General features: G+C 41.4%; 3 protein-coding genes across 4 annotated transcripts; 2 read left to right on the forward strand and 1 right to left on the reverse strand.

Moving 5' to 3' along the window:
• Positions 1 to 5,270: 5,270 nt before the first annotated feature.
• Positions 5,271 to 35,082, reverse strand: WDHD1 (WD repeat and HMG-box DNA binding protein 1). The gene is made up of 26 exons (XM_059819575.1): positions 35,053 to 35,082; positions 34,853 to 34,941; positions 32,574 to 32,685; positions 29,620 to 29,771; positions 27,318 to 27,429; positions 26,725 to 26,775; positions 24,875 to 24,970; positions 23,261 to 23,353; positions 22,256 to 22,362; positions 20,636 to 20,771; positions 20,277 to 20,472; positions 19,904 to 20,094; positions 19,128 to 19,312; positions 17,755 to 17,996; positions 17,143 to 17,280; positions 16,310 to 16,466; positions 14,352 to 14,466; positions 12,783 to 12,914; positions 12,203 to 12,420; positions 10,342 to 10,472; positions 9,319 to 9,375; positions 8,421 to 8,464; positions 8,104 to 8,262; positions 7,540 to 7,673; positions 6,225 to 6,360; positions 5,271 to 5,637 (listed from the first exon to the last, which is right to left on the reverse strand). Exons 2-26 carry the CDS (start codon positions 34,927 to 34,929, stop codon positions 5,437 to 5,439), a joined length of 3,372 nt encoding a protein of 1,123 aa, XP_059675558.1. The 5' UTR covers positions 34,930 to 34,941; positions 35,053 to 35,082; the 3' UTR covers positions 5,271 to 5,436.
• Positions 35,083 to 42,219: 7,137 nt separating this feature from the next.
• SOCS4 (suppressor of cytokine signaling 4) lies at positions 42,220 to 43,760 on the forward strand. Its single transcript, XM_009809433.2, has one exon. The coding sequence runs from the start codon at positions 42,220 to 42,222 to the stop codon at positions 43,528 to 43,530; it is 1,311 nt and encodes a 436-aa protein (XP_009807735.1). The 3' UTR covers positions 43,531 to 43,760.
• Positions 43,761 to 60,635: 16,875 nt separating this feature from the next.
• On the forward strand, positions 60,636 to 71,392 carry MAPK1IP1L (mitogen-activated protein kinase 1 interacting protein 1 like). Of its 2 annotated transcripts, none has more exons than XM_059819316.1 (4): positions 60,636 to 60,648; positions 67,819 to 67,843; positions 68,384 to 69,097; positions 69,562 to 71,392. In XM_059819316.1, exons 2-4 carry the CDS (start codon positions 67,820 to 67,822, stop codon positions 69,571 to 69,573), a joined length of 750 nt encoding a protein of 249 aa, XP_059675299.1. In that variant the 5' UTR covers positions 60,636 to 60,648; position 67,819; the 3' UTR covers positions 69,574 to 71,392. The 2 variants fall into 2 exon arrangements, with proteins under 2 accessions (XP_059675299.1, XP_059675298.1); XM_059819315.1 differs by lacking the exon at positions 60,636 to 60,648 and adding an exon at positions 61,170 to 61,186 and having other exon boundaries at positions 67,816 to 67,843.
• Positions 71,393 to 71,674: the final 282 nt, after the last annotated feature.

Consider the following 71,674-nt stretch of genomic DNA (forward strand, 5'->3'; position numbering starts at 1 on the left):
GGGAGAGGGAGAAGTTATAACCGTCAGTTATTCATTTTCTAATCAGGGAATGCAATGCCAAACAAGCCACGGGAACTTCACCTTAGGTGGATCCAAATCCTCAGTGAGGGACACAGCAGAATCCCTGGAGAACCAACCTGGTGGGTCCCTAACCAACACCAGCAGAGCTAACCCAAGGATGGATCAGGTTTGCCACATCCCCAGAAGCCAAGAGGAGACATTTTCCTTCCCTAAAGGAGATGAGTATCTTAACTGGAATTGCATTGCCACGAAGTATTTGCTATCACACTGCAGTACCAAATACTTGTGATAAACATGTCAAATATTGTGCTGCAAATAGATAGACTTTCTAATTTGAACCACTACCTACTCTGAAAACAACAACAAAAATCAGGTAAAACTCCCAGTATGAAAGGCAGCAATCAACTTTACACCATTTACTTGAAAACAGCTACCGCTCTGTGCTGTGTACCACATTTTGCCAGAGGCTGCTTGTTGCCGTAATTTAAAGCACAGTGAAAGAAAACTCTCCAAATCCAAAATAACACACGTTGACACAGATCCATGGCATACAAAGGGCAGAGATATTTTTTGGTGTCAGGATCTGGCATTGCAGGCCATTAAAAAAAAAAAGTAAGAGTAGGGTATGCAAAATATTATTTCAGTGTTGTTGTTGCAGCCCAGCTGCAGCATCACCTGCCTGTTGGCTGCTCGCCCGCAGGTCTGAGCCTGGCAGGGAGGGACAGGCAACAGTAAGCAGCTCAGGCAGAAAACAAAATGTTGTGGGAAGAGTACTTTCCTTCCCCGCTGAACCTGTTAGCCTCCTCCTTAGCTCGTGCCTGGTACAGCAACACGATGCTCCAAAGGCGAACGAGGCTTTTTTCTTGGTTTTATCGGCTGGGTGGTGTTGCAGTGTTGTTCTCTTTCGTAGCCAAATTATATTATGGAGCAAGTGCTGGGAAAGGCAAAGAAAATATTCCTTAGGAGGTGAGCGGATATTTTATTTACTTATAGTATAAATGTTCTTTCTCTGAATAAACACTGAGCTTCCTGCAGAGCCGGCACTCCCTCTGAAGTCCACGGGTTAGCAATGCTCCAACACACCTAGTAGGTAATTTATAGATGTTTTTATAAGGTAAAGGTCTTGAAACGCGCTGTCGGCTGCAGAACAAGGGAGGTGGGTGTTTGCTGCTTTGGATTATATCCCCCCTGAAAAGCTGACAGACTCTACCCATCATTCTGGGACTAATTTTGTTGGGTTTTAGTAGCTGCATCTTTCCAGCAAGGAAAGTTGCCCTGCAGAAAAAGACCTGGGGGTGTTGGTTGACAGCCAGCTGATATGAGCCGGCAGTGTGCCCAGGTGGCCAAGAAGGCCAACGGCATCCTGGCCTGTATCAGAAATGGTGTGCCCAGCAGGAGCAGGGAGGGGATCGTGCCCCTGTACTCGGCGCTGGTGAGGCTGCACCTCGAATGCTGTGTTCAGTTTTGGGCCCCTCACTACGAGAAGGACATGGAGGTGCTGGAGCGTGTTCAGAGAAGGGCGACGGAGCTGGTGAGGGGTCTGGAGCACAAGTCTGATGAGGAGCGGCTGAGGGAGCTGGGGTTGTTCAGTCTGGAGAAGAGGAGGCTGAGGGGAGACCTCATCGCTCTCTACAACTGCCTGAAAGGGGGTTGTGGTGAGGTGGGTGTTGGCGTCTTCTCCCAAGTGACAAGTGATAGGACAAGAGGAAATGGCCTCAAGTTGCACCAGGGGAGGTTCAGGCTGGATATTAGGAAAAATGTCTTTACTGAGAGAGTGGTGAAACACTGGAATAAGCTACCCAGGGAGGTGGGAGTCACCATCCCTGGAGATGTTCAAGGAACGTGTGGACGAGGCATTGCAGGACATGGTTTAATGGGCATGGTGGGGTTGGGTTGGTGGTTGGACTTGATGATCTTACAGGTCTTTTCCAACCTTAGTGATTCTGTGATCTCTGGGTTACAATATGGAGCAACAGAGTTAACTGAACAAAATGCCACATGCACAAATCGTCAGCAATATTCTCTTTTGCAGACTCCAGTACCTGCTGTCTGTTTTCATAGGTTACTTTTTTAACATGGCTTTCTTCTTCAGAAAAAGTGCATGAGAAAAGGATTTTTTATAAAGTCAAATGGCGCAATGAAATGGAAGAGGATGACAAACTTGGATGCAGAGAGAAAAGAAGGGAAGGTGCTTTGTGTTCCCAGGATTTGAAGAGGAATGGCAATAATCAGGTAGGGGAGTTGGGGTTGGGTTTAGATGCAGCAAGGCTTTTTGGCACAGCAACACGAAGAGCATAGTCGCAGCAGAGCCCCAGCAGCGGGTCAGTAGCTGGAGCCCTTCAAATCCCATCCAAAGATCGGCTATTTCAGCGGTGCAATCCTCCCTTCTCTGGTTTTCTGAGCACAGTAGGAACAACCATCAGGCAGGTTTCTTGACACAGTTTCCAGGTTGGCTTTTCAAAAATACCTGGTTTTCCAGCAGAAAGATAGCAAATTCAGGACAAACAAGCATTTCTAAAGAATTCAGTGAAATTCTATTAAATTATTTGGGGATCATCTTTTAAAAAAATGCCAGCTAGTGGGGATTTAACTGTTTTCACTTGAAAATCAATTCCACATTTTCTGTTCATTTCTGGTTTGGCATTTCATTTCCACCTGAATTGAAAGTTCAGTGCTGTCCTGCCAGTGCTTTTGCTGGATGAGCGCACCCCATTCACGGCTGGCTCAGCGCAGCTCCCTGGAAGGCTCCAGGTGACGGAGGGTGTATTTGTAGCTCTGCCCAGAGCTGTGTAATAGAGCAAAATCCAGCTTTGATGAAAGAAACGTAACAGCAGATGATCCTGCCAGCATAAAAGCAACCGGGTACTCGCTTCCATGATCTCAATAGCTCCTGTTGGCTGTTTATTTTATTGCTGTGGACAGCAGCAACTGTCATAACTAAAAATCACTGCTGCAATCACGTTCACAGCCACACAGCTCCAATGCAAAACCTCAAATCTGATGTTGGAAACAGTTTTCCTGCCCCTAACCAGCCATGGGGGTATCGGTGAGATCCAGACTGTGACCCCAAAGCTGTGGAGATTGGGTCTGATGAAACCCACAAGCATTATACAGCGAAAATTAAGCCGGGAGAAAAGCAAACAGGGGCCGGGGATGTGCAGGATGGTGCCTGACATGCCCAGCTATTTCTGTGAAACAATCCACTAAATCCAGGAGCGTCCCTTTAAACAGACCTTTGGCGTGTTTGTTCAGAAGAGCTACATGATTGCAAATGTCCAGCTCCCAGAAAACTCTCATGGAAGTTTACTTTGGATGTTTCCTCCCTCCCAGAGGAGCCAAAAGGACTTTGAATGCTTTGTGGGACCAGCTGTTTGCAGCGGTGGATACCTACCCGCCCCTGTTGTTGAACAGGAACCGTACAGGATTTGCGGCTGTAGTTTTTGAAGCAAAGCACAAGCCTGCACAGCAGGGCGGGATGGTGGACAGACACGGTCCCAACAGCCAGAAGCACAACTGGCTTCAGTGTCCTGAGCCCAAGGTATAAATATCTTAAGTAATTTTATGCAGCCTTTATATAGGAGCCCTGAGGAGTCACTCAAAAAGCTTGCTTACTTACTGCAGAGGGTGACCTGACTGCTCGTATTTGGCCTGCAGAAAGGGCACCGGAGAGGCAGCTCAGTTTGAATATGGATTATATGTATATAGATGCAAAGCCATCCGTTCACACCCAGCCCATCTCGCAGCACCACGGTCAAGATGCTCAGGTCATCATCAGAACAACCTAGTCTAGCAGAAGCAGAAAGAAAACATTACACAATTCACCAAGCTCATGGTGATTTTTCTATCAGGATGTTTTTCTCACCAATGCAATTCCATTTTTCTCCAATACACCCAAATGGGGAAATATGCTTTACTGCGTAAAAATAAATTCCAGCCTCTGATAGAATCATTTCTTTCCAAAGAATGTAGAAAAATCACTATAATATGCCACTAGTCTCCTGAATGTCCTGCATTATGTCAATATAGAAAATTAATTATTACTTACATTATTACTTGCTGTCTACTATCAGCATTAAACAAATAAGATGTGTAACTATATATAAGGACTATGGATGAAAAAAAGCATTTAAATTGACAGGTCTTCAGGTCTTTCTCTATTTGTATTTACCATCCCTCATTGACATCATGACCCACATTTTATTTTTTTTTTTTTATATATATACAGTGAAAACAGGAACTGGTTTTTTTCCAAAATGACCTACAGCAATTGCTAAAAAAGTCTAGCAAAACACATCTTACACTGAGATTTAGTGGCTTTTACAGAAATCTTACTGAATCTTCAATCTGTAGATTTCAATGTTAAAAATGTGTTCTAAATGGACAGTCATTTGTCTTTTCAGTAACAATGTGAAGCCAAATAAAGAATAAAAAAAGCAAATGATGAAAGGATGTGCAAACCCAGGGAAAAAAAACCCCTAAATTAGAACTCTTCAGTCTCAGTTGTTATGCTAGAGTTAAATGATTTTACCTTATCCTCTAAAAAATGTTTCAAACTTTGAGTTTGCTTCAAATACATTTATTAGACACACTGCCTTTTTCTCCAGAGAAGATAAATGCGACTGCTTTCTGACTTGTAGGTAGAAGTCTGTTTACTTTAATTATAAAAACTGCAAAGACGACCACCACCTTAAAACAAAGAAACATTCACATTTTATTTTAAAAACAAACATTACATAAAACAATACAGAGATTTTCAAGTTCTGAGCACTTTCTGGACCCTTCTGAGGCACAAATTGGGAAAGTACATTTGCACAATCTGGAATGGCTCATTTTTGCACACCTGACCTTCCTAAATCAGCTTCTGTCCTGGTTTTGTCTCCCTGCCCCTATCAGGCTGCTCTGCCACTGTCACAGCCACAGATGTTGAAAATACAGCTGAACACCAGCACCATGTTAAGCTGTCTTCCCCTCACTCCCATCTCTTCGAGTGTCTTTCTCTTACAAGGGTTTGCAGCAGGCAGAAGGAACGGTATAGAAACGATTACTTTGCCTCTCTAAAACCATAGGACAGCTTTTGAACGTAGTTTATCCTCCCCAGAATGGCTGATCTGTATTTAGCATCAAATACTACAAGTATCAAGGCACACAGCTACACAACACTGTGTGGAACTGTGCTTCTAGGTAACAGGTCCATTAGTATTACTTTTGCTATCAAGCTTTATGCTAGCAACTTGCAAAAGATCAGGAGACTAGATTCAACACCTCCCTCAAGAATTGATAATAAAATACTTTCTAAAAGACTATTTGGAGCAAGGCACTCTTTTTGCTAGTGCTCTTTGAGCACAGCAGCAAATCTCTCAATACAGAGCTACCTAATGTTTTCAGAAAACAGATGCTGAGAAGGTACCACATTACTTAGCTTTGCTTGAATGCAAAAGCTGACAATCTGACATTTGTAGATTGATCCAAAGGCTTTGGTTTTTTGGATAAATTTGAGTCCTCCGATTTTTGCTCCCGATTATTTTTCGCTTCATCTTCATCAGCTGTTGGACGTTTTCGCTTTTTATCTTCTGTTAAATCATTAACCGCTCCTCCTTTTGCTTTCTCAGTCCACACCTTTGAAAAAAGTACATCATTAAACAGAAAACTACAAATTAGGCCACAAAACTCACCACTTTATTTTATACACCACCTTTCTCTGATTATAAGGAAGCACTGAAATAATTCCTGCTAAGAACTAACAAGGATCAAGTTAGAAACAATTTCCTCACATTCCTTTTTGTAACAGCATTCTCATTCAAAACTATACTTCATTTGAGCCTGTATATGAAATCGAAGCTCTTAACTGTCTTTCTGGACAAATAAGAAACCCAAAAGGCCTTAGAACAAATTTAAGCCCCAATGAATTAAGTCTGCTATCTCTCTTTTAACTCCTTCCCTTTTCTTTTGTTATTTCTTCATTGATTACGTTTCTCTCACATGCCCCACTTTGGAAAAGGTGCTTTCTGCTATTACTTATTATTCAGATAGTTTATATTTTCATAAAGTATATGTCATAGATCATGGCCCAATTCAAAACTGAAGTTGTTGAAGATGGAGAACAGTGGAATTTAAAGAAAAAGTTCCTAACTGAAAATAACCAAGGGATTCCGTGGGGGAAAAAAAAATCTCAGAAAAGACAGAATTAGAGAATGCTTGCTTACCATTCTTTCTTCTGACGACAGCATTCTAAATCGACTCATGCCTTCTTTTATTACTTCTGCTTCATTCAGATCAGGATTATCTGTCAAAATATTTGCTCTGTTCTCTTCTAGCCACATCTGGAATCCTGTCTTTGGTCTAAAACAAGCACACAAAATTTGTCCGTTTAACAAGGTTACAGGAAAACCACATCCCCCAAAACAACACCTAACTGGACTTCTTTGTTCTTGAAAGAAAAGAAGGTATATATATAGCCAGCAGTTTGCTTTCTCCTATTGCAGTATGCTTAAAGAACATGCTGACAAGGCAAGACTAAGTCACACATTTTTATTAAAACTGTGATATATATGGAGATCAACATTTCAGTTTTTGAATGACAAAGCATAATGGTTCTCTTCCTTTCTGACAGGGTCCCATCAACCTAAAAATAGAGCACATACATTAGCACATTTCAGCTAATCCTTTTCACAATTCTCCTTGCCACTTGTTTTAGAACATTTTCTGTAAAGGTTAATGAAAAGAATGCTAGTCCAAATGAATAATAATTACCTTCATCTTCCTCAGTTAAATGAAGTCTAAATGAAACATGATTATAATAATGCAAGTTTCATGAGGACTGGGACTGTTAGAAAATACATCTGCTCCAAAGGAACAAGACAGATTAGAGTCTTAGCTAGGAAGAGATGTGCTCCTTAGGTGATGTAAATTTTTTGTTGGTTTTCTTTTTTAAGAAACACGCTAAAATAAAGCTTTTACACTTTCACGTAAAGCCCTTAGCTTTTAGACCTCCTTTGAGATTTGCTGGAGATGTTTAAACTTTAAGTATTTCCTATACTTGGAACCGGCACAGCAGCATGGTTTCATTTATTGTTCAAAGGTCATTATCAGATGCATAAGTAGTATCAAGGCAAAAATCTTTGCTTAGAGCCCCAAAATTACATTTTGCATTCTTCACTTATTATTTACTCACACAGATATTTGTCTCAGGCTGATGCAAAACTTCTACTTTGAATAACACTGCCATGCACACTGGGAAAGATCTAATGAACAGAATGCTTTTCTCTGTTCTTTTGCTGTAATTGTAACGTGGCAAGTTGGAAAACCAGACGATGTGTTTTATACAGGTTTGTTTAATAATATGCATAGTATAAGTACCAGTTTACTAAATTTCTGAAGCGAGTTCACTTGTGAGCTAACACTTTAATCTTGACGTTATGCTACTTCGGCCAGTTCAACGTCTTCAGGAACAAAACAGTTTTTGGACTTGTTATTCTATCAAAATTGGAACATGGCATTGAGATGCGAGTGTCCACTCACCTTTTGTTTTCAGTGTTCTCTGGTGCAGTGGCTTTGACTTCATGGGATTCGTTTCCTGCTTTTTCTTCTCTTTCTTCCACTGTTTTTTCACTAGAGTTAGGTGTACGAGCCTGGAAGAAGGAGGCTGCCAAAGCCTATAAAAATTGAGGTTAAAAAAGAAAAAAAAAAGGTAAGAACACCTCACTCTCGGACAACACGTACCACGTGGCCTAACAAAACCCAAGCCTTTCCTAAAGACATAATGATCACTTGCATTAATATAGCATCTAATCCATCCAATTTCAGCACAGCAGATGTTTAGTTAACAGTATTTAAAATAAAAGCAAAAGATTCAGCGCAGAATGTAATTTCTACAACTGAAAATTTTTTTGCTGTTTTATGTGCTGGTTTGCTGGTTTTTGTGCTGTTTTATGTGTTTTACAGTTTCTGCAGTTTGCTTAAATGAACTTTGCCACCTAAGATGCTTTACTCAATCAACAGGGTCTCATACTTGATAAGAGCTGGTAAAATTCAATTTACTTTTCTTTGTTCACTGAAACAATGTAAAAACACTAGAAACATTACCTGCTTGGACTTGGGTTTGGGAATCAGAGGCTTTATAACTGGAGGGTTCTGCTTGTTTACGGCTCGACTGCTAGACAAAGAACTCTTCTTTGAATATTTACTCATAGTGTCTAGAACATTTGCTGAGGGAACCACTGGGTCCTTTTTGTTAGATGACACCTAGCAAAACAAATAAATAGATATTTTATTTATTTTCTGTCATATTCCCCTCCTCTGTCCCTCCAAGATATCTGTCACAGTTATATTGTAAACTTTAGATATAATAATCTGTTGTGATTTTCAGAACACCACAATCAAACCAGCTGCAAAATTCTTACCTTAAAGGGATTCATTCGTCCTTGGCTGCTTGATGCAACTACAACTATTTAATAGGAAAGAAAAAAGAACGTAAAAATGTGTGCGTGTGTGTACACACACACAGATATATAAATCTATGAAGCAATGTGCGTATTTTAGATGAGTAGATGAAACAACGTTAGCCTCACTTCCAAAGAACAAGACTAACACTCCTTTTGTGTGTTTCAGCCTCTGTTCATTGAAAATTGAAGAGGAGAACTAAATCAAAGACATCAACTATTCCACACCAAAGAAAAGAAATTCCCACCAGGCTTGAAAGTGGTTGGATAAAGGAGAAAGACACTTTAATAACCCCATACATGCTCAGCCACTATTAGTCATCAGAAATGCCACACAGGACCAACAGCTTAAAATACAAATCCACAGGAAGACCCAGTACTTCCTCCACTCCCAAATCCGTTTCCACTCCTATTATTCTTGCTAGATGGTTGGCAGGAGGGAAGACGCAAGAAGCAGCAAGAGGTCGCATTCTGCCCCTGCCTGCTCAGACTCACAGTCCTACGGCAAGGTTACTAACTCTGCCTCGTAAGTGCAACCAATAAATGTGCCTGTGATTAGTAGAACAAATCAATTGATCATTGTTCTCATTTTTCCCCTGTCCCAAAGAATGCCTTCACGACATAGCCAGGCAGACAACCGATTCAGCATTTGGCGCAGCTAAGGCAATCAGCATAGTGTTATGGAACAGGAATACGTAACCTCTTGAAAACATGAGAACAATAATCAGTGCAAGTTACCACTTGACAACGCTTATGCACTAAATTTTAGTAGTAATGGGAGAACAGAGGATAAAAACAGGAGCAGGCATTGTGAAGCATGACAAAGTTCTTAGCCTGGAGTAAATGCAGATTTACTCACCAGACTTCGGAGTCGTCACCTCTGCTGAAGTGACACCTTTGGAGAAAGGATTTGGCCCTTCAGAACAAAGAAAGAGGTACATATTTAAGTGCAATAAAATGTAATAGCATAACTCATTGAAAAACAAAACCCTAAACAGACAAGCAAGGTATAGTAAAGCAGTCTATATTTTAAAGCATGATTCTCATTTTCAAACTGTACATACACTTTTACAAAACCATCTGTTATCTTTACCTAGATTTAACTTAGAGTTGTACACTTATTCCCTAAACCTTAAACTTATTTCTTAAAGCATGCCCAGAAAACTACTTGTCTATCAATTCAACTCCTGCATGATTTGAGCTGAAATCAAAGTAACCGTTTCACAAGGTGACCCAGTCCATTAGAAATAGTATCAGACAACAGAAAAACTCCCCAAAGGTCCCTCAGTTACTAAGTACAACGTACAAGCAAGCTGCGACAGAGCAGATGACATACACTAAACTTGTTTCTCTGCAGCAACCGCAGGCACAGGCTGGAATATGCAACCGCTCGCTCAGATAGGCACTACCACTCATCTCCCACATGGAATTCCAGGTAACGGGAAACTCAGGAGTTACTGCATGCCACCCCGTTATTCCTGCTGCGTAGTTTGTCACATGTCAACAACCAAGTAAGACAGATCAGAAACTACCAGACCTATTCTAACTAGGTAGCAGAAAACCTAGTCCCTGCACCAGTTGCAGAGTTTCAAAACTCAGTGAAACAAATGGGATTATTTTCTGTTGACATAAATGGCTTGTAAATCAAACCACCTGTACCTCACCTGTGGTGCCCCTTGACAGGCGGTGTGCCTGTCTTTCCGAAATTTTGTGTCAAAAGAACAAAACAACAGACAGAAAACCCCGTTGTTTGCACAGTCCTATAGACTACTGAGTTATCCAAACTACAAATTATCTGGGAATTTTCTAGAATTCCTTATTAAATCTGTGAAAGACACGTCTAGATAACTTCCAGCCTATTCAGAGAATATCTTTTTCTTACTCTGTTTATGCACTTCTGGTGTTTCTTCTGCTTCCTCAGAGGCATCAGCTTCCTCAGCATCTTCCATTTCTTGGTCCTGCTGAACATTTCTGACCGGCAGCCGACTCCACTCCGTGGCAGAGTTGCTGTAACTAAATGGAAAGAATTCATCAGAAAGGAAGCACTCACCACATTCAGAAGAAAAGCTGGAACAAAGGAAGGCTAACTTACTTATCTAATTTAGGAAATAAGAACAATAACATTTGGCATTTATTTGCATTATACCTCTGATTAAACTGCAATGATTACTAAAAATAAAACAAAGATTCATTAACCACTTCAGTTCACCCCGGAACACCAACTGCAGCTGCCTGAAGTGGTACTCATGTAGTTTTAATGAAGACCACACACAGCTGGGAAACTGCCCAAAATTCACACTCAGTTGAAGGTACAGGCTCTGGCTTTCAAACAGCTCCGCACACAAGAGCAAGCACCTGAACAGAAACAGCAAACTTTTGCCACCTTCAGAGTGCATCACTACTGTTGCCAGAACGCTTTGCCACAAATATAAATGCAAACATAAAACACCTAATCTCCATTTAAACGCATATACCTCCAGTATCATAAATAATACCAGATTACTTTTCTGCACGCAGGAATAAATACGCAGGTGGTAACATGGATGCACATTTTCAGTCTGAAGCGAGTTTTAATGTTTAATCTGATTATGGTCTAAATTCCCAGTATAGTAGTATGTACATTTCTTGCATTTCCCTCCTAATCTTTGCTGATTACTAAAATCTGTGTATATATAAACAAAAGGTTCACTTCTTTCAACCAGAATGTCAATGTTAGATTAATCTGGCACTAAGAACAATACAGCGTTTGTAATGAACTTTAACCCTGAGTAGCTGAAGTCGCAGACATGGGATTACAGCTTCCACACATGACCCAGAAGAACAAGGTAGAGCATTTAGAAAGGAGTTTTAAATGTACAGTTTCACACAGAAGAATAAGGGGAAGGCTACAGATAAGTTCAAGGACTTATCGCTTCCTCTTGCTTAATTAAGTTCCAAACTTCATACATAGAACTGCTACAGGAAGACATTGCTTCTGACAAAACGTTACAACATTTTTTCTGCACTATCAAACTGGTGGTTAGCAACTATTTTCCTTACAGCTGTACCATCCAGAGTCCAAGCAAGAACACAGCTCTTCTGTACGGTCTATATTTTTAAATAAACACACACATCTTTTGCCTCATCGTGCTTTACAAAGCAGATGCAGGCAGGAGAGAAAAGGTAGATAGCACAGATACAGAGGAGGAAAAAATGTATAGCAAACCTGTAATATTTCCATAGTTTTGAAGAGCTGGGATTAGTCAGGAAGGAATAAGAGTAAACAGGATACAATGAGATGGGATATTGAAAGATGGGAGGGCTGGAGAACAATAGAAGGATTTTAAGATAGGTGTGGAACGAAGTGAGGTAGAAAGACTAAGGCAAAGTGAAAAAATAAATTGGAGTCAAATAACCAAACCAGCACAAGCTAGGGGAAGGGGAAAAAAGAAATTCAAATCAGAGCAACTTGGTATTGAGTCTGCTTTGCCCCTGAAGCTGTTGAACACAGACACACAGTAAGGAAGGAGTGGAGATACTTCCCTTTGTGTTAGTACCCTGGTACTAATGAGTCCTCACAAGATACCAACAAGAACATACCATCTTATATGTACAATTTATGAGTAGAGAGGCACAAACTGTTACTTCATAACAAATACATTGCAAACTATGGTCCAGAATAGCAAAAATGCATCAACTGGACCAAAATGTTAATAGATCAGTAAAAATGTTCCCAGGTTTTTAATCACAGAAATTTGTGTTACCCAGCATTCAAATGCTTTCGGAAATCCTCTTCCTCCTCTTCATCTTCTGGTGCTGTTGCCAACTCACTTGCTTTCTCTATAGCCATTTCACTAAGTCGCTGAGCTAAATTTAGTCTTCGAGAGCGAGAAGCATACTTGATAGCTAAATTCACAACGTTTTGTGTCATGAGGTCAGCAAGTTCTACACAACGGAATTCACGCTCCAGTTTACAAGAAAGCTGAAAGAAAAGAAGCCTTGAGAGTTACACACTTCACAGTTACGCAGCTCTCTCAAGACTCTAGGACCAGGATATTATGGTCTTGGTGGAGCAAATGAATAAAGACAAACCACCAACAATCATAAGCTGCACAGCAAAGAAAAAGCTCTTTTTCTTCTTCTTCTTCCTCCCACCCTTCATACTGATGAGCAATAACAATATTGACTGCAGTCCACCTCTTATCGTAGTCTGTGAACTAGCTGGATTGCCAGTCACTAGCCAGACTTCTAATAAGAGGAATCACATCAAAATTTACATCAAATGCCACTGACTCAAAATAAAGTCTCCGGGATTCTTTCTATTTTTTATTTATTTGTACTTACGGCAAACAGTTTCATTAAAAGTTCTTGCTGTTCTTTCACTGACTGATTTTTAGTATTTTCATCAAGATCATAGCCATTTTTTGATAAGTAATCCACATGGTTGTGAAATACAACAGAACGCCAGTACTGTTCCTGAAAAAGGGAGAAAGATGCATGCTGGAGGTTGGAGGGGAAAAAACAGCCCACAACTTAATGCCTAACAATTTACAATGTGTTTTATCAACTTATTCTTAAATGTTCCTTTCATCTCAGAAAGAGCGTGAGGGGTAGACAATTCTCTTTAAAAGCCAATGCCTACTGAGTTAAAAAATAGACCACACTAACAACCACCTGTATACAAACTGATCCAAACAGTCACCATATATGTTAAATTCCATTTATATTACAGGCTTTCAGCAGGACAAGACCTACATGTTCACCAGTTTGCTACCAGGACAGACAATTCTAGAACAAGTTGATTATTTTATCTTCCAACTTCTGTCCCACAGCAAACTGGAAGTATTCCAGAATAACTCAGTGACTGTAGGAGTAATCACCATCTGTGAGACAGGTAAACAGAAAATATAACTCTTGTTGTTCAGGGAAATACTAGTATGGCTATTAGACCAGGCTAGCTCTGTTACAAAATAATTACAAACTTCTTCAAAACCAGGATGTTTTCATCAGATTGGAATAATCTGCTGCTTTACCTACACAGAAGTACATATTCCCTCAAGCGAAATTAACAGTTCCTGGCATTTCCCTTCTATTATTTTGGGAGCGGGGTGTGGAAGACAGACCCCAACATATAAAGAACAAAGAGACTTCAACCAAATGAAGGAGAATTCATTAAAAATGGCAAAGTGTTAATTATTGAAACTTTTTATCTACACTTCTATCAAAGAGAACAAATTTCAGACAGTATTAAACTGTCTCTAAGGCTGAGCTTAGTATTTTATGTTAATTTCTATTTTGTGCACTACAGCTGAACCCCACAAGATTGAAATATTTAAACCTATAAAAAAAGGAAAAATAAATAAAAATATTCTTATAGAATTTCTCTGCAGGTGCATCGTGCTTCATCCAGCCTCTACCTTAAGAAAATAAGTCAAGCCTGAAGGCCTACGTTTTCAGAGTGATTATATGAGTTGGACCACTTAGTACATCTTTCAAAAAAACATCTGCCAGAAATTTTGTTATGCCTAAAATATTAAAAAACAAGCACCTTCAAGAGGGTCTTGGTTTGGATCCCAAAATGTGGTGCTTCCTAGAACATTCATCACTACCCACTAAAAATGAAAAAAGAGAGGGATAGAAAGACTTCATTGGTCAGAAATAGATTATGTGTAAATATAACCTTGCATCAGCTCTAACAGCTTTATTTTGTATCCTTCTAGAAACAGGTGTGAACCAAACCAAACTGGAAGAGCTATACAAAACACTGAACCCAAATAACCTCCTCAGCCACACGTCTTACTCAGAGTTTGTACTACCCTCTTTCATAGTAGAGATGATTAATAGGAATCTTGTATAATCCGTACTACGGGGACATCTGAGACTATCAGCTGGGGACTCAACACCATTCCATACCTCCATCTGTCCCTTTTCTGTTGTAACTTGACAGTAAGGAAGCTTAAAAGATAATATTGCTACAGCAGGCCGTGGTAGCGTAGGAGGGAATCGGGCTCCTTTACAAGGAATACACCTGTGCAAGGGAAACAAAAAACACATACAATCCTCATCACCTATAGTCACCAGTTGTTCTGCATCTAAATCATGTCTCCTAAGAAGCAAGATACTTTAAGAGGATTTGTTCTTTAAAAAGTAGTAATTAAATTACTGACTTAAATATAGCAATATGTAAGGTTGCATTATAAAGGGTTATTTTTACCTTGCAACCAATAAAAGATTTTTAAAACCAGCAAAGCACATGCTGCTCTTGTTCACACCAGAAGCTTCAAATGTGGCACATAACAGACACAGATCTCTATCTCACACAATACACGACTTAACAGCTATTACAAAATGTAAATGCAATTTATTAAAATCAAACTACTGAACAACTGAAGGCCACTGGAACAAGAGCAGACACGTCTACCATATATTTTGATGAGGGATTTTGGACTTCATGAGGAGAGTGCTGTGTTCAGACACACATGGGGGGGGAAGAAAAAATAGAGGGGTGAAACAGATAAGCATATAGGAAAAGCCTAGGCTTATTGCTTCATTGTATTTAAACTAGTACTTTCTGGTAACAATCACTTAAGCAAAACATTGTTTGGGGAAGAGCTGTATTTCCAGCAGCACCAATGCAGCATTGACAAAAATGTCTGGTTTTATAAGCTACTGTTTCAGACCCTAGGGGAAAAAAAAAAGAACAGGAAGCATTAGTGTTCTGGCTATCTGTGTTAATTAAGGCATATGGTGTTTCTACAACAACCCCCCCTTATCTTTAATATGCCTGTGGCTTTGAATAAAATGTTCTTTGCAACTCAGAGAGCAGCACTCTCTTTCTTGGAGTAAAGGAAAAAAACTCATGATGACAGACCCACAGTTGACCATCCCATCAATGTGGTGTGTCCTGTACATTTCTGGCGAATTTTCTTGAGGCCAACATTAAGTAATGATTTGGAGGAAGAAACAGACAGTGAATTGACATTTACCAGTGATAGCAAATTATTTCCCTTATTACAAAAACCAGAGGATTACAAAGAATGTCACATAAATTGAAATAAAATGCAGCCTCTCACCAACCTCTGCAATTGTGCATGACTAACCAAATAAAAGAGCCTAAATTTCAGTAAAATATGTGATCTGATGGATTCTGCCTCAGTAGGAAAGGGACGCAAATCACTGAATAAAGAGGACTACAAACAAAGCTTAGCAACTAAAGGTCTAGGATGCTTGCTACAAAAAACAGAAACAAAGTTATTTATAAAATGTGATAGTGGTGATATCTAAAGTAATGGCTAACTCTCACCTAAATATTTATTTGAGCAATTTTATAAAATTATTCTTCATGGCCACAGTTTAAATATTAATATAGTAATAGACAGTTCTGAGTCATCTATGCCTAACAATGTAATTAGTTACAGGATTGGATTCTTCTCAAAGGGACAAAAAGGGGAAAACACAGCTAAGAAAAAAAAAGTTAAAAAAAAAACCAAACCCAAACCCCCCAAAACCACGAACAGCAGAAGCAGAATCCTAACAACAGCCATGACTTTTTAGTAGCTTTCTCTAGCAAAAAGCAGTCTTACGAATGTATCTGCAGCAGAGATGTGTGATTTCATAATAACGTGCACACGTCTGTTAGCCAAGGCAAAAAGCCACGATTAGTTACAAATTATAAAACTGTAATGAGTTTATTCAAAACCAATTTAGTAATGAAACATCCATGCAGAATTACATTTATGAATTAGATCATTTACTGTGCATATTTACTAGCCACCTGTTCTAGTAGAAGTTGTTTCCAGTTTCTCTTAGCAAGGAGTGCTCAGTAAATTAAAACCAAAAAAACCAAAGCACTTCCTTGTGAAATATCTGACCTGAGCTGCTGGGGATTTTCATGGATGCCAACGACCCAGTAATGATCAGATTTTCCTTTGCAATGCTCTCTTGTGTTACACACTGGAATCCAAGTATTCCCAAGTCCTCGGTTCAACATCCGCACAATTCCCTCAGAATCCACGTAACAAGGGGTACCTGTTTGTTACAAATGAAAACAATTATTCTGACAGGCAACTAATTACAACACGAGTCAGTTTAAACTGGTGGATACTGCTGGGAAACGATGGTTTACATATCTCAAACGGGACATCCTCTCACCCAAACAGTACAACCTAGCTGGGAAAAAAATAGTTTCCTTAGAAAGATGCGCCACCTTCTGACAGTCAACACTACTGCTAGTCAACTGACTCAAGTTCAAATTTAAAACATTTCATGAAGATATCAAATTCATAATACTTGGGTAGATTCCCAAAGAAAATTAGCTATTTTGCAACTAATTTTTCTAGTTATCATAAAAACTCCTCAAAAGCTACCATCTTTTGGGGGGGGCTTTTGCCAAGATAGTTGAACATGCCTATTATGGTGTACTAATGCAGTTTATTTCTTTTTGCTGAGCAGGGCAATCAATCGGGAAAACAAGTTCCAATAACATTCAAGTGTATTCTATTCATAGTGGAAACATTAAAGATTTCTGATAAATATATTGAAAGAACAGAAAACCAGAATTTTGTTTAGCATTGAGGATAGTGAAAAAAAAGTCCAAGTCCCAAGATCACCATTACTAAAAGGGCATTAATTAGCCAAACTCTCCTCCAAAATTCCCCCAATAGTGTTGAAATCTCTCGTAGTCACTCATGCAGGTATTTCATACCTTCTGCGGAGAATCCAACCCATATCAAATAGGATTTCTTTGTAAGAGAAAGAGGGTCTCCGTGCAAAATTTGTTTTTTCTTTTTTCCTAGTTCCATCAGCTGTACTCCAAGGCATTGGTCCCCATCAAACCCAGTACCTAGGAAGAAGTTGTTCAATGACTATGTTAGAAAACAAAAGAATTGTCTTGTCTCTTGGCTAAATTTAAGTTTTGAATCAAAAACTAATTCTAATGCAGGGTTGTCCATGAATACCACAGGCGACTATTTGTCATATTGGACATACAAAGCATGCATAACAACTACTTCCTTAATTTCCTATAGTAATTCATTCTGATGTATCTGAAACCCAAGTTTAATCTATTAATGTCACTGTCATAAAAATTCTCCCCTTCCCCACAGGTTAATCTAGGCATCCCGATAGAAAATGTAGGCTTTGTCAGATGTCAAAGATCCGTGGGTTGTGACAGTAAAAGCATCATCAAGGAGAGAAGAATAAAATAAATAAAATACTTCTGGTGATCACGTACAAATTAACCAGTGTTTGAAGCCAGTAACAGATGAGGATTGAAAACATAACCCCACTTCAAAAAAGACAGAAGGGAGAAAACTACCTCTGTGATAAATTATCATCAGCTGCTCTCCATGTCCTGCCATAGACACCACTGGACCTGGGAGACTGAAGATCTCTTTCTGAACTCCTCCAACTGTAAACACACGAACTAGCAAGGCACTAGTGGCACAAGCAGCCCAGCCTTGACCTAGACAGATAGCCTCAACGTCTTCATCCTTTGGCATATCTACTGTCCACTCCTTGTTTGCATCCCATGAGCTAAAATGAATGCAGTGGAGCTTGCTAAAGCAGAGACAAAGAACAATAGTTAAGTGTCTCAACATGAAGAAAAATACAGTATCTGAAAATGCAGCAGTATATTACATTTTTGTGAGAGACCTGGCATCTGTGAGTCATAGAAAGGAACTACAAATTACAAGTGGTCATTTGCAAAGGTGTTATTATTCAAAAACTGAAGAGCCAGCTCTATCTCCAGCACTGTGGATTTAGACCCTCTGAAGTGTGAAGCAGAGACAGTTTAGAGGTCTTAGGGGAAATTTTTTTTGTATGGAAACAGGTAAGTGTCCTGCTTAATTAACATTCATAAGAACTGAAGGTGCTCAGTACCCCTGAATATCAGCCCTCATTACAAGTCTGTCATATTATGCTATCTTTCAAACGGAAAAAAATAAAATAGGAACTTCAGTTCTGCTATCTTAATACATGAAAACTGCCCGTGACCAATTCCCAGACACCCCAGCTGTTGATAGATTACCCACTTCCATTGAGAAAAAAACAATTGAAATTTTCAGTCAACCAATACATACTAATAATACTTTTAAAGGTAAAGGGTCCTTTTCAACTTAACACAATGCACTGTGTGGGTAAATAAAGTTCTTCCTTCAAGACATTTCCACAGAAGCCAGCAATAAAATATTGTTGCTATTGTTCTTAAATGCAAGAACAGAGTCTAGCTAGCCCAGCAGTTGCTTAAATCTTTCTATGGTTTTCATAAACTTGTGTTCTTCACACTTATAATTCTTTGGGTATCTCCAAACATGTCTCCTTAGCAACAGCATGAAAAGAAATAGCATAGCCCTTATGATTTAATCTCTGATCTGAGCAGACTGAAAAACTATTGTTCCTGTTTACAATTTCCTTTGAGCTAGCAATGCATGAAGTTTCCAGTATATATATTTGAAAAAGGGATTAAAAAAAATCCTCAGGAAACAAAATACATGTTTCAATATTCTTGAATTCTTCAAGTGGGTAGGTGTGAAAATCCTCCTTGAAAGTAGTGCCATAAATAAAAAGCACGATCAAAAGCCAAAAATCTCAAAACGTGATAGAAGCCGAAATTAAAAGCCGAAATATTTGAAACAAGATAAGTGTAATTCCATACTACAGGTTTTGCAGAGCAAGGCCATGACTTACCTTGCAAGTTCCTCTGTACTCTCGCAGGCTAGTAAAATAGCTTCAGTAGAGAGGTCAGCCATGGTGTGATTCAGAGAGTTTGGCAGGTGTGTTGCATGATGTATGGAGGTATCATGAAATTCTATATCTATAGCGTTGTCTTGCTCATCATTGTAACAGCGAATGATACCAACAGAATTCCATACCTGTTAAAAAGAAAGCCCCCCACAAAAAACCCCCAAAAACAACAAATCAAGCATACTGCCCTAAAACAGCAGTAGGTGGGAGGCTGGAGGAAGACTGAAGACTTGTGTAGTCAGGATTTATAGTTCCTAAAACAGCTGAATTAGGCAAAAACTAGTTTCATCCTCATTGCTGAGCCATCTTTCTCCTTACAAAATTAAGTGTGAAGAACTTGCATTTAGAAAGAAATAGTGGGTGATTAATGTACAAGTCTTAGCAGCACAAAAATATCCACAAGTTCTGGCTAAAAAAGAACTTTAAAAAAAGATTTGCTAGAATTCAGTAGCAGAGGTACAAACTGTATAGCTTGCTTTGTCTTAAAGCCAAGCATTTATTTCTACATCAAAAGCAATGTAAAGCATAACATTATGCAGTCTTTGCATTAACACAAAGCTACTTTCCACTATTTAGCTTCAGACTGTGAAGTATTAAAAAAAAAAAAAAAAAAATCAAAAATCTTGGAAAAGATTAGATTAAGACACAGCAAGAACCAGACAATATTCAATATTAACAAAGCAACTAGATCTATATAACCACACAGCAGTGAGATTTACCATGAAACGATGCATGAGATGTGCAGGAGTGGAGCCAGACTGGAAGGGCTTTTGCTTGGGGGTTGGCATTGGCCCATCATAGAAAGGCTGTTGTGTAGATGATGGTGGTAAAGCTGGAAAGCCACCAGTCTGATCATCATCGTCATCTTCCTTTTCAAGAAGATTGGAATTAGCTTTTATCATCCCAATATCTAGAAATTTAAAAAAAAAATTTACATCTTACACATATTATTATGACAGAATATAGGCAAAAAATTTAAAACAGTCAAGATTGCTCTGGAAAAATAAGGCAGAATATATCTGAGTAGAGGTTGCTAAGAGATTGTCCCAATAACAGCACTAAAGAGCTCTGGAAAATGAGTTCTTTCTGTACCTAGTGAGTTCTCATCATCATCAATTATTGCCCGTCTCAGATGGCCTGAAGTTGGCATAAGGTCATCATCATCACCATCATCTTCATTAGCTCCAGCCTTTGGGGAAGACTGTGGTTCAATCATATCTCCATTTACATAGTCGTCGTCTTCTCCATCAAAGAGATCATTGTAGTCTTTTGTCACTGTACTGGCAACCTAAAACCAAGTTAACAATTATCATAAAACTTCTTTTGGACATGAAATTCGAAGAATAAATTAACACAGAAGAAGGAACTTTCAACACGCAATACAGAACGTTCAACATAATTTGGTAACCTAAATAATCATGTTAATTTAAGAAATAACTGGTACTGATCACCTTGTCATTTGGTTTCTTTGCATCACCAATATTTTCCAACAAGCCCAGATTTCCTTCAGTATCTGTATAAGCGATTTGCCTATATTTGGGGTGCCATGCCAGTCCACAAATTGAGTAATTTTTCTCATGCTTCATCCTAAAAAGAACATAAAAATAATGGATTTTTAGTAAGCTTCTCAGGGCAGAAACATCCACATGAGTTATTGTAAAAAGTGGTAATATTTACTAGTATTAGAAAGTGATGTTATACATAATAAAATATTTAATAGGTTACCTTTTAGCATATATAGCTACTCTTAAAAAAAAATACAGCAGGTCTTCCTTTTCTATGGAGGAAATAATTTAAGCTTTAAACATCAAACAGAATCATATTCTTAAAACAACAGCTTCCTGATACATGTAGAAAAGACAAAGTAATTCCCCAGCAGTCATACATTCCAGAACCATCCAGTTATAAAAAGAACAATCAGTTGTTTCTCTTGTAGCAAACTGATGAGTTAATCCTCTATCTTTTCCACCATTTATTCTCACAAAAAATCCTCCCGTTAATTATTTCCATAATCTGTCTTTAATTCTTAACATAGGCGTTACAGTAACAATCATGTTTCTTACCCAAAATATTCAGACAGAAAAATCATCCCTTCTCTTCTTCTCTACCTCACTTAATCATACTTTTTTTTTTTTTTTTAAAAAAGAGATGCTTTAACTGACAAAGATAAAGTGCAATTTGTCAGTTTGTCCTTTTTTGCCTGCAGGTGAGGATGGCTGACTGATGTATCTGTATTTCCCTCTCCCTTTAGAAAATACATCTTACTGCCAATGATCTTGGAGTTTGGGATGTGAGGAAAATTTGTTTCCATCAAAACTATCCTTTAATCAACTATTAGATTACAAAGTAATAAAATTCATTCGCATGCAGAAAACTAAACTATGGAATTTGAACAAAATCCACACTCATGTCCCTTCTCTATTCTATTTCTAAGAATGTAATGTTTCCAGAGCCTTCTAGCTACGCAGAACGGAAAACAGTGTATCACATGAATCAGAACATACTTCTGTGCATACTGGACGTGGTGGGGGAAGGCAAAACAATGCCACATTTCTACCTACCACCAAGAGTTATACTCTTGTGGAAGCTGCTTCCTTGTAGAACACAGAAATGATACGGCAGCCCTTGAATTCCCGTCAGTGTATTAGCGCACCTCAATCGGGCTGCACGAGAGAAGAGCCCTCCTCTTGGCCCCTTTGCTCAAGTCTAGCCTGAGCAGTGGCCCTGCCTCCCAGCACCACCCAGATCTGACCCAGCTCTTTTGACCCGTGTTTTGACCCGTGTGTTTTGATCCCCTCTCTGTGGATGTGCTCCCAGCCCCGCCACCAGCTGGGAGACCATCTATGAGGCCAGCTAAATGGTATTCTTCAACCTGAGCCTTCATATGCTGTCTCCTGGTGTGCTTGCTTTCAGTGGAATATCAGCAGAAAACTTACAGATTTGCCCTGGAAATCTTATTAAGGCTTTTCAAGAGTTCTACATTTGCACAAATAAGTTTTACAGAAAAGATGACAAAATTCTACTTCAAGAAAAAACATGTACTTAGGAATTTATGGAACAACACTGAATACCTCTCTATGCACTCCTGCGTTTCCATATTCCACACCACTATACATCCACCCACACTTCCAGCTGCCAGATACTGCCCACAAGGAGACCAGGCCACAACATTCAAGGGCTAAGGAAAAAATGAAAAATAGAAAAAAAAAAAAATTAGCAATGCACACACAGAATTCATATTCTGGAGCTTAAAACAGACAGATATTCTGGAATAAAGAAATAATAATAATGATCTTTAGCAAATGACATCCAGCCTCCTGTACTAGAGCTGGCTTTAGGTAGTTCCCTACAATAACCATTCTTTAAAGATAGTACACTTTTTTTTTCCCAAGAATATCCATCTTCTGTCATTAAACACTGCCATGAGGTCAAACAAAAGCTGACTGTAGATATGTAGACAGAAGTACAGTATATTTTGCAAATTCAGCGCTAACCATAGCTTGCTTTATTTTGAACTTAATATGTTCTATCAATTAAAATCCAACCCTGTGTGTTCTGTATCTTAGTAACACTAGGAAAGTGGTCCTTTTTCACCCAAAGGTTTCCAAGTACATCATGATGTCGAAAAGAAAGAAGATGGCACAGTTAGGACTACTATGTAGCTAAATTTCAGCTTGGTAAAACATTAATTATTAATATTAATAAACATGAACAATTGATATCTCTGTTCTGTACAGAAATAATACTCTTGACATTTTCCCTAAAACGCTATGTATTTAGAGCAATTTGTGAAAACAGATGTTCTTGAGCTGCAGTTGGTGACTCACCGATAGACCTTAGAGATCTAGTAGGTTACTATAAATGAAAGAGGGGAACCAGGGCAAGATAAAGACATGTTTGACACTCATCTAGTATCTCTTGTCTTGTTTTCCAACATAAAGTAACAGGATCAGAAATGAAATGGAAAAAATGTGAGCAATCGTTACCAAGGCAGGCAGAGGCACGGGGAAGAGATACTGTCCAGAAGATAATTTCTAGCAGAATGACATTTAAATTATGGAAGATTTAGCAAGCACCTGTGTGATGAATGTATCTGATAGATCGAATTGACTCTCCCAGGTTTCTCTTCTGTATAGTTTAACAACTTTATCTACAGGAATTGCCAGCAACTGTTCAAAGGAAACAATAATCAGACAATTTAGAACAAGTTACCTTTCAAACAGAACATTCAAACAGCATCGCTCCTTCATTCAGAAGTATTACAGTTGTGACTGCCTCAGTATTTAACAGTTCTCTAGCAACCTAGCAATGCCAAGTGAGAAAGTAAAGAAAGCTGAAGTAACTTGAATTACAAGGTTCTTTAAAGCTCTCCACATGCAACATAGCAAAGCATGCCCTTTTTTATTTTAATCTTCTGGCAGAAAACTGATGATAATGACGGCTGCACCATAAGGTTAGAAGTTGTTATTTATGAAACAGCTAACACACACATATAAATAGTTTTCAGTGCTCTGAGCACAAGGCTTCCGTTCTCCTTTTTCCTCCCTCCCCAAACCTCTTTTGATCGGGTTACAATTTCTCAATAAATCTATTTGAATATCTGATTCCTGAAATAGCTCATTTCATCTTTCACAAAACTACATAAATGTTACTGCCAGTTTATTTTTTTAGGATTTGGATTTTTTTAAAGACTTCTAACAATTTGCTTTGTAAGAGAAGCAAGACAGCTACTTACATTTCAAATATATGTGTGTGTGTGTGTGAAGAATTAGCCTAAAAATTAGAAGTATTGTTGCACAGAAAAGTTATACCTAATGCTATCATAGCAGCCAGGTATTTTGAAAAGTGGACACGGGTAGACAGACACAAAGGCTAAGTAGGGAAAACAAGATTATTCAGGTAAGAGCTGTGAGAAGTCTCTTTAGATCCAGTATACTGGAGTGTCAATAAAGGATTAATAGGTTCTGCCTCGCTATTATCATAGGCAAGAACAGAAGCCATAAACCAATTTTTCCAAATGGCCAACTTTCGCTCAGTTCCCTGACCTTTACTTCATGTATGGCAGGGCATGCCTCATTGCATATAGGTTTGCATTTATCTGCTCCTTCCTCCTCTCCCCTTTGCATTACCAGGTGCTGCAGAGGTGTTCTAGGTTACACACCACAGAGGCATCTATATAGCTATACTAACTCCCCGACCCATTTTGATTAGTGATCCATACATAGTACTATTGCAGCAGTACATACACAATGCACTAGACCTGTAGTATGTATCAGCACAACCTTTAGTCACAACAGAATCAACTTCGCTCTTAAGGTGAAAAGAAAGGGGAAATATTTACAGAGCAAGATTACTGATAGGGCAAAATTCACTTAAAGTAGAGAAAGACTGAACTCCTTTGATGCTCTGTTGTGAGCAATTTGCTTATTTCCCTCGTGTACAATGTTCCTTCCTGTTCAGCGCAATATGACTGTTTAAAGTTGTTCTGGGCTGACAGCTGGACTACTGCCAAACACAGTCTGGAGCTTAAACAAGTAACCATTTTTTTTATTTTTCCTGAAAGTGAACTTCACCCAAATATTTTCCTTAGTCCCAGGAGCTGCAATTTGGGCTTGGCCAGATGGAATTCTACTGTTGCACTCCCAAAAAGAAAAGAAGGATTAAGATGGGGCTAAAACAATGTCACTTACCTTCCCACTGCCAGGTTGCCAGCCAAGCCTGCATATTGATTTAGCATTTATCACATCATTACATTTCTGCAGCAGTGGCCAACTTGTCATGCATGTCTGAAAACAAAATATTAAAAAAAATTAGTTTTCCAGCCGTGTGAAAATCTACTGTATAGTACAAATTCTTCAAGGAAAAGTGTGGAAAAAATGAAAAGGAAAAAAGATACGCCATTTTTGGAACTGAAATAATCTCTTTCATCCAAATACAATGGTACATACTGCCTTAAAAAAAAACCCTGAAAAAATATCTTGCCAATATAGACCTGAAAATATTTTAATGACAATACAAATACTTGTAACAGGAATAAGATCATAGAACAAGTGGTTTTAATCAAGTACAGAACAAATGAGCTCACGTATTTTTAGGTTACAGAGAAATCTAACCAAATGCATTTGTCAAACTCGGATGAAAGGCAGCAAGGTGATGCACATCAGCCTGAATCTCGCCACAGCAGTATAAAGAATGAATGAATAAAGAATGGCTATATTCTCAAATCACAGCACAGATATATACATCATACTGCCACAATCCCATCCCAGGACACTGTTAGTCTAATTGCCCCAAAAGGCACTCACTGTCAGCCTGGAACACGAGATTTCACATTAAAAGTATGTTTTTGTTTTAAAAGAGCAATCCACAAGTGCAGGGGTACATTTTCAGCTGTACTTACAGAAATAATTCCACATGGATTCTTATTCCAGTCAATGGTATTTAGCAAAAATAATCCCACATACATATACAGAATTGCCTTATTGAAACATTCACTCAAAACCCTTTTTTCAAGTTCCTTAGAGTTCCAAGAGCAGAGACTAAATCTGATTCTCTCACTAAATCTGATTTCATACAGGCCCTGAACTATTTCAGCCAAATATTGCCAAGCTGAGCCCAAAGACTGTATTTCTAATAAATTATGTTCTTCAAACTGTGATTTACGTCCGCCTTCTGAGAAGAAATTGTTGTGAAGTTTGTGACAAACAAGCAAAAAAAAAAAAAAAAAAAAAAGGAATAGCAAGTCCCTTGTCAATAGCCTTAAACTCATTCATTTCTAAAAGGTTAACATGCACTGAGCTGAACCTCGAGTCCTTAGAAAACTAAGTATGCGTGCCACAGGGAGAGAGCAGGAGACACTGAAGCAACATTGTGTCCCAAGTCCCCTATGAAAGAAAAATGTTGTCATCATGGGCATCGTCTCAGCAATCCTGGCACGTGAAATTCGTATCTCTTCCTAATCTCAGGTCAAAGTAATCGTGTTCCTAACGAGACTAACCAACCAGATCACTTATAAAAGAAGATACTGTGTAGCATCTCAGAGCATTATTCCACCTTCACCAGTCAGTCTAGAATCCTGAAAATTATTCATTATTTCATAGGAAGTTTGGTGAAAATAAAAACAAAATATACCTAGACAGTTGTTTGTTAGAATAAAAGTCCCTCCTTAACCCTGAAAGCAACTAGCTGAAATTCTGAAATAAGGAATCTGATGTCAATTGCTATCTTTACACAGAAGCGTCATTTCTGAACGTGCTGAGGACAAAATACACAATGTTGGCCAATGAAGAAAGATGAATGGAAGAAATCAGGGATTCCACAGACAGGAAGAACAATCCACAGCTACCCAGGCAACATTTCATAACCAGGCTTTGGAATTGCTCCCAGAAGTAGATAAGAGTATTCTGTAAAGTGTAGTTAGATTTCCTCCCCAAAGAGAAAACCCTATTCCAGTACGGTTATTTCAGTCCAGCTCTTCTCACTGTCTGTAAAATCCTGGATTTCTCATGAAACACTTAACTTGGAAAGGCAGGCCTTTTACCTGATCTGCGATTTTCCATACTCTGACAGAACCATCACAGCTCGCCGATGCCTATGTAAGAGATTTTTGTAAACAAATTAATAATTAAAGACATAGAGAAATTAATGCTACAAAATCGAAAAAATACTTATAACCAATGCTACAGATATATAATATATAGGCAGTTTTAAAAAGAAAGCCTCCTTGTTTAACGCATTTTAAGACTTAAAACTTTCTAATACTGTCATCTTGATAATTGTACTTAACTCCAAGCTACTGTAATTACAAACCCTCATACTTCAAGCAAGCTGCTTATTCGCAAAAAAGGCTCAAAATTAACATTCAATTTCTTTAGTGAGCCATCTTTTCCCCTCTAAAATCAGATTAGCATTAGATTCCAGAAGAACGTAGACAGTAATTGAGTGGCAAAGCAAGGACTGAGTTCCCCTGGGAGGCAACAAGTTGTGACACACTCCATCATCAGTAAGGTCAGCTGAAATGAAGTAGTATCATGTGTTCAGTCACTGGGTTTTTTTTGTAAAAAGCATATATTTATTTTCTTTCCCAGGGGAAAAGAGATTCAAAGTAGAAAGTAAACAAGAAAGTGTTTTTACCAGGTAAACATCCCTGGGGTCAAAAGACAGACTTAAAACAGGAGCATCATGTCCTCGGAATGTTTTCTGCTTGCTGCTATCAGTCACCTCCACAACTTTGACCATAAAGTCACTGTAGATCACAACGGCACAGACATAAAAGTATTAACATTGGTATTAACAATGAGAAACTATGCATTTATGGCAATAAAAACTGGGCACTAACCATCTTTTGGGGAAGTTATGGCTTTCAACACTGTATGATCTAAGGGAAAATGAGAATCTTGAGGCTTACTACAATAGGAGCAAGGCCAGACTATTTTTATCAGAAAATAATTTTTGTTCATGTCAAAGTTCATAAAATATGGTTGTTCTTTGAAGAGGATATTATGTATATATAGACCATATACCTGCTTAATATAATACTCTATATGACCTAACGAAAACCTCTGCTTAGATACCAGAGAGCTGACTTAACAAGAACTATCTGTTGAATGGGACCGATATTCATTACTATAATTTTTTGGTCATGCGTTTTTTAAAAAAAGATAGAGCATGTAGTTTATTTTGTGACATTTTTATCAGAATTTCTAAGACCATTTAGTGTTATTGGTACATTAACAGATTTGTTACAACTTTATTCCCTCCTCCAAAATTACAGACATTACTGCAGTTTAACTCAAAATATCAAGGCTAGCTTCTAAGCCGAAGAGCTCCTGTCGCAATCTTTCAGTATCACTCCCTCTCATACTTCACTGCAACACCCTCCGAGAGAAATTTAATTGTAGGACCTAATTCTGCAGGGTTAGCCATTACTTTAACTATATTCAGAAACACAACCTCAGTTTGTCAACTATCTAATGCTAGCCAAACAGCCATAAAAGGAAGTTTATAAACTATACTGTGAGACAACTAAAATTATGTTAGCACTATTAAACAACGCAAGACCAACTTTAAAGAAAAAAAAACAGGTAATAGGATATTTTTCGTTTATTTACGAGGCCACACAACTATTTTTCAAATAGCTTGTGAACTTTGGCAGCCAGCTGGATGTTAAACTTATACAAAACTGAAGTTTGCAGACTTCATGTAAAAAATGGAGTAATCTGGGACAACTAAAAGCAATTCTTCTTAGCTGCATGCCTTCACTGCATGGCTGTCACCTTCTCCTTCAGTATGTTACAGAAGACCTCATTGAGGGGTGGCCTTATGCTCTTATGAGCTCTTTTTCCTAACGTGAGGGCCCTCGCCAGACTGCAGAAGTACTGGGTTTTTGTAAAAGTTTTAGAAACAGAAAAGAGTTCGCTGTCTCCCTAATCTCTCTAATCAAAGTCAGATCCTGGGGCAGGGCTGTTTGCTCCGAAACAAGCACTGGCAAAGGGCCCAAACTCATGATCCCTGTCAGATTTAGAGATTAGAGTGGTTACTGGCCCAGCCGTCCAGCCTCCCAGTTTTGGTGGAGCTGGTGTGTCTGCTCCGCAGCTGCCAGAGTTCACAGTCCAACACATTCATCCAAATTGCTTTCTAGTTCAATTCACACTTAGAGGAGCCAGGGAGCAGATGCAATGCTCTGCCATCTCTACTGTGGAGGACAAATTCCAGTAGAGAGGCAAGCCGAGAGACCGAGTTAGCTACAGCTGCCCAAAGAGTTCATCAAATCCAATTAAGAATCACCTGAACCTTAAATAAATGAAAAAATATATATTGCTCCCTTGCTATATTGCCATCTCTGTTAAAGTACTAGCGTATATTATGTAAAAGCAAACACGCTGCCCCAAGAAATAAACTAAACTATGCATTTAATTCCCCTCAGGCAAGTCTTGCAACTGTCGTCTGTTATCATTTGGCAGAATGGTGATGATACTTATGCCAGAAAATGACTCAAAGCACTCACGCAAATCAGAACCCATCTAACTTTTGCATGTGTATATACATCTGCAGCACCGTGATCCTGAACAGTCAGGACATTAGCACACAGTAACAAAATCCTTGATGCTGCAATGAGATCCATATGGGCGAACACTTATGCTTATGCATTATAGGACTGAAAGCTGAAAACACTCAAGTTTCCTAAAGAAAAGGAATTATTTCACAACACCAGATTTCCATTTAAAATTATTTGGTGGCTCAAGTATCTCTCAGAGCATTGTTTCCTAAAGTCCTTTTCATTCCTTTCTTCCCCTCCACCCCCAGAAGGCATTTTGCAATACTTTAAAACCCTCAGAGGTACGTGGATTAATGATCTCATTGGTAAAAATCAGCGTGTGAGGAATTGCCAGATTTTGAACAATAGCAATGCTTTTCCTTATCATGCACAGATTACCTAGATCCAGCAGCAATTTTGGTACCATCACTATTGAAGATGACGTGGTTTGCATTCATGGTGAAACGAGTAAGGATGCCATCTGGAGCTCCTTCAGGAAATGTATGTATCTGAACAGTATTGTTCGATACTGCTGTGATCAGTCTTCCATTCTAAAAACAAAATCCATCATAAAATTTGTTAGTTAAAACATTTATGTCCACAGAGCCAAAAAAATTGCTCTGATGTGCATAATATTTGGGCAGATTAACTTTAGTAGTTCCAAAAGAGGTCTGACAGTAAGAGTAGTAGCAGAAATATTCTTTTAACTTGTATTTCTTCCAAAAAAAATGCAGATAAGCACAGTAACTTTAATACTTTATCACTTTAACCAAACTATTAAAAACTAGAAAAATTATTCTCTTACTTTCAGTATTGTAGAAACACACTGAGAGATTTAATACTGAAACTCAGTTGCTTCAGTAGACTTTAAATTCATTATGCCAACTATATGACAATTTAGTGCATCAAGACCTTCCCAACTTGTATCTTTACTAAAATAATGAATACTCAAAGTCACTAATGAACTTCAAAGAGAATTAGCCAATCGTCTTCTGGTGGATGGAAAATTCACTCCTTTTACATAGGCAAGAAAGCTCTTAGAAGAGGAAGAATCTTGCATCCTATTTAGATTAATATGCTGCAGTATCAGGAGAGGGCACCCTTGGACAGAACTTCTCGGTTAAATGCCACCAGGGAAAGATGAGAAGTTCATAAACTATAGCTTAGTTCTTTTCGGAAAACAGAAGGCAGATGTTTGCTAAAAATGAATCCAGATTAAAAGAAGTGCAAAACAAAAGAAATAACTGGAAAAGTAGTATCTCTTCTTTAAGTGACAATACTATTCCTCAGTTGTACATAGCAGTAAGTTTTTGAAATATATAAATAAAGAAATGCCTTATTTCCTTGAGGGTTTTTTTTGTTTGGGTTTGCGTTGAGGAATGTGTTGCCTTTTTTTTTTTAAGTTGCCTAAAGTTATAGTAAAAATCCTGAAGACAAACAAAGCAGCAGCCAGCACTAAATAACCTAACTAAATAAGAGATGAGATTTATTACCTAGATTACATCAACATCTCAGATCAGTTCCTCATGACATTTTCATTAATGAAGAATATTTTTTGAAATAAGATTTCCGGAAGTTAAGTCTCACAAAGTGTTCTTCATTTCATTGTTTAAAAATAAAAAAATCCCTCAAAACTAAAAGCACTTTACAATAAAACTTACGAGCGCAGGATTTGTCCTACTGGTGTCAAAAATTAAACCCAGCATTTTCCCCCTTCTTTTCATTAATAGTTTTAGCAATTTCTGGCTCTGCCGCTGATTTGCTAAGAGAACTCATTCAAGTCACCTCACCTGGTTTGTGAAAAGATAAGTAATGCAATGAAAATCAACAGCAAAATACCCTAAAAATCAATGATGAAAACAGATTATACAGATATTGAGGAATACATACATGAGGTATGTTAAAAGTGATATAACAAAGAGGTTTCACTTAAGGCAGTAGCTCTGAATAAGGTTTCAAATTACTATTTTTAAAATATTGTATATATATGTTAATTCTCACTTGTTTCCCCTTTCATACTCCTCTCCAAAATCACAAATAGTTGAAAAACAATTTAAAATTTTTCCTTTATCACTGCAAAGTTAACTACGCAATATCTGAAGAACTGATGTAGACTTCTGGAATTCCTCTCTTCTTCTACAGTTGCCACAAAGACAACATTTTAGACCTTCTATTACTAATGTAATATAAGAATAATTGCACATAAAGGAAATATTGTGAGAATTCTCAAGCTAAATACATGAATGTGCATAGTAAAAAGAATTATTTGCTATTATACAAATTGATACAGGTAACTTATTTGCCTTGTTATTTACAAATAACAACTCCTGCAAGATATACTGAAAGAAGCTGCCTTAACATTAAAACAAACAGAGCAGGTTATGCTTCAAATGCCAGTCAGTCAGAGTACGGAACTGCCTCTAGTCAGCATTCTCACAAACTCTTACAACGTATGCAAGCGCAAATCCTGTTCTCTTCTGACTGTGGGGACGGTGGGTCAGGGGCATCTTTGGGCTAAATAACAATTTTGAGAGCAAAATATCAACCAGTTATAAAAAAGTATTACCAAAGCATTACCAGGCACCAACTTTGTGAAAGTAATTTTTCACTAATACAGATCATAATTCCTCGGACCTTTAAAACAGACCCACGTAAAACAACCTCTTGGCTCTTTTTCCTAATACTTGATGATCACATCTTACACTGGGAAACTTTGCAACTCACATTGTGAGAAAACAGTGAAACAGCCTAAAAAGTTCCCTGCATAATTAGCTTAATCTGCTGGGTTTGTTTCTCAGAAAGGAGATCAAAGTCAGAAATGAGTATAACTGAATGTGAAGGAAGAGGAGGAAAAAAAAAATATTACAGAAGTTTAGTATAAGGAATAAGTCCTCTACAATCCTGTATGGGGTAAAATGAATTGTCAGAAGTATTCTTGATTTATATAAAATATTTAATTTAGCTAAAATATTCAAAAAGTCTATAGGCACATCAATTACATTTCTGTGTATTTCAGAAAATCATGTTTTCAATACTGCTTTAATATTTTCACTTAGACATAAAAGTAAAATATGTTCATATGCTCAAATTTAAATACCTACCGCTCATTAAACATGATTTGATTTATTTTTTCGGTACATTAATCTGAAGACAAAGATCTACATATTTAACATACATCAGACTGAAATATGCTACATACAGTGTTATTCCTGCCTTTTTCTTTATATTATCCCAGTATATGTTTAATGTTACCCACACGAGCAGCATCCCTGAGCTTGAAAATCCAGCATCTGTCCAGTCACGTATCGACAGCAGCATGACACAACTTAGAGGAGTTCTGTTAACGACAATACCTTTAGAGCACATGAATAGGCCTTTTCTCCCACATTAATGGACTTCGGATCATCATCATCCAGGTTTTCCCAAATCCTAACATCTCCATCACTGCCACAAGTTACAATGCAGCTGTGGAAAGACAGAGGATTTGTTAACATTCAGGAATGGAAAGGACAGCCACTGTGGCTTTCAATCCCCAAATGAAAATGTTACTCAAGTGTTAGGGGTTTTTTTAAATCGAAACACAATACATACTATGTGATACAGCAAATACCTACATTTATTATGTCTAAATAACTTATTAAACATGGGGAGGGGGCAGAAATCACGTCTGGCAGCATAACACAGTACCTTGAGTCTCTGATAACTACCTAGGCCTGCACTCATCTGAACTGACCCTTAGATATTACTGGTCAATCCATTTTTTCCAGGACTTAGAGCGAATTTTTCAAAGGACTTAATTAGCACTGATTTCTCTAAGAACTGGGCATTTAATTGCTTCTTAAGCCTTTGAAAACTTATCTTACAGCTGAGTACAAAGTCAAGGACAAAACTAAGAGTGTTAATGCATACATGACTGAAGTTTAACAAGCTTAACATGCTCCAGGCCTACAGAACCCTTAAAAATATTTAATATGAAATTCAAGTTTGCTGGAGTTAACTTTCACAAATTTAATGCAGTAAACCTGAAGTCACAGAGCAAATATACAGAAGTTTGCATGGGATATTTAATTAAAGACATCGTGAATCTATGTGCTGGTTTTGGCTGGGGTAGAGTTAATTTTCTTCATAGTAGCTAGTATGGGGCCATGTTTCGGATTTCTGCTGGAAACAGTGTTGATACACAGGGATGTTCTCGTTACTGCTGAGCAGTGCTTACACAGAGTCAAGGCCTTTTCTGCTCCTCACCCCACCAGCAAGTAGGCTGGGGGTGCACAAGAAGTTGGGAGGGGACACAGCCGGGACAGCTGACCCCAGCTGACCAAAGGGATATTCCATACCATATGATGTCATGCTCAGTATATAAACTAGGGGAAGAGCTGGCCGGGGGACCGCTGCTTGGGCTGGGCATCGGTCGGAGGGTGGTGAGCAATTGTTTTCATTTGCATCACTTGTCTTTCTTGTTTGTTGTTGTTGTTATTTTCCTTTTCATTACAATTTTTATTATCATTATTATTTTATTTTATTTTATTTCATTTCACTTATTAAACTGTTCTTATCTCAACCCACGAGCTTTCTCACTTTTACTTTTCCGATTCTCTCCCCCATCCCACTGGGGCAGGGGGGGAGTCAGCAAACGGCTGTGTGGTGCTTAGTTGCCAGCTGGGCTTAAACCACGACAATCTATAATCAAGCCTTGCATTCTTTTTTTCTAAAGTTGTTTGCAGTCCCCAAAAATTCTAATTAAACAGCAAAATGTTACGAAGCCAGTGGTGAAGCTGCGATGTTGCTCTTAGTTCTGTAAGGTCTGTACTTTGACAGCAACACAAAACTGCGTTGATATTGAATATATTGATGCTGAGGAGTCCAGCAGCAGTGGACCAGTGCGTATTTGGCAGAGATGTCTGCATCCTTTTTTAAACATTTGCATTGTAATGGCAAACAAGGCCTTTTTGTGGTTTCAAGGGATTGTTATGAGACTAACTCTGAAGAGTAGTCTTTGTACCAAGGCTATGGACTAAAGAAAGGAAAAGAGAATATGGACTTAAACCATACTCAATATATAAGACTTACCCCTTGAGTTCATTTTGAGAGGGCTTGTTTTCTGGTTTACCGTTTATTTTAAATCAATAAAAAGGTAATGGCAAATATTTAGTTTATATTTATACATTCAAGAACTAGCGCAAGAATAACAAGAGAAGATAGCAAGCCCAATATTGGATTTCTTCAACTATATTTTTAATTTCTTTGTGCATATGTGAACATATTTACTCCCACACTACATTGATTTCTGCTAGATTCTACCCAGCCACTCTTATAAAAACTGCATATAGTTTTTATATATATACACACATACTATATATACATACATACTATATATATGCATATATATGTTTACATTTAAGTTATAAATCAATCACTTCAAAACACAGGGCATCCAAATATGTCATATAGCCAGTTCTCAACACAGGCAAAACCCAAAGGATTTACCAGACCAAGCCAGGCCATAAATCCATCCCAGTATCTCACGCTGCAGTGGCTGTACAGGAACTCCTGGGAAAGCAAAAGCCAGGAACAAGCCCATCCCTCCCCCAGACTACACTTCACCCTGGGCCCTTAGGAATTAGGCAGTTACCTCCCAGAGTCATCGAAGCAGACGTCCGTGTGGCCCTCGGTGTGGCCGTACCGCATCGGCTTTTGCGCAGATGGCATCTTCGCTCTCACCTGTTTATTTGCGGAGGACAAAAGGGGGAGAAATAAAATAGATTTTAAAAGAAAAAGCTTCGGAAAGAGCCTCAGACGGCAGGGCAAGGTCAGAGCTGCTGGGACACCCACCCACGGGGGCTGGGGACCCCGGGCTCGGCCGCCAGCCGCGCCCCGCTCGGCCTCAGCGGATTACAGCCGGGCAGATGTGGGACGCGGCGCCCGCACCTCCTCGCGTCGGAAGGGCCTGGCTGGGGAAGCGAACCCTAAAAGACAAGGGGAGAAAAAACGGGTTACGGGGGTCGGGGGGTGCCGCGGGCCTGTCCCTCAGGCTCCTCAGCGCCCGCAGTAGGCCGAGCCAGGCCAGGCCAGGCCGCCCGCCGGGCCCTGGAAGGGACTCCCCCCCGTCCCCGCCACAGGCCGCGGCTGCCCCCGCGCCGGGAAAGGGGCCAGCACGGCCCACCGGGGAGATGGGGAGACCCGGGGCCGCGCCACCTTCCCGCCCGCTCACCGCACCGGCCCCGCCGCCCGCTTCGAGCCTTCCCGCGCTCGGCCCCGCCGCCCAGCCCGCCCCCAGGGCCGGGCCTGCCCCGTCGGAGCCCGGGGCGGGGCTGCGCGCAGGCGGGGCTGGGGCTGGGGCTGGGGCTGGGGCTGGTCCCGGCCCCGGCCGGCCGGGAGAGCGAGGATGGCGGCGGCGGGGACGGCTGGCGCCGCTTCACAGCGACTCCGCTCCGGCGGGTGAGGGGACCCGGGCCCCGCGCCGCCTCACGCCGGCCGCCACCGCGCTCCCCGCCGCCTGTGGGAGCCCGCACACCGGCGGTGGCGGAGGTGCCGTGGCCTTCCTCCTCCTCCTCCTCCTCCTCCTCCTCCTGCCGTCACCCCCGCGGGTCAGGCCGCCCTGCCCGGCTGAGGGAGCGACCTGGGCGGCTTCCCCGGGGAGGGCAGCGCGATCGCGATCGGCCCTTCCCTCCGGACGATCGTAAGTTGGGGTCGGGAGGAGCCGGGCCGGCGGGCGGCCCCTGAGGCGGTGTCAGCCGGGGGCTGCCACCGGGGTGGGCTCGGTCCGCGGTGGGCGTTCACCTTCCCCGTGAAAAACCGTGTGTGGGTGCGTGCCTGATACACATATCTTAATGTATAGAGCGCTTATATATTTACTGTATATACTTACCTATATCTGTTTAACGGCAGTCCCTCGAGAGGCACAGGAATGGCAAGGGGAGCCCAAATGAGGGGCAGTGCCCTTCACCCCCCGCTTCGCCAAAATCCTCCATACAGCAAAGTGTTGGGGAGAGGCTGGGGAGTGCTCTCGCCCCAGTAAAGGCTGCAGGATCAAACCCATTTGGAGATCGTTATGGTAATGACGGAATTACTCTGTAATTATAGCCATCCCGATGAGCGCGCTAGATACAGTTGACAGCGGTTGTAGTTAGGCAGGTAGCGATTGCACTGCAAAAATCATTACGCTTTCGTGTGCTGAAAAATAGGAAGAAAGCGGCGGGGTTTAGGTCCTGAAGGACAAGAAATGTTAGAGCTCGACATACCTGAAATAAGGAGAAAAAACCAGAGTTCCCTATTTTCCCTTTATGTAGCGTTAATGATCTGGCCCAGTTTATTCCTGCTTCTAAGAAAAATTGCTTCCAGGCAAAAGCCTTTTATCTTCAGTTTTGCTCTGCAGCGGAGTTATCGGTGGTTGGAGTGAGCAGAGTGATTTATTTATATTGGAAATGTGGTCGGGCTCTCTGTAACAGTCACATTGTTGGTACTTTCAAGAATGAGTAAGTGATGGGATTACAAAGCAGGCATGCTTCTTTTTTAAAAAAAAAAGAAGCCCAGATTTCATTATTAAACCTCATAGAAGCTGTGTAGAGACATGTTTTCCACGGGTGTCTCCTGACATATTTCAGTAAATCGTGATTTCTGGTGTGGATAACGTGTTCTAGCAAAATGATTCGAGCTGAACCGCTTACCAGATGAGTGGGAAGACCAAGCTATTCTTACACCGGCCTTATTGCAAGCCGCTGCCTGGGACAAAGACAAATGCATGTCAGCTGTATTTATTTTTTCTTTATTATTTTAATTTGCAGAAACTCTCATACAAACTGCACCTAAAATATTTTACAATATAAAAGCTGTTTTAAGTTCAGTGCTATGTAACAACTGAATTTATTGCCTGGAGGTGCTACCTGCCGGGATAACTCTTTGAACAGCATGGGAAAACTGGGGGAAGTTTTTTCGGGGCGTCCCATGGTCACTTGGCCAAGGGACTGCAGGCCTTGTGGCTTTGTCACATCCGAAGTGGCACGGCATCAAATGCAAGGTTGTTCTTTAAATCCGGTTGGGAACTCAACCTGCTGCTGACTTGATTAATAGGTGTAAGTGGCTGCGAGCGGAGCGGCAGGGCGGGAGCCGGAATCACGGCTCCTGTTCTCCTGTTCTGGGTGGAGCACAAAGTGTTGGTCATGGACCATAAAGCTTTTGCTGATTTAGTGCTGCTGCGGTCTGCCAAGCGCTGCGTGCATCTCTCCTTCAGAGTTTCATTAAAGGGGTAGATATGAGCAGCCCTCACCTTTGGCACCTGCTTCCAGATCACTTCTACCTCCTGGGTGTGAAGAAAATAGCCTCGGTGTTGGGGTTAGGGGGGGCATGGCCACCTGTCCCCCTCCTGCTATAGTTCTGGGGGTATACAGACCCAAGACAAATCAAGGGTATTTCCAAGTAAGAAGCATAATAGGTTATATTTGGTATCCTTAGACAGTCACTTTCTTTAGTGTGTGCGATTACTGCTTTAATTTGCTGGAAAGGCCTCTGGAGTCCAGCTTAGGTATTTTTGGACGGTATCATAAATCAAAATAAACATAGTCAAAGCTGAAGAAAAATAATTTAGGACAGAGGAATTGAGTCTTAATGTTATCGTTAATAGGTTGGGCTTTTTTCCAAAATAAGTCACTAACAGCTCAACTTCAGTGGAAGGTCAGGTTTTAAAATGTGGTCTTGTGGCCAAAATCTAATTGGGCGAAATTAATGAAAACAGCATGTGACCGGTGAGAATTTTTTTAAGTAACTTTTATGTAAGTTGAAAGAAAAAAGAAAAAGTACTCTGATTTATTACAGCTTGCTCTTCTCTCTCAGGATTTTATCAGCTCTAGAAGAATATCAACTTCTACAACAATTCCATATTGATTTATTGTTCCTTTGAGTGAATCTCCTTTTCTTGTTTAATTAGAGGCATAATACAGCAATGCTTTGGCTTTTGTGCATTTGGACAGAAAACTTTCAGAGTACTTCCTTCACTAGAAGGGTCGTGCAGCGTGAGAGCACCAAAGAGGTGGTGGGATCTCCGTCCTTGGAGGTTTTCAGGACGTGGCCAGACTGTACCATGGCTCCCCTGAGCCTGCGCTGGCAGCGGTCCTGCTCTGAGTGGGAGGGTGAGCTGGAGACCCCCCACCATCCAGCCAGCGCTTCGGTGATATTACATACAGTATTCAAGCAGCTTGATGAAGAGGACTTGGAGGTACCGGGCTAGAGGCAAGGATCCAGTGGCTCAGGACATAAATATCTACTTAAAACAATTTAGTATTTATTGGATAAATTAAAAAAAGGTCTGTCTATACTTACAGTTTTGATTCTCCTATTGGAGTTATTGGGTATTTGCCACTGATTTGATTAGACACATGGTGAGGCTGTAACTGTCTTATCATGGTTGTTGATTGCAGCCTACCCCTGGCTAGGAAGTAATGTAGCTATTAGATACTGCTTTTAGTCTGGGCTTAAAGTTTTAGTGTTGAGGCATCAGCGCTTGAAAGAAAAAGCATCTTGTGCAGCTGTCTGCATCCCGCCCCCCACCCCCCCCCCGCAGCCTGGCGAGAGACGTGCCTCTGAAGGAGGGAGCTGTGCACATTATAAAAACAACAACAACAAAAACCACCCAGTGCTCTGCTTGTCCTCAGGGACTGTAAGCTGTGACAGTGTTGGGTAACCTTGAACTACAAGTTGGATCCTGTGGCCCGAAGTGAACCCTGCTTATCCCTGCACGTTGCTTTATCTTTGTCATTTGCTTAGGCGGAAGAGTTTCAAGCGTAAGGGTTTTGTCAAATCTGCCTGCTCCTGAGATGCCTAAGGTATCCCCGCGTAGAAGGCAGCTTTTTTAGGCAGGAGACTAATTGTATCTACCAAAAGGATCTCAGAACTGATGCACGTAAGCTGCACAGTGCTGGACTCCTCCATTTAACCTTGCCCTGTAGCGAAAAGTACACTCCAGTGTTCCCTCTCTTTTATCCTTGCCCTCCTCTCCTGCTTTTTCAGTTGTGCTCCAGCCATTAATGGATGTACGGTACATGGCATTTCCCTTGGACGTTTGCAGCACAAGGAACAGCTGGGTTAGGTGGACAGCCTTAAGCGATAATACAGCACTGAGTGCCTCACTGCTCTTTATGCCTTTTTCTTTCCAACACCCAAATTATTTTTGGGCCCCATTTTATCGCTGGGGCTGTGAATCACAGATTCGGAAAGGTATGAAGGCGTGACCCCTTATTGTAACACCAAACGGTGAGATTCGGGCACTGAAATACGCTGTGGCCAATGCATGTTTCAGAAGGCAGCTTGCCTGCAATGCACAGATGTTTGTAACACGTTTGGAAACCGAGGTTTTGTCTCCTGAGTCGCAAGCTGTCCACTGAACCATCCTTTACTCTTCCTTCACAAGGTCAAGTTCAAACCTGGCTTTAGTAGGATGACATCCCTTTTTCTTCATTTATTCCGTGCTCTTTTCAAGGGTCTAGTGGTACGTCCGATTAGCAATTACTGCTCTGACGTGGCAGAATTGGCGCCTCGGTTCCAGCAGCCTTCAAACCCCAGGGAAACAGCCTTCTGCGTTGCTGGCTAATGGTGCATGTCTTACAGCATCACGTGCTGTTTCTCCAGTTTCTGTTTCAGGGTTCAGGTACCACTAATGATTCGCGACAGAAGAAAGGTACAAAGTAGAAGGTGGCTTTGCAGTTAAATACAAGAACAACAACCCAGAAATGACATAAAACACTGAGCTTATTTCAGTTGCAAGGCTGAAGTTAGAGATAACAGGCCTTTTCAGCACTTCTGGGTTTTGTACGTTTTGCATTTTTTAATTAAAAGCCCATATTCTGCATATTCTTATGCCTTATATGGGCTGGATGTGCAGAATGAGGTAATTGAAGGTTTCAAAAGCAATTACAAACTGTCATATCCTAATTTTTAAGTACGTGACTTTGCAACCTCAATGATACCTCTCTGTCCAAAGAAAAATCCCATAGATAGAGAGTTAATGTATTTTACCACAGGATGAATCTAGAATAACTTTTTGTCTTCAGCAGTTACTTCAGATTATCACCAGGGTAAATGAGATTGCATTTTTTCTTCTTCTTTAGTTGTGGAGAAAATTCAGTGCTCCGCTCTAGTTTGTTTCCGGATGAAAAATATAAATGTTACAAAAGCAATCAATGAATCTTGGTCTAAATAAAGGTGTTTCGGGTCTCATATACAAATGTTGCCTTTCTCCTATCTGTATTGCATTCTGCAATGTTTTCACTGAAAAGTGGTTTGCAAAATCCTGAGAGAAGAAAAATATTTATTTCAGTCTTTGATTAGTAATTGCTGGAATAGAGACCCCATTCTCTGATTCTGCTTGGTACCAGTGAAGTACTGTTCATCTAGATTGCTCTAATGCCAGGTTTTTTCAACATATTTGCAATATTTAGCCTATCTTACCCTCATTTTACATTTCTGCATCTCCTCTTTTTCCCTCCCTTTTCCTTTCCCCACAGCTCTCAGGTTTGTGGGTTGTAAATAAGGAATGCAATGGTAAAAATTCCTGGGTGAAAGTTACATCTGGGGTGCATTTGGCCCACAGATTGCATGTAAGCCTTTTGGCACTGCAGTCTTACTCTTTCACTGAAAACAGAGGGTAGAACTCAGCCTGCGCAGCCCCAGGGGACCGCAGAGAGGTTGTGTCATGCTGGCTAATCCTGATGATGAGAATGGATTGAATGGAGAGAGGAAGTGTGGATGCCCTTTTCTTTTCCTGCTTAGTATTTACCATGTCAATTAGTTTTAAAAAAACCAAACCACACAACAAAAAACCCACAGCCAAAAAAACCAGTGGAATAGAGGAGCTGTACATCATTTTGGTGCAAAAGCAGCATGGTATGTGGTGGGAAGTATTTCTACATTCTACCATGCCTTGGGAGAGTATAGCATACATACCATATTGCTAGCGATGTACCTTGAAAAAAAATCTGCTCGACTTTCAACTGAGTAATCAAAAGAGGATTTCTTTCTATTTTTCAAAGCACAACATTCGAAAGGAAACCTCTTATATATTTGAGAATTCAGTACACTTTTGGAAACAAAAGAGAATGAAATCAGTAACTGTAGGTCTCAGAGCAACACTGATTTTGATAATGTAAACTTTCTTCTCTAATGAGTAATAAGCAGTTCCATCTTTCATGCCCTTTTAAAATTGCTTTTAGTAAGGGACTGGATTTGTTTTAATCCTTTTCAGTATGTAAAGCCCCAGATATTTCAATCCCTTAGGGGCTCAGTATTTCCTAGCTCCGGTTGAAAAGGCAGAGGAAAACAGCTTTCCTAAATTGACGGAATCTGTGACTGATATAATTTAATTTTTTTTTTATCCAGAAAGTGACCCAAAAGTGTCAGTTAAGAAAAAGATCTCTGGCATCCCACCCTGTGGATTAGTAGCAAACAGGCATATCATCTAGGTACAGTAGCTCTTTGTACTCTGACCTAGTTGTTTCTGTTCTGGCTTGTTCCTTCTTGAAAGAAGAGATTTGGAAGAGATGCAGAATTTGCTCAATAAACAGCTAAAGCAGTATCACCTGCCACATGAAGTGCTTCCCTTTAAAATGGACCCTAGCACAATAGGATTGCTAACACCTAACACTCTCTGCTCTGCTGCGTAGTCAGAAGGGATATTCTAAAAACATGTAAGATGGTTTATTCTGGAGGATGCTTTTCCCAAGGAAGGGTTGAGAGAGCCTTGTCTGGGATCAGGCCAGTATTTGTGGGGTGTTCTAGTGAATTCAGCTTGATCATATTATTTTTACATGGTTAGCAATTAATTGTCACTGTTGTCCTGTATACACCTGCATTGGTCTTATGTTGCGTGCAGGCATAACGGTTAACTTAGCTTTGTTTTCTTTTCCCTTAGATATTTCCAGAAAGTGCCTCGAGGAAGCTTCCTTATGTAGAAAAACCCTACAAGAAAAACATAGTGTGCTTTCTGGCAACTTGTGAAGCAAAGCTGTCAAAATGGCAGAAAATAAGGACAGTAACATTAAAAACACAGATGTGAGACCCAAAAGCAGCCGGAGCAGAAGCGCAGACAGAAAGGATGGTTATGTCTGGAGTGGAAAGAAGCTCTCCTGGTCTAGAAAGAGTGAGCACTGTTCTGACGCTGAAACAGCAAATGCTTTGGGCAGATCAGGGACTAATTTAAGGAGCCAAGAGAGGAAGTATAGCTGCTCATCTATCGAGCTGGATCTAGACCGTTCGTGCGGTCACAGGTTTTTAGGCCGGTCTCTCAAACAGAAGCTGCAAGATGCTGTGGGTCAGTGCTTTCCCATAAAGAATTGTAGCAGTCGGCATGCCTCGGGACTGCCATCAAAAAGAAAAATCCATATCAGTGAGTTAATGCTAGATAAGTGTCCTTTCCCCCCGCGCTCAGAGCTAGCTTTTCGGTGGCACTTGATCAAAAGACATACAGCCCCTATAAGTCCAAAAGCTGAAGACTGGATAATTGCTGATTTATCCCAGCATGAGGAAAGGGAGGATCAGCTGCGAGACGATGAGATTGCCAACGGGGGGACGGACTCTCCCTCCCAGTCCTGCGACTTTACCGACAGCGGTTCCTCTAGGGGTGATTCGAGGTCTGAGTTGGTTACAGGTAAGGTGGTAAGGAGCAATAAAGACGAGAGCGATATGGACTCTGACGATGAAGTTGTAACACTGTGCACAAGTTCAAGAAAAAGAAACAAGCCCAAATGGGAAACGGATGATGAGCTGCTACGGATGGAAACGCCTCCGAAATACCATACACAGATTGATTATGTCCACTGCCTAGTCCCAGACCTCCTCCAGATCAATAACAATCCCTGCTACTGGGGAGTCATGGATAAATATGCAGCCGAGGCGCTGCTAGAAGGAAAGCCAGAGGGAACATTTTTGTTACGAGATTCTGCCCAAGAAGACTATTTGTTTTCTGTGAGCTTCAGGCGCTACAGTCGTTCCCTCCATGCGCGGATAGAGCAGTGGAATCACAACTTCAGCTTTGATGCCCACGATCCTTGTGTCTTCCATTCTCCTGACATCACGGGACTCCTAGAGCACTACAAAGATCCAAGTTCCTGTATGTTCTTTGAACCGCTTTTATCCACTCCGCTGAACAGGACTTTTCCTTTTTCTCTTCAACATATATGTAGAACGGTTATTTGCAACTGTACAACTTACGACGGTATTGACGCACTTCCCATTCCTCCATCAGTGAAGCTGTATCTGAAGGAATATCATTATAAGTCAAAAGTTAGAGTACTCAGGATTGATGTACCAGAGCAGCAAAGCTAGAAAATATTTTTATGAAAGAATGAAATTGTCTCTAAACAGACAAATAGTATGTTCAGTCTTTCTTCCTTCTACAGTTTTTTTTAAATAGCAATTTGATTTTTTTTTTTTTCCTGCAGATTATTTACCACCCAAACTAGCCTCTGTCTAAGGCTTTTTTATCCAAATGTACTTTGAGTCTTCCCAGCTCTCTTTTTTAGAAATTATATTCATTGTGGGCTTTTGGTACTGTTCCCAAACTAGAGTTTTATGGAATTTCAGGTAGGCTTTGTGGTATTTCTATAGATGGATAGTCTTTAGATCTAAAAACCCTAAAAATCAGTTTTGAATTTGATCTGTCTTTTATATTGTAATTTACATATGTTGCTGACATGTTTGAAATAATGCACTGTTAACTAAAGATTGACTCATCTGTATTTTCTGCATTTCTTTTAAAATGAGTGCTCTAGCCTCTGTGTGCGTGTATGTATGTCCGTCCATATCTAATACAGTAAATTCATCAGTCTATTTCTAACATTACTATTCCTAGCAAAAAGAAGTTTGAAAGAGGATATGATCTTTCTATAAATACATCAGGGGACTAAACACCAGGGAGGGGAAAAACAATTCAAGTTAAGGACAACACTCAGTACAGGAACAAACATGTATAAACTGGTTGTGGAAAGATTTTGGTTGGAAAAGAGGATGGCTCCTCATCATCAGAGCAGCAGGGTTCTGGAACAGCTTTTCATTTTTGTATGATAGCGGTAAAAAGCAAACTACTTATAAACTGGGATTTGATCAGTGTCTGGAAGGGATAATGATATAGTTAGTTACGATAGATGGGGCTCAGACTTGGTAACTCTATTTCTCTGTTACTATTTCATTATATGAAATACACGGTTTTTCACTACAGGAGCTGCTGCTTCTGAAATGATAAAGGACGGGGTGGGAGGGTGAGAAGAAAGATATTTCCATAAAAATCTGCATATTAAACTGTCTGATCTTGCCTGGTTGATCCTGAGGTGATAATGAGTAATTTTCTTGCTTTGTAGGAGAGTTGTTTTTTTTAATAAGTATAGTTTAAAAAAAAAAAAAAAAGTCCGCTGATTTTTCTTGCAATGTGAAGCATTTGGTTGAGTGGCCTCCTGCCAAATTCCATGTACAGGAAAACCATGCATGGATAATGCTCCTAAAAGCATTACTTACATTACATGGATAGGCAGATCTGCTGCTGAATTATTGGTGAAATCCCAGTGAGACTCAGTGGATCTGGGTTCAGGCAAGAAACTCTATTGCTTTCCAGACTGGCCTCGGGGCACAGCTCCAGGAGGTGCAGGACTGACCTGCAGTGCTGTTGTCTTCGTTTGTATGTGCTTTATCTCCTCTTGCAAAACCGGGCCCAGAATTGCTCTGCCAAAAGTATGTGAGATGATGTAATTGTAACTACAACCACTGCACTGTTTCCTCTCCTTTGATCGCAGGGAGCATTTGTATCCTCTTGAAATGCTTTTGAAACCGAGACCCCAAGTCTGCACTTTACAAATGTGTTTAATTTCATGCATGCAAAAGATCTTATCAAAAATCCACAATTACCTGTGTGCGTGAGGTTACGTATGTGTGCAGGCTAGGAGCGGCAGAGCACGCTGCTGTAGTCTTGCTCCCAGATTGTAGGCTAAGAATAAGCAATATTTCTATTTGAATCTTAATTGCACCTTATACAGAATCCTACGGATTTGTGGACATCAAATCCGTCCTGCAAGCTGGGTACTCGGGAGTTACCAAGGAAGCTTTGCCATGCAACTCCACCGGGGACCTGCTACCCTGCCCTTGCCCCCCCACACCCCGAGCAGAGAATACCCTTTCCACTGAACTGCTGTCACTGTGATGATGTAAACAGATTTCCAGGGACATCTGCTTAGAGACCAGCCCGTTTGTTTTCACTGTGTTTTAAATAGGTTTTGAACCAAAGTCTCCAGGGAGAAAATGCTAACACATCAATCTATCGCATCGCACATGGATGAATACTCTACAGGACAAAATCTCAGCTGCTATAAATCAGCGTGGCTTTATTGATACACTTATAACAGCTTATACCAGCTGAGATTCTCCCTCCTCCATATGCAAATGATAACTGTATGACTGATGTCAGAAAAATTACCCTTTATCCCTGTAATCTTTTTGTTGTGCTGCTTCCATTCAACTGGCATTGCCTTTTGCAAAAACTGTATTTTATCAAGGACAGCTTCGTACCAGCAAATCTATTTTTCCCTCTACCTATCACTGCCATTTTCCAAACATAAAGTGTGTGAGCAGCAGGGATCGTCCTTGCTCTGCTCTTTTACACTGTGCCCGTCATGGTGGAACGGTGACCGGTGACTTGCGTGGCTGCAGTATGAAGTAATAGTATCTGGTTCAAAATGTGACTTCACAGAGTGACGTCAGGGACATTTGCAGGCTGCTTGATTAAAATTCTCTTTCAGAAACTTTTAATTAGGGAAAAAAGCTCATAATTTTAGATAGAGATTAGTGTTATTATTACTTCTATCGCAAGACCACAAAAAATAGCTTTCAACCAAAAGTCGTACTTGCTTTGGAAGTTAGTGAAGGCCACCATCTCTTTCAAAATCAGCAAAGATTTTGTCCCTTCAAAATGAAAGGCCATGAAAGAACCTTTTCTGGGGCATAGTTCCCCAACGTGCTGTGTTTTCAGTGTCGTTCTGTATGCAGCCTACATTGTTTTGACATTTGTTGATGCATCACTTACCCCAAAAACGTCTTGAGCGCTCCAATTTTAGAAGACCTATATAATACAGCAGTTGGGGGAAGAAGGTGTGGCACATAAAAATAGTGCCTTTGGACTGTGGGCCAGTTAATTGCATTTATTTAGAGAAATCATATGTAGAAAATATTGATGAATGGGGTTTTGTGGAAGTTCACCCTATTTTTTCTTGTTTTATTTGTGCAGATCATTCATACCTGTGTGACATTTGTACCTAATGACAGTGCATCATATATACATGTGCAGTCTGTGAAAGATCCATTTCATGAAGTATACATTTTTTTATGAAACATGGGGACTCAAAAGGTCTATTTTGCTTAAATCCATGTACCTTTTTTTCTCTTTTTTTTAAATAAGCCTTGTAGAAATTAACTGGTTTTACAATATGCCAAGAATTGTCATCCTAAAGTTTTCCTCCCGCTGCTGTCATTAACAGTCTTACCAGTGCTGCTCGCTCCCAGAATACTTTATAACACCTTGCATCTGAAGTATGATCCAAAGATAACCCAAGTCTTGAAGTTCAGTGTTGAAGCCCTCTAGAAAATTAGCCTCAGAAACAGGGTAAGAACTTCCATTTTCTAAGCCCAAGCTCTTGCAAGACAGAGATTCCAAGTTCTTCAGGATGAAGATGAAATGTGGAACAAGGAAAGGTACAGAGATGTGCGGAAAAACATGTGCTCAAGGCTACGCAGCAGGTCAGTGGCCAAGCGAGGACATAACGCAGAGGTGACGCTGGCCACAGCCCCCCTGTTTTGGGGCACCCAGCCAGCTTTGCATCAGGAATTGTGTCTGCATGATGTGGTTTATGTTGTTTTGAAGGCGGTTCCAGAGGAGGACAGTAGAAACACAGTGTATTGAATCAGTATGAACAGCTGCTGGTAAGAAAAAAGATCTGATTTTGATAAATTATTTTGATATAAGGGGACAAAAAAAGGTCAGGCTCTTGATGCATGCTGGGCAAACTACATACACAAGTTATTTTTACAGGATGGTTTAAAAAAATTAAACACTCTTTCCATTAATCATGTTCTCTGGAGTTTGCTTTTGCCTGAAGTGACTTTTTGCAGCTCTATAGTAATTTCAGTTGTTGGCCCAGTGCCATCAATACAGAGCAACCTCAGCTCCATCAGAATCACTGACGGATTTGGGGTAGTTTGTGTGTCCGATAATTGGGAGTACACATTTCTTCTCCATTTTCCTACTCTCAGCACTTGTTTTGATGAAATCCAGGGCACATTTGTAGCAGGGTATCTGTATCTACAGTAACATACCCAACTTCAAAAAAAACCCCAAGTGATCATAATTTAAATGCTTTCGTTTTAAAGACACTGGTGTGTTTCCAATATAAAGAAGAAATCCTTGTACGATGCAGTCATGCATGGCCTTACTGTAAAATTGACAGGCTCTTAAATAATTAAAAAGGGGGATACTTTAATTTTGAAAAAGGATGCTGGAGGAAGGAGGTTAAAGGAAGCTTTTAGTCAGCTCTAAGGTTAGATTTATTGATCTAGTGATCAATCCCTTTCTCTTTCCTGAATTTAAAGCTAATGGGAGACTGTGGTCAGAGATGAGTGGCTTTTAGTTAAGGTTTTTGACTCTTATAAATAATACAACAAATGTCCTAGTAAGTAATAAGAAATAAGATACTCGCTCATTCTTTTTAAATAGAACAAGTGTGGCAAACAAGACTCAGCTGTAATTTTTGAAGTCATTTATTAGACAAATTGCTCTTCTCTACTTCTTTTACAAGAGAGACATAAACCATTATATTATTTATTCATGAATCATAGCCATTAAGATGATAAATCAAATTATCAGCTTCCTGTCTCTCTTCGGTTTTAATCATTTTTTATAGTTCATGCAATATAAAGACAGCTTCCTTCCTATGAAACAAGAGACCTTCAGAGACCTTTTTATTGTAAACGTACATTTCCTTCCCATTTTTAAGTATATCCTAGTGATTTTCTCTGTCAATTTGATCTGCAATAAAAAGCCAATAAGGAACTTGTACATTGATTCAATATAGCAAAGTTAGCTATGAAGTAAGTGATTTTGGCTAACCTCTGAAATAACGTAGTACTGGAAAATATAGTTAAAGGATTTTTTCTGCCACCCCTAAATGTGCGTGGTAGTATCGCACATTTAATAGAGAGAAATCTTGACACCAGCTCACATACCAATAGCAGGACCTTGCTCACAAGGTTTAATATGAGCTCTGCAGTAGTATCACTTTTTTTATACATTGAATCTTACTTTTTCTGCTATATTCACACAGCCAGTGCATCCTTGCCTCTTCCCATGAGGTGGGAGAGCTACAGTTACCCCGTGAGCTGAGACGGTTTCACACATCCTTTCCTCGCTTGCTTTCCGTCTGCATCTGTCTGGTTCAGCATCTAAAACAGTCGTAGGGCGAGCCGCCGTGACGTGGTGTGGGTGGAGAAGTTGTCCATTCAGAAAGAAATGCACATTGATTTCCATTCCCAACAGCCACAGCCAACTGGTTTTAAACTTGATCGTCCTTGTTAAATACTACTCTCAGGAAGCACCGATGAGGTCAGAGTTACCGAGGATGGAAGAAGAGCCTCTGTCTGCATCATTAGAAATACTCATCTGTGCTACAGTGTAAAAATCAATACTTGTTTATTCAACTCTATGAATAATAGAGTTTTGAACACAAATATATAATTTATGCATCTAAAATCTATAGCATGGGGCTGACGTGAGTAGCAGTAACTTCCCCCTTCCCTACATCCATTTTAAAAATCCCCTGGGTGTCTGAGTGATGCATTATCTGGCCAAAACACGGCCTCAGCCCAGCCTCCCCGCAGGCAGGTCGTTCCCAACACCTTCCTGCGGGGATCCCTGGAGGGTTAGAAAAGATTACCAAGTGCCCCAAGGAGGTCCTCACGTGGGTACTCCAGTTACTTTATTGCTGGGGAGAATCCCTTGAACGGCGTGTTTGGGACTGGTCAGAGGGATGTCTGGATCAGGGAGCATAGCTCCCGTGGTGGCCACAGCATAATTAAAAGTCAAAGCAGGCTCGTTAGCCTGTTAAGGATGTCTGGCCACTGTAGAGGGCCAAAGCCAGCGTCCCTCTGCTAAAGCTGGCCCTTGTGAATACGGGTCCCTCTTCCACCCCGATGCAGAGACAGGAGGACGACTGTCATGTTAGATACAAGGACAACAGCCGTGGAGGGCAGCTGCCACGCAGGCAGCGCATCTCCACATTCCCACCGTGGTGGTGACACCTTTTTGCGAAAAGCATGCCCTGTAAAATCCAAAAATGTTTGCTTCCCTGTCTTCTTCGTTATGCTTGTGGCTCTTGCATATCAAAATGGTGCAGCAGGGAAAACATCAGGCTCATGTTACCGTAATCCACCGGCACAAAGCCATTGCTGGGAAGTACCAACTTAAGAAAGATTCGAACTCAAGCTTCGAGGTAGGAGGCCCTGTTGGCTATCTGGGAGCTCTTCCATTTATTTTCCTTATTTCTCCTTCTAGTTCTTCGGGGGGAAAAAAATCTTGGTTATTTCTTAAGTCTCATGTTCAGCCACTAGCTAAGAGCATCTCTGAGTTTGTCTCAGTTGAACGGGTTCATTGCCAGACCTTTTTTTTTTTTTTTAATGCGCATCAATTGGAATAGACTATAGTCCACTGCTTGTGCTAACGTGGGGTTTTTTGTTTCAGGAAAAGGCTGGGTTTGTCCTTCATAGCAGTTACGTGATTGTATTTCTAGGTCAGGTTTTTATGTGTAGTCACACAAAGTTTCAATTTGGACAAAACACCCAGTAAGGGTCTTGATGCTTGATGCTGTTATGATTAGAAAGTTGTCTAATCAAATTTTGTTTCCAATTAAAAAAATTGGATTAGCTCTCAGACTGAGACTTTCGCTGTTATTTTTAGTCTACAACTAATGAATCCCTGAAAATAGAGTGTATAATGAAAATACGGTGATTGGTTCTGCAGGGATGGTTGGGAAAATGCATTACCAGATCAGAAAGGGTACTAAATCTTCTGTCACAACCTTCCTCATTAAACTAGATAATTTGAAATTGCCTCTAGTGTATTAAACAGTTCATTATTTTGTCTTGTGTGTTGCTCCTCTACAAAAGAGTAGTGTTCTTTTAATTGATATCCAAAGCCTGAAAAAAAAAAGATCAAGCATATTTAGTCAAGAAAAATCAATCTGAGCACTGGCTGTGTTGCTGTACAACTTGTTCAGAGCCATCCGAATCGTCACATCCTCTGATTTGGGGGAAAGAGGACAGGTCTCTAGAAAATATTGAGGGGAGAGAAGGCAGCAAGAAGGGTATAGCTCTACTAAATCTGACATAGTGTTTTCCTCCACCAGCACAGTTGGAAAATTGGGTAATTTGAGGTTTGTGGACATTTTGTCTGATGGTTTTAGCACATTAGAAATGAACAGCCCCCAAAACTTAAATTGCTTTACTTTATCAGCACCTTAGTGTTACTACAGAGACATCTAACGCTTCAAACAAGCAAAGGGTGCCGTCAGCCCGAGGGAAGGGTGTCTGCAGGAGCATGAAGGATAACCTGAGTGGGAAACTGCAGCAAGAAAGGGGAATTTGGGGTGACAGCTGAAGCAAGGAAGGAACCCAGTGCCGGGGTGAAACAGAGACTTTTCTCTGTGTGGCTGACTATGACCTCTCATCAGTGGGAATGGGAAATCTCCACCCTGGTGGTTTTGGCAAGGAATATCTCCATGGGATCTTCAGCCTGCCCAGAAATTCCTCATTTTTCAGGACATCTTTAACCTGGCAAGCTGGAGGCTAAGGGCAAGCTGAAGGCTTTTCTTGTCTGTCTCTTTATGGCTAAAATGCTGGCATTAGACTAGAAGATGCCTGAGATCTTGCTGCCACCAAGGTAACATGGGGTTGGCGAGGGCAACATCCTGTCATTTTTATACGCCTGTCACTTTTGTACTCCTGTCATTTTTATACTCTCCGAGCCAAATTACATCTTGGTGTGATGCTGCTGGCTCTGGTATCCTTGTACACAAGGAATCTTGGTCCCATGCCCAAAGAGAAGGCAAATGTGAAGGGGAAATAGGAGAAGATTTTATTGGAGAAGATATATTCAAAGGTGGCACTTAGTGGGAGGGTGCGAGTTTGAGTACGCCAGCCAGATGAGGCACTTGCCCTTTGTCTCTTTTACGTTGATTCACTAACAGAGGCATTTATTAAGCCAAAAGACCCTGTTCCCTGTTTAAGCAAATGCCTCTTCCCAAGTCCTCCTCTCCTCCAAGTGAGTAAAAAAAAAATCAGCTCTCACCCCTTCCCAGCCAGCCTTTCTCACACGTGACCAATGCTTGGTTTCTGCTGGATATTCCCTCCTGACAGGATCTTCTGCTACCACAGGTACGATCTGTTGGTACAAATTACCTGAGTGGGCGGCAGATTCTTGGCTAGACAAAAGACCAGCCAAGAAATAAAAGAATCCTTTCTTTCACATGAACCAGGGGGGTGCACAGAGTACTTTGATATTGTGCTTCATTTAATAGCAAAAGCGCAAGTAAATAATCCCTTGCTTTATCTGATGTGCTCCTTTATTGTGATTCCAGGCAGACAGGATTATTCAGGGGGAAGGGAAGGGGGAGGATGGGGAAGGGGAGAAGGAAGGGGGAGGCAGGGAAACTGGAGTCGCCTCTTTCCAAGGGCTTCCCAAGCCAAGCGTTGTGTCCCTGCTCTTCAATCTCCTGTCCTTCTTCCCCCGGATTGTACTCTTAACTGCTTTGATACCCACACACTGTAATCAAGTAGCACTCCCACAAGCACATTTTGGAACCCTGTTTGTCAAATGTTTGGCCATGTTAGGGTAGAAATTATTCCAGATAAATTCGTTCAACGCTTTATGAGCTAGAAATGGCACATTTGTTATCACACAAATAACATATGGCATTAGCAAATGAAGTTTAATGTTGTAGCAGCTGAAATCACAAGTACGGCTTATTCACCTTAACCTGAAATGCGCAGTGGTAGGAAGTGAAGCAAAAAGATGTCACCTCCGTCCATCTCACGTTGGCTGGAGTACCATCACAAGCATCCAAAACTCTTTCTTTCACTGCCCCTGCCAGTAGATGCTAGAAAACAGATCCTTTGGCTTCCTCGTATTTGTACTCTGATACAGGACCTGAACACTGACTTCTCTAGTTTTTATATAGAAGCAGAACATGTGAATGGCCATGCCAGGCTGGGCCACAAGTCCGTCCAGCCCTGTACCCCGTCCCCAGCTGTGGCCACAAGTGAAGGCTCAAGGAAGAGTAGTTCAGCCATGGGTGCTTTACCTGTCTCAAAATCAAAACAAGCATTACTAGTAGTGAAAAGGTTATGAAGTTATTTTGAATGAGGTGCTAAATGGCTGTATGCTGGTGTTTTTACAGTCTAAATCCGATAGTGTGTCTTAATTTCTACCAGTAAGGAGATTCATGGCAAACAAACGACTGCAAATCAGTGAATGAATAAGAGTAGATCTCCACAAAAGTATGCTTAATTCATTTGCCAATTACAGTTCATTTTTAATTATGAAAATACATTTTAGCAGGCATGTAATATATACTTTGCCTCAAAGAAAAGTAATTTCTAGCAGTATCAGACCTAACTACAGTTCTGGCTATTAAATCTTTGCTGAGAGGGAAAGAGTCCATTCATTTTTTACTGCACTTCAGCATAATCATTTTGGAGTCTGATCCTGCAATCCTTGCTACTTACCTGTTCTTTAAAAACAATTTGTGTGATTAGGAGCTATTCGTAAGTTCAAATAACATTGAACTTGTTGTTTTTACCTCCTGTTACTTCATTAAACCTGCGGTTCAAATAATAGTGGAGCTGGGGGAAGGTGTCCTGTTTGGGGAGTTGGTTCTTTCTGCTATTTTGGCAGCACATCTTGTTGTTTTCCCAGAATGTGTTTAGCTAAAGTAGCGCCAAGGAAGGAGTGTGACATGGTCCAGAACGAGACTGGTTTTCTCAGGTCGCCAACCGGCCTGGACCCTGTGACGCTGGGCTGAAATATTACTGAGGAAGTGTTATTTGTGTTCGTTATTTGTATTGCAACAGTAGCTCGATACTGCTGACCTCGAAACTAAAACAAGGAGATGCTCCATGTCCCGAAGAATTTCAAGTCTAAGCATAAAATGGGAAACAATATATGAATATGGGGGGGGGGGGTGGGGGTGTGTCTCAACAGTGGTACTAACCAAGTCCAGGGCAGCAGTCATGGGATGGGGAACCGAAGGGAATTTCCCGGAGGAGGAGGAGAATGAGCTCCTGCCAAGGCGAGCAAAGGCAACGGGGGACCTGGGAAAGCAGGCAGCAGCAGCAGGCGAGCGGAGTTTGCTGGAGGCAGTTTTGAAGTGCCCATTCTGCTAAACTGCCTCCAGCACAGCCCTGGGGAGCACGAAATAACAAAGCAATTATGTCCTCAGATCCCTATGATATTGTTAGAGTGTAGCCCAGCATGTTTTGCAATATACTTTATCACAATAGCCAATTCCTTTTCTTTCTAAATGGCTCTATACGAGGAGTATTTCTGCTAATTAATTAGGATGCATTCACCCCGAGGAGGGGTGGGTGTGGAAGAGCTTACAGTGGGGATTCAAAATCTGTTTCTTCGGACAATATTACAAACACTTGCAGGGAGGAGTAGCGCTTACCCCCAGGCAGGGAGAACTGAGATAACATATAATGCTCTCTCACACAGCCTGGAGCTGTAAGACTCTGGTCTGGCAGGGAGGAGAGCAGCCTGGCTGCTGGAATGAAGTTCGGATGTAGGACTTCCATAAAAAAATCCAGTGCCGGATTAACATTTTTTTGCCCTGCTTCAATGGGAACTCCCTAGGGTAAACCTGCACAAAGAAAACCTGTCACCCAAACTCAGCCGGGCTGAGACTTTCTCATCTCAAACCTCATACAAAAAGCCCTGAAATCAATGAGGAAGCTCTGAAATTAACTTTGGATCAGGCTCGTTCCAAACCTTCTGTTATCTCACTTCCAATTTATCACTGAAATGTCTGTAATTCTCCCCAGGGAGACTTTCTAGTATTTAAACAGCTACTACCCTGCATAATTTCTTCCTGTTTTCATGAGAGAAGAACTGAGAACATTATGCTAAATGCCTCACGAGTGCAAAGAACAGATTTTCATGGAGTTTTCTGAATTTATTATCATTGCTAGGGATGTGGCTGGAAACAACTCCAAGGTTAAAAAGTTCAAATGTTTGTTTTCTTTTTTTAATGACTCTTGCTTGAAATGATCTTGACTTCTACAGTGCTACATTTGCACTTTAAAGGAGCTCTGTCAGACAGATATTAAAAATATTCAGGTCTTAGTTATTTATAGGAATCCTTCATACTTGGGTAACGGTTGACTTGACAAATCCATTTGACCTAAAATATGACTAAGAAGTGTATTTGCGGTATGTTTATTAGTTCAGAAGAAGTCTTTCCCAGGCTAATCTGTTTTCCGGCTGTACTCTTTCAGCAGGCTGATGGAAAAATAAGACCCAAAGAAGGAAGCGGATTCTTAACAGTGGTCATGAAAACTGCTTTATTCTCAGGGCATTTTTGCACGGCATTAGCAACTAAAAGGCACCACTTCAGCACGGCACTTCAGCTATTTGCTGAATCAGGGCCTGAAAGCTGAAGAGAAGGAGGAGGAATGACATGGGTGTTATTCCCACAGATTTTCTCAGAGCATTAAATGACTATTAGCTGATGTGACAAGATTTTACTGTATTAAAGTTGCAGTGGATGAAATTTGTGCTCTTTTGATGGGGTAGCCCAAAACTGACAAAGCAGTTGCAGGCATCAAGTCCCTGCCTGGAGCAGGGAGGGTAAAGGTAAGACACAAAACCCTAGTCCTGAAACGGAGTAAACTCCCTCAGCTGCACCAGGTACCTGGTAAATGTCCACCCTGGTTCAGCATAGAAATTTTGGGGGAAAATACCCCAACTCTGAGAGATTACTAAAATTACTGAAATTAATAGGTGAACATTGACTTGGTCTTCATCTGGAGGATTTTGGGTCAGATGGCCAGCTTCTGTTCAGCTGCTATGAAGCTCCCAGAAGTGTGAGTAAAACAAGAGCCCCTGGAGCCAGGCTCTCCACCAAACCTCACGCAAGCAGTAAAGCCAGCTCAGCCCATGCTGCCACATACCCCTGGATCAGCTCTGGATGTAGCGCTTTCCACGCAGTGTTTTATACTGAATACTCATGTCGATAATTCATCGCACGCCCTTCAGTAGCACCTTTGTCATATCAGTGTCTTACAGATCCTTCACGGGCTCAAATGATCCTTACGTGCATCATTCCCTGAATTGCTACAAGCCATTTGACTGTAAATGTGTTCTTTGGCACCAATCAGCAGATCGTTGACCTTAGCAGTATGGCTACACCATCAATATACATCTGGAGAAGAGACATGAGCGAGCAACTTGGTATCGAACAATTAATTTCACATATAGAAATGCATACGTCAATGGCTGTGCAAAACTGGAGATCTCAAAGGCCCTCGGGGGGTTTGCAGGAAGAAGTGCCCAGGCACAGAAGCGTCTCTTGATGAACAAACAGATCCCAACTGCTTTGCACAGAAAGATAAAATGAGGCACAAAGACACAGCCACAAATGGCGTCATAGGGAAGTGATGAAAAATGGAGTGATTGAGATTTAGCAATCCAGGCGCATTCTTCCTGCTGGGAGCTGCTCACTCAATCGCAGAGATAACCAGCAGGCACCCCATGGCACAAATGAAGCCTTCATATGGTACTGGCCTTGCCTTTGGTGGGTCTCCAGCTGCTGCTGCTGCAGATGTACCCCCAGACTGCTGACTGCTTGGGGCTCACAGGCTTTGCGAGAGGAGGATCATTCCACATTCTTTGTCTTTTGCCTTTTCTTAAGGATCTGGTGTTGCCCACAGTCACACGGGACTCGAGGCCAGCTGGACCTTTGGTCTGTGCCACTATGACTATTCTTAAGCTTCTCCACCAGGGATGTGTGTGTGTGCCTGTGTGTTTATATCCGTTAGAGAATCTGGGCTACAGGAAAAGCAACTCTGCCCTCATTGCCAGGCCAAAGCCTCCACAAGCCAGCTACTCATCACCTCCTTCTGCCTCTCCAGAAAAAGAGCTTAATTTACAATTGCAAAATTAGAGTGAAATAAAATAAGGGGTCCTTTTATTTGCCTTCTGCTCTTGAAGCTTTTGAAAAAATAAATTTTCCAGCTTGTCTCCACAGCAGCGAGCACTTGAAAACATGATCCTTCAGAGAACGAAGGGCCATAATTTCATATTATCATCTGCCTGTCAGAGCTGTGGCTGTAAGCCAAACCGCAAATGTCACAAAACTCATTGAGAGGCTGTGAGGATTGCAACACCGCACCAGGAACCACAGTTTGGGACTGGGCATGCAGAGGAAGAGGGAATGGGAGGACAGAAAGGGGACTGATAAAGGTTTGGATTCCTCCATGGAACTGTGGCTCTCTCTTTGGGGATGGGGAGAAGGTGGGCGCCTCTCTGAGAGGACAGATGATGAGGTGGGTTTCATTGGTGTCACACAGAGAGGAATTTTCTAATTCTTATTCACTAAAGAACAAGAAAAAGTGACGAGAGCTCCGTCTTCTGCTGCCAGACATAATCACTAGCTCCAAAATCTGAAAACAGACTCGCACAGTAGCTTGACACTTGATCAAGGCTCTACATATGCACCACCATGGAAAGAAAATGTACCCAAAGAATTCACTCCTTGTCACAGAAAACCCGTGTTAGTACCTAAGTGACTGTCAAAGTGTCTTTAATGACAGTTCACCTGCTCATAATTTCACAACAAGCAGCCAGCCATGCTTCCTTTCCAGTTCAATCCAGTTTATCTCATCTCCTCAATAGGGTGCATTTGCCATCCCAACGCACTTTGAACCAGTTTTATCATTTTATCTTCATGGCAACAAGCCTCTGCCTTGAGAAAGAGCACTTACTAACTAGAGACAGCGTCACTTTCAAAATGATTTATTTTATGAGGGTTTTGAAATAAATTATCAGTCAGTTATTGGCCATAGGGGAAAAGCAGATAAAAGCTGACCACATGCATTGAAGTTACCATCTGGTATCCTTTAAAATCTAGCTTCAGGGTGGCTCAGCTAATTCTTCAGAGTGCACGATGATCACAGTGCACAGTGAAGCATGAATATAAAAGCCGAGTGACATAGCCCAGTAAGAATCAGTAACTGAAGCTTAATATCTTCTATCCCACTGTTCTAGCCCATCATCAGAGACTGGCATTTTCTTAACTAAAACTGACTTTACATTCCGTAATTTTAATCTAATTTAAACTAATCCTTTTATTTTCTGGTTGGATAGAGAAGGGATGCCTCCACTGTGTCTCGGATTTCCTTCTTCTGACTAGCTGATGTAAAAGCAGGAGGTACAAAAAAGATACTGGTATTGTCCCTCTGAATTTAGCGTTTTTGGCATGCACAGCCCTCCGGGTGCGATAAAGTTTCCTGGCTCTGGTGCTCGTCACATTTCAAGATCTGTGCCATTGTCCCTGAAAAGTACTCGGTCGGACTTGCTGGGAACCCAGGAACTGAAATCCCATGATATATAATTGAGGATCCAACAGGAGAGATCTAAATGCTGACATTGCCTATGCTCCTGTATTCCCAGCAAAACTAAGGTCGATGCACTCATGAATGGTATGATATTGCTTATAGTATAGAATTTAAAACCCAATTTAAGTACTGTCTGTTGGCCTTTTCCCCAAAAATAATGGCTAAGGCACGCAATTATGCCCAATTTTGCCACTGGAAGACAAGAGAGATGTTGACAAACTGGAAGGAGTTCCACGGGGGGCCACTGGCAAGGCGGGGCTGGGGGGGGAGGGGGAGGGCAGGGCATATGGTATATGAAGAGAGGCTGTGGAAATCGTATTTTTGGGCTAGAAGAGAGGGTAGGAGGGATCTCACTGCAGTCTCCAGCCACTCAGAGCAGGGTTACAGAGCAGGCAGATGCTTTGCAGAGCTATGTGGCGAAAGGACAAGCAGCAACAGTCACAAGTTGCAGCAAGGGAGAGTCTGACGAGATGCAAGGAGTAACGGTAGTATTCACAGTGGCCGTATTTAGGGACTGGACTGAACGTCCGGAGAGGTTGTGCAATCTCTGTCTTTGGAGACACTCAAAACTCAGCCGGACAAGGTTTGAAGCTAGCCCTATTTTGAGCCGGAGGTTAAGACCAGAGCTTCTTTCCAACCCAAATATTTATACGATGCTGAAGGCCTATACTTGTAACATAGAGGCAACAGCACAGGCCCTGCAATGTGGGCCTGCAATGAAGAACTGGCTTCACATTATCACACCAAACAGCCTTGCTGAATAATTTAAATAATACCATCGCAGGTCCTACAACGGCGGCATGGAAAATAATGCCTCTTACTAACTGGGAGCAAATTTCTTTCACACAGCTTCCATTGTCTTCCTTAAGAGCCACATGCAAGCTCTAAATTTGCAGTTTCATCCCAACTTTTTTTCCATTACATAAGTTAGAGTGCAAAGGAATGTCTTCCAACAGGATGTGGCCAGGGCTCGGTGTTAGGCCCCCTAAGTCCTATCCCTGGCACTAAGATGGATCCATTGCACATAAATTAGGTGAAGTCTGCAGCTTTTTTTACAACCTTCAGCATATACATACACACAGATGAAGAGCTACGTTTGCCTAAAGCAGGGGAAAGCTGTGTGGACAAATAAATATTTGTAAAAAAGTTCATCATCCTTCTTGCTACTGCAGAAAGGGAGTTACATTTATTACACATTGGGCGATCCTAACGTGAAGGTTGGCAAGGTTGGCTGGTAAGGTTATTGATTAAAAGTGCTATCGCAGTGCCAGTTTGGTATTTCAGGTGAGACATCATCACCATCGTCAGCTGCATGTGTACTTATTAATTAAGGTCTACTAACGACCAGATTGCTCAGGAAGAAGTGTCATGCTCTGGGAACTCCAGCTGTTACCGTTGGCAGTCCAGGATACGGCAGCAACCGCCCGCGGCGAGGCCTTTCGAGCGTGGAAATGCGAAGGTGAGCTGAACCGCTGTGCCCGGAGGAAGATTGATTTCACTCTTATTTGCTCATTTCTCCCAAGGAGGCCACACCAGAAGTGCTGTTTCTACACGAACTCCCAGTGATCGCTGTACTCGGAAAGGCAGTTGTGAAAGAACTGTGAAGTCAGCCTAAATTTTCCACGGCATTTAAATTCGGAGCGAGCAGATTAACCGAGTTATCATGCCATCATGGGACCGGGTCTGTAGCGAATACCCTTTCAGTTTAAGTAGTAAGGATTTAGGCAAATAAATCAGTAAAAATATTGCGGTTTCATGCCTGTTGCAGCTACCGTAGTGCCAGGGGTCTGCTCCTGCTTCCGAGTTTTCCCAGTCGCTTCAGAAACGGCCGAATAATGACCTTGAAAAGTGGAAATAGATGGGCGCGCACAAGGGGAAGGGCACCAGCTCACGGGCCACGGCCGCCGGCATGTGCTCGCCCTCGCCCGCGCCCACATTTCTGCTGAGTTTAACGGAATTATCTGTGTATGCAGATGCTTGCAGGATTAGAGCCATAGCTCGGCGGGGCAGGGCAGGAAAACGATGCTGTGTATTTAGTCCTCCTGATGATGACGGTCTGAGGTTACGAAGGTACAGGGGAGACGTAGTTCTCTCTGATGAGGAAACCCGCCCAGTTTTCAGGTGTGCCGTCCACCCTTTAGGTGTGAAGTGTGAAAACGGGACGTTTCGCGTAACTCTAAGTGAAATTCGGTGGGATTTTGTGCCAGCTGAGAGGGAAAACAGACAGCCAACACGGCAAAGGGCTACAGGTCACCCTCCCGCCGCTGAAAACGCCCTTCGGTGGGCGGCGGAACGAATCTTGCCAAGCTCTCCCGACCCTCGGCGCCCCGAGGCCGCTGCCGGGCCGGTGCGAACCGCCTGTCCCCGGAGGGGGGGAGGTCCCCGGGCCGCGGCCGGCGGGAAGCGCCGGGCGGATCCTGTCAGCGCCGCCGCAGCCGCCCCTCGGCGCGCGGGGGCGGGAAGGCGCCACGTGACCTCGAGGCCGCGCGGCGGCGGGGGGGGGGGGGAAGCGGGCGGAGGCGGGGGGGGGGGGGGGTGTTGTCACGTGGCCCGCGGCTATGTGGGCAGGGAGGGGGCGCGGCGCTGCTCGGGGTGGGGTCAAGCGCGTGACCTTCCGGGCGGTGGGGAGGCGGGGCGTGTGACGCAGTTCCGCTTCCGCCTGGGCGTCGGGGTGGCGGTGGTGCTGCGGGCCGCCGCCTGCTGCCTCGCTCCTGGCCTGCGCCGCGCCGCGCTTCTCCCGCCCAGGTACCCCCGGTGGGCCGAACGGCGGTCTGCCGCCTGGCCGGCCCGTTAGCCAGCGGGAGGGAGGGCCTGAGCGGTGCGGGGAGGGAGCGGGGGGGGGGGCGTCCATCCTACACCTCAGCGGCGGGGCCGCCCCCGGGGACGGCCGGGCCGCAGCTGGCTCTTCCCCCTTCAGACCCCTGGGAGAGGCGGGCGGGGAGGTGCCGCCGCCTCTCCCAGCCCCGACGAGATGCGGAGGGGTGGTACCGGGGGTCGCTGGCCTCGAAGCCAGCCTCCCCCGCCCGGAGACCCGCCGCCTGGGGAGGGCGTATCGCTTCGGGGTACCGGTGGCGGCCTAATGGCTGCTGCCGCTTTCGGTTACGTGGGGCTGGCTTTGCTGATGTCTGCAAAGCAAAGGAGGTTCGCTTGTAGTGGATCCCATTTTACTCCGTGTAACGGTGGTAGCTGCAGTGTCTTGACTGGATAAAATGTCTTGTCGGCTTGTATTTATGCTATATGGTCATAATCTATACATGAATATATAAATGAATGTGGATCGCATGTAAGTGACTTTAATTTGAAGGGTTTTCACTAAAGAAGGTCTCAGGCAAGTCAATTTCTTAAGGTTCATGAAAAGTTGATTCATTTTATCAAATGTTAATATAGTTAAGGTAGCTGACTTACTGGGAAAACTGGCACTGTGTGGTATTGAAGGCACACTGCTTGGAGAGAGATCTACTTATCTGATAGGTTTCATCTCTGAGGGAGAAGTTGTTTCTAGGTGAACTCCATGGAAAACAGCATTGATCTGATGCTCTTCAACTCTATTGTCAGCAAATGTAAGAGCAAAGGTAGCTTTTTTTTTTTTAAACAAAACTGACACACCCTGAAACTACCCTCCTCAAGACCTGTGGAGACCAGTGGCTGATGCAAAAATTTGCGGTAAATATCAAAGCTAGAAAGCACTTTAGATACTTTTGAAACTTGAATTCATTCAAGTACATTTTAACAGTGCTAAATCAAGATGTGAAAGATGCCAGCTCTATCTGTGCAGTGAGATTGTATCCTGAAAAGCAGTTATCCTGGAAAAGAGCCTTTGTAAAGGAGCAGAAAGGTTTGTGGTTTTGTTTGTCATGTTGAGGCTAGAACTGGAATATGACACATAGTTTTGATGGTTTTATTGGGGGGCGACATGACAAAAAAAACTGCAGTGAAGATGTTTAATGGTCACTCACACTCGGGTTCAGTATGTTTATTTCATCCAAAGCAAATAAAAATAATTAAGCTGATAATTCCTGAGTATATAGGTTTGGTAGGAGGAGAACATAGGTATTCTTCAAATAGATTTTATAGCTAGTTCAGGAAGACTTCTGAAGAATTGATAATTGGAAGCTAAAGCTATAAATGAGAAGTAAAGCACCTTTTTAAAAATGGGGATAACATGATGAGAATGGACTCCATAGCTCTCAAAGTTTAGAGGCAGCTATGGATGATATGTTTTTAATTATTCTGAGCTGCTGAACTAATACGTCTTTTGCAAGATTCACAGAGTAGGATGGTGTGGACAGGAGTAATCTTTGGCAGTGGAGACTCTGTTCCTCGCTGGTTTTGTATCACAGCTGGCACACAAAGAAGCCCCCTCAGAAGTGGTACATGTTTGCCGGGTTTGGAACCATCTGCTTGTGATGTGGTGACCCTTTGAAGAGATTAGGTCTGGTCTTGGTGGGGAGGCAGCTGTGAAACTGAATGGCCTGTCATGGGTGGGAAGCTGGAACAGATTACAGTTCTTATGGCTCTATATTTCACAGGTCTTGGAAACTGATAAGACCTCTGTTTTGAAGAATTATTTTTTCTGGTAGTTGATAACTTATAGCAAATGCAACATTTTGGTTGTCGGTCTTAATTAAATCTGTCCTGAAAATCTGAAAACTAAAAATCTGACTTCTGTCCATTTTGTCAGTCAAAACAGACATGGGAAGGGGCAAAAAGATCACCAAATCTCAAGTAGCTACTAGTGATGTAACTGTTGTTTTTTTCCCCCTGTCAGTCTGTTTACCAATTGTCTTTATTCTCCCAATGAATAAATGTGCAGGTCAAGCTAAACGATTGCACGGTACCTAAGTGCATCAGTGCGGGGTTCAAGAAGGCGTTAAAGACAGAAAAAGGCCAGCTATGAAACGTTGATGCTTAATGCCTGGTGGTAGAAGCTGCAGAAATTTGCATATTTTAGAAAACATTTAGAAGCTGTCAAAAGATTTGGTCTCTCTTCCATTTTATCTGTATAGCTATGTTGGGTAGTTATACTTATGTGGGCAGAAATCTTGTTGTAGATGAGGTTATGCTGATAGGTATTAGTCATGTTACAGTGACAAAAGAACCTCTTTGCTGATAGAGCCATGCCACCCAGTGGAAACAGCAGAGCCTGTTGCATCTAGAAAGCATTTTCCTGTGTTTGAAAGATGATCTTGGAGACAGGAACTAAATCTGGCACATCAAGTGTTCGAAAAATGTCATTCAACTCAAAAAATAAAGCAAGCAGTTGATGCTTAGTTTTGGATGGCTTTAATAAAAGAGAAAGTGATTTGGACAGCTCTTTCTAACAGGGGTCTCTAGGGACTGGTGATGGATAAAAGCCAGGAGAGGCAAGAGCATGGGAAAAAACGCTACTACATCCATCAGTTTCAGTTGGGCTGCATGTGATCAGAGAGGGTTTAGAGCTTAAAAAACACGGTCGAGCTGGTTTATTGTGGAAGCTGTTGGATTTAGTACGCCACACGTAGCACCATGCTTCCAAAAACATGTTTTTCGCAGACCTCTCTGAAAATCACCACTTGGTCTTGAACACTGTTGGTAGAATCGGCATACCATTGCTGTGTCAGAGTGCTTCTCAACCTTCTTCCAGCCTGCCGTGTGGAGCCTGGCGGGCTTGCTTGTGTCGCCTACCCGCTGTTAATTTTTGAGAGCAGCTTGTGGGTGTCTGGGAGGCCTTGGACCGTGGTCTGAAGATTTTGCTGTGTATGGTTTCTGGGTAGGTGTGATGAAAGTCGTCCGTGCCCTCCCATCATTCTTCAGGATAAAGGATGCAAGAGATTCTGCTCCTGGGTGCCTTTTTTGCAGACATGGGTCATCTCTCTCTTTCCCTCACTTTAGTTTCGTGCTTCTGGCCGTACGTCTTCTCAGAGGTGGCTGAGAAATGGTGCCCCGACCAGCCGACCTGGAGCTGGCAGGCTCTGTGCTTTTGGAAAGCAGGGGATGTTTCCACGGGCGGCGGCCTTCAGAAAACAAAGGAAATCTTATCTTACAGCACAGTGGATGCGAGCAGGTCTTCAGTTTGAATACTGCCAGTTCTGTAGTCTTTCTACTCCCTGCCAGATTACTTAAACTCCCAAACCCTCCTTCTTCCACTCGCTCTTTCTTCCCCCTCAACTCCAGGAAAGAATAATTTGAAGTAGAGTTGAAATGTGGCAAAATGGACGTCTGTTATATGAATCGGCTTTTCTCTGCTCATATCAGTGCATGTGCAGTGATCTTCTAGGAAAGCTTCAAGAGAAAATGAGAGCCCATTTGTTAACTATTGACTCTAAAACTAGTCAATGCACCATTCAGTACATTTTTCTAAAATCTTGAGCCCACACGTGACCATTGGGTACTTTAAAATGGAGTTACTTGGGGGTCTTCTGTCTGACAGTGTCTCTGACTCTAATTTGTAAGCATGTGAATGCCTTGGGCAATACTTTTACAAATGTAATTTATATTTCTGCAAGTTTTTGATTGAAATTCTTTATAGCAGTGTTGAACAATTTGAATGGAATATAAATTCTAGATTTAAGTACAAATTAGTTCACATTGTTGTCTGAATGTCTCTAACGGTAATTTCAGTTTCTTTTTTATTAAATGAAGGTGGCAGTACCCAGCTTAAATGTATGTTTAAAAAACGTCCCTGAAATAGGCCATCCTGTCTGTAAGAGGATCCTTGACATGCTTGGCATGACTCAGTTATGCCAAATGTTGCCAACAAATGTTGCTCTAGTCTGCTTGCCAAAGTAAAAAAAGCCACTAAATCTCATTATAAGCTATGCTTAACTACACTTTTTTTTTGTAAATCATGTAGCAGAATTTTTTCCTTAATTTTCATGGCACAGAAATATTTTGAAATTATCTGCTGACAAATATTAGGGATATTTGTTGATACTGTGTGAGCAGGCCTGTTTCAAATCAAAGCAGTGGATGAGTACAGTTGAATTTACTACTCTGTCACTTTTGTGACAGATCATGGGATTTTCTTCTGAGTTCTCCTTTAGGTTTGTTTCCTCTCTCCCTTCTCTCCCTTGCAGCATATGTTCTAACTTCTTCTGTGGGGTCTTTTCAATCTCTTGTAGATCTGTTTTTCAGTTGGTCTTATCCCATCTCTCCATCTGCCTAAAGAAAGGATGATTCTCTTAGCCTGTTTTGGTGTTGCTTTTTTGCTAACCTGGTTGGGTTTTTTTGCTTATGAATACATTTACATGCGCACTTATGTAAAAACTTATTTTTGTACTTGTCTCTGTGTTAATGATTGATTTCCTTTATTTTGTGGGTTGTATCAAATAGCTTCTGTGTCTGTATGGGTAAATTGAACTACAGTGCCACTAAAAAGCACATAGCAACTTCTGGTTATTATTGAGCATGGTTCATTGCAAAAACAAACAAACTCTTTTAACATCAGAGCTATCTGTTGAAGAGAAATTGAGCTTTTTCTGGTAATATCTCTCAAACAGCTGAGCTGTTAATAACAGGAGCAGAAACCACTTTCCTGATGCAGTTCAGTTGGTTTCTCAGCTTTAAGCAAATGGTCATTGATCTGCAGAGTGTACCTCGTCTGATACAAAGATTTGGATATTTGTGCTTATTTGAAGGAACTACTGCTGTTATAAGCTTATGTTGGAGCTTTAACAAACCTTCGGATTCATGTAGTTAGGCACTGACTTCCACCAGGACGCTAACTTTGTAGATACCCATTTCTTAAAAGGTTTGTTTTAAATTATTAGGTGTAACTTGAGAAGTTCACGGTGTTTCCACAGGGGTCTGGGTTGCTCGGTGTGGTCATAAATAACTTGGGAAATGAGATGAGCCGTGTCTTGTTGATATGAAGCCATTCAGGAAAGTAAGGATTAGGTAATAAAATGGCAGATACAATTCAATGTCGATAAATCTGATGTAATTCAGAGTAGATAAATGTAGAGTGGTGCATATAATTTCGTATATAAAATGATGGGCTGACCCTTAGCACTGAGGAATGAAATATTGCCACAGAAGTGTCAGTTCCGTAGTGATCAAAAAGCAGATGAAACATTAAGAAGTATTAGGAAGGAAATAGAGGACAAACCAGAACATAACCATTGATTTATACAGTTTCATAATTATCCCACATCTTGAATTCTGTGTGCTTGGTTCTTGTCATTCATCTCAAAAGATAGAAAAGAATTGGAAAAGCTTCAAAGAGAGGCAGTGAGAATAATCAAAGGTATGGAATAGCTGCTGCACAAGGGTCAATGAAATAAGCTAGAGCTCAGCCTGGAGAAGGAACAGCTAAAAGAAAATGGTAAAAATCTGTAGAATAATGAGCTGCATGGGCAGAGTGGATAAGAATAGATTTACCGATTTCCTCGGCTGCAATAATGCAGGAACAACAACTGAATCTAGTAAGATCCAGGTTTAGAACAAAAAAGAAGGTGCCTTTTTGTGTAACAAATAGCAGCCCTGTGGAGTTCCTCGCCAACGGATGTTGTAGGTGCAAGTGGGGAAACTAGACGTGTTTGTGGAAAAGAAATTCTTTGAGGGTTGTTATTCCATAGAAATTGCCTACAACTTAGGAGTCTGTGAGCTTGGAATCATTGAAGTATTGGGGTGTCATCCCTGTTCTTGTTCTTCCCTACTGTCATTGCTGAAGATAAAATGGGAAGCTGAGCTAAACAGCCCATTGTTCTGATCGAGTACTGTCTTCAGATTAGGAAATTGTGTAGATAGTAATAAACTTACAATACAGTTTCAGAGAAGACTCTAGTTTATATGTGCATTATTTGCATTATGTAATTTATAATCTAATGGAGTTTATAAACCTATTTGTCATAGGCTGTCTGTACAAACCTCTGTCCCCGAGACCAGTCTGTGTGTTAAAAGTCAGGTCTTCACCGTCAACAAGGAAAAACAAGGATTGTTTTTTGTGGGGGTCAGCTTGGCAGTAGTATTTGTACTCTTGAGTTATATTTTGCATTTTTCCTCCTCTTATGTTCCTCTCTATCTCCTACACTCTCCCCTAAAACCTTCTGGCTACACTAGGGCATGTCCACCTATTTCACCTGCTCTTGGTTATCCTTTCAAGACTTCTTCACCTCTAGTCAGTATTTGTTGTCACTTAGTCAAACTGAATGTAACTTCGGCTGCCCTTCTGTATGGCTAATAAAGATTGACAAAGCCAGTTGGTTTGCATTGTAGCGAAGCTCTGGAAAGCTCCAAGTGCAGTGGTTGCCTTCATGAAAAGATAGCACGTGACTCACTGGTCCCTATTTTCAATGTTTTTTGTAAGTGTTGAGAGGTTAGAAGTTAGGTATGTATTAATGACGCCTTTGCCATATCTACTTTCAGTTAAGGCTAGCTGGAGTCAGTGGATGTGAATAAGAGCATCCACTACCTCTAGTATGTTCTGAAATAATTGGAGGATAAAGCATCAGCAAACTATAGTTCTTTTATTTCTGACAATAAGATCTGCATGGGGATTTAATCATGTTTTGATTTAGGTGCATTAACTTCACCTGCAAGCAGCCTGCCATAACTTTTCTGAGTCCCAGTTTAGAAAAGACCTTGAATACTTTACAGGCATCACTGTCTGGGTAGGCTGCCTACTGGTATGAATATTTGAAATATTTTTTCTTAGTGTAATGTGACCCATTTACATTATGTGTCAGTCCTGTCTGAGATGAGGCAGAGGCTGAAGACTTTCCTTTTCATGAGAACTTCATCAAGAGGGAAGTATTTGGGTAGCACGTATCTGTATGGGCCAGAGTCATTAAAAGAAAGCCATTGCGAAGAAGCGCTGCCGGTTCAACACTGTGGTTTGAATGAGACAAATGTAGAGTTTGTCTCATGAACTCTTGCTTTGAAATACTTTTATTATGTTCAACAAATTTCACTTTATCTTACCTTACTTTTCAGCAGAATGTCTGGAACTGATGATTTTTCGGTAAGTAAAAGTTTTTCTTTCCTGAAGATCAGGCAGTTGTATTACTTCATTCTAAAAGTTGACATACTTTTTCAAGAAGAAGGGGAACTTACAGTTGAGAGGCAATTTCCTTTGTATTGCAGTTGTGGTGTTTTCCTTTTGGGTAGATGTAGCAATCTGTGGACTGAACGTATGAAGCTGCCAGGTGCCTTGTGGGTTCTTACCTGCTGTGATATTAACAAAGGAGTTGTGTCTTAATAGTGTCAGAATAGCTATAATGGAAATCTATGAAAATCTTTCTGGATTTGCTCTGAAATTGCTTATTGCTGTGTGTGGTAGGTCGCCTTTTATCTTTGGTTTTCTAACTGCGGCATGCCAGAAAGCCTCTTCTACCTTAATGATAGAAGCTGTGCAAAAATGAATGTAATCATCTGTGCGCAGCAACAAAGAGCTCTCTTCCTCCCATTTTGGCAACTGAAACATGTACATGTAGTCGGTAAATGTCTGCAACTAGTAAGTCCAGTAGACATTTTACGTTCTCATTGGTGCTTTATCTTTTAGTTGGCAGATGCTTTACCAGATCAGTCGCCTGCTAAAACCTCCAAAGTGAGCAGTACAAAACCTGGTCAACAGCCTGGTCAGCCACCGCAGGGTTGGCCAGCTTCGAATCCTTGGAACAACCCAAGCGCTCCCCCTACGGCGCCAGCCGGACTGCCACCAAATACGTCTGCTTCCAGCGTGCCATTTGGACCTCCGCCAACAGGAATGTATCCTTCAATGCCCCCTGGACCGCCTGCTCCATTTCCTCCTCCTCCTACTGGACCCTCTTGCCCTCCTCCTGGTGGTCCATATCCACCCCCAACTGTGCCAGGTCCTGTCCCACCAGGGCAATATCCTCCACCAAATATGCCCTTTCCAGAGCTTCCAAGACCTTATGGTGGTCCAACAGAGCCAGCTGCACCTCCTGCTCCTGTTGGGCCATGGGGATCCATGCCCTCTGGAGCATGGGGACCAACAATGGGAGGGCAGTATCCTGCACCTAGCATGCCATATCCACCCCCAGGGCCATATTCCGCTCCTACCCAGACTCCAGGGGCTGCGCCAACAGTACCATGGGGTACGGTCCCACCTGGAACATGGGGACCTTCACCGCCAGGTCCATTTCCTCCACCCACAGGATCATATCCAGCTCCAGGACTATACCCTACGCCCCCTAATCCTTTTCAAGTGCCATCTGGTCCTGCTGGTGCTCCATCAATGCCTGGTGGTCCCCATGTGAGTATTTAATTTTGGTCTTGAATTACTCTAAAATGTTCACTTTTAAGCGTGGAAATTCAGTAGCATGAGACCTGTTAGCGCAGGTAAGGAATCTCAGCACATCTGTCTTATTTCTGTAGTGGGTGGAATAATAGCCAACAACTTCTTAAATGCTTAACTAAATATACTAGGACGGTGACATTATATCAAGTTGGAGTGTGTCTAAGCATCTCTCATTATAGTGGTCTTCCACTACTTGAAAGCCTTCTCTAAAAGGCAAAAAAGTGGGGAAAGCCTTGTAATAATTTCTGAAAGAGAAAAATATTCTAGTCTCTGTAATCTAGAGGGATTGCTTCTAGGGCACATAGGGAGGGAATAACAAATTATAAGGATGAATTTGTTTTTAATTACAAGTTTTTGTAACTGTGAATTAACTGCTTTGTGAAAAGCCTGTATTGACCATGAATTATTGTCTCTTGCAGCCTTACCGTTGAATACATTCTGGGGAACAAAATACTGTAGCTTTCCACCTTCATCCACTACTTACAGAGATTTTTACAGTTTTTGTTTCAGTAATGTTTGGGGCTGTGAAGAATACTTGCCTCTTGTATGTGCATTTGAGGTATGAAGGAGCAGTTTGCATAAATTTACCTTGCTCATATGCTGGCGTAATTGTTTGGTTTAATAAAATGAATTACGAAGAACAGAAATAAAACTAACATCTGTGGTTCTTATGTTGGCAAGTATTCCTTGGAAAAATGGGAGTTGCCAAGTAAGGATTATAACGAATCAGGCCCAAGGACTTAAAAAATGTTAGTTCTTAACTTTCCATGAATGCTTTAAGTCTTGTTGCCAGACTTGTGCAGGTCACTGAATGGATGAATAGTCATATTTTGTCTACTTTCAGGTTATTCTAAAATGTCAATAAAAAGTGTTTTGAGATTTTTGTCAAGAAATCTAATTTTTGAACATGCTACAGTAATTCAAACTAAAGAGGCAGAGCATGTGAACTTGAAGGTTTTCTCAGCATTTTGTATATACTCAAAACAATTGCTCAGTCTGGGACTACGGAAGAGAAGATAACGCATTTGAAATACTCAGTCTGCCTTGTCAGCACACTGTTTGTGTTCACAAACAGGCATTTATGTGCAAATTAAATAACCTGGATGTGCAGTTAACTTTGAATCAACAAATGTGAGTTTAATGCATGCAAATGAGGACATCATTTTGCCAGTTCTCATTCTGTGGTGATTGGAAGTTTGGCTTGGTCTATGTAAAGAGAAACTGATTCCCACTTAGGTAAGGTACTTCCCTATTTCTAACCTGGGTTCTAGTCATTTAAAATTTGACTTTGCTGCCGAGTTGTGTTAACTCGGCAGACTTTCTCAGAGTCCCTAGAAACTGAACTTGAGCTTAAAAGATCAAAAAAGCCCCCCAACCTGACAATTCCCTTCCCAGCAGTTTTTGGCATGGCATTTAGTTCTATCAGCTACAAAGATCCTTATTGCCACAGTTGAGAACGAGGAGGTCTCATCGGGGCTCTGCTGGATATTGTAAAGGGGAGAAGTCCTCTGTTCTCAGCTAGGTGTCTGCATACCTCACTGAGTAAGTGTAATTTGGGAGTAATTGAATGTCTAGAAGCCTGTGCACTGCTGTGTAGCTGTCCCCTCCTCTGAAGGGGCACTGCGGTGAAGTTTTCATATTCTTGCCATATCTGTGCAAAAAGCATGCAAGGGGTTTGCTGCAATGCTGGTTTAGCGTTACCAAGACACACAGCCACGTGTCGGTGAGGAGTTCTGGCACTCTTTGTGGTACTTCATAGCCTGGACTTCGACCGTGGACAGTTTGTTTTATCCCCAGCTGGGGATATCCCAACTTAGCCTCTGTAGGTAGAATTAGGAACAAATTTTGCTTAATGTGGTAGCTCATTAGGGAGTCTTTGTATCATGGAACTGTGAAAGTGAGTTAATTCTCTTCCAGTACCTTTTCATGGTTTCCTGCATGCATGTGATGGACTTCTTAAAAACAAAGGGGGTGACCTGGTAGTGATGCTTGTTACAGTCTTAGCCTTTATGGCAAACTCCTGCAATATTTTTGCAGAAGAAAGCAGTCAGCTTAGCTGTGGCTGTTTTTAATCTATGTCATGAAAGCTAATAGCAAAGGTACGTGCTATTTTTTGGTTTAGGAATACAATACTGGAGCTGAACAAAAATACTCACCATTTCAGCTTAAAACCTAGTACCTGTAACCCTAGAAATAGGAACCAAAAGTGCAGGTCTTCATTAACCTTAAACAAGCCCCAGTTGCCCCCCTCCCCCCCCCCCCAAAATAACAGACTTGGCTTAGATCTTGGCAAGACTGATTAAAAATAAACGTAGGAGAACATTGACCACATTTGCTCAAGTGCTTTTTTGATACCTGCAGCCTTAGATTATAAATCGATGTAATGAAGAAAACATTTATTCCAAATGAATGGATCACGCAGTAGCAGCACTCCAGTTTGAAATTGCACTGGCCGTATGTCTCTGCAGGGAATGGGAAGCGGTAGGAAAGGATAAAGCAAACGTAGCAAGTAATGATTTTTGGAAGGGGGAT

This window comes from Gavia stellata, chromosome 7 (assembly GCF_030936135.1).
Source record: "Gavia stellata isolate bGavSte3 chromosome 7, bGavSte3.hap2, whole genome shotgun sequence".
Classification (NCBI taxonomy): domain Eukaryota; kingdom Metazoa; phylum Chordata; class Aves; order Gaviiformes; family Gaviidae; genus Gavia; species Gavia stellata.

Bases quoted from the DNA above. Each gene is read 5' to 3' on its own strand.
- WDHD1 (XM_059819575.1), bottom strand. From the start codon at position 34,929: ATGCCATCTGCGCAAAAGCCGATGCGGTACGGCCACACCGAGGGCCAC. The intron at 16,467-17,142 runs GTATGAAATACC...TGTAACAAACAG, and splicing joins GGTTGGATTCTCCGCAGAAG to GTACCCCTTGTTACGTGGAT. The intron at 8,465-9,318 runs GTGAGTAAATCT...CCTATTAAATAG, and splicing joins GGTGACGACTCCGAAGTCTG to TTGTAGTTGCATCAAGCAGC.
- SOCS4 (XM_009809433.2), top strand. From the start codon at position 42,220: ATGGCAGAAAATAAGGACAGTAACATTAAAAACACAGATGTGAGACCC.
- MAPK1IP1L (XM_059819315.1), top strand. The intron at 67,844-68,383 runs GTAAGTAAAAGT...TTTATCTTTTAG, and splicing joins CTGGAACTGATGATTTTTCG to TTGGCAGATGCTTTACCAGA.